The 72,089-nt window shown below is 36.8% G+C and overlaps 1 protein-coding gene across 1 annotated transcript; it reads right to left on the bottom strand.

Annotated features, from left to right (window-relative positions):
* Window positions 1-537: 537 nt before the first annotated feature.
* On the bottom strand, window positions 538-32,429 carry LOC149847348 (protein CELLULOSE SYNTHASE INTERACTIVE 3-like). Its single transcript, XM_089996953.1, has 6 exons — window positions 32,390-32,429; window positions 28,969-32,047; window positions 26,053-28,594; window positions 1,734-2,188; window positions 1,408-1,524; window positions 538-1,294 (listed from the first exon to the last, which is right to left on the bottom strand). Exons 2-6 carry the CDS (start codon window positions 32,020-32,022, stop codon window positions 1,133-1,135), a joined length of 6,330 nt encoding a protein of 2,109 aa, XP_089853079.1. The 5' UTR covers window positions 32,023-32,047; window positions 32,390-32,429; the 3' UTR covers window positions 538-1,132.
* Window positions 32,430-72,089: the final 39,660 nt, after the last annotated feature.

The following is a 72,089-nucleotide window of genomic DNA, read 5'->3' on the forward strand; positions in this document are numbered from 1 at the left end:
GCCAAGATGACTGTTTGCTGATACGACTGAATGTGAATTTGTTCAGACAGACTTTGGTGAAGAAAGCCACATCCAGTTAATAATCAGGTCCAAGTTTGGTATAAGTTATTGATCTGAGTCTGAATCTTACTAGCCTACATCTGATTATACCCGACCCGTTTACATCCCTATTCATGACCTGTGTGACGCTGGATATCTAAAATACTAATACTGAACTTTGGCTTTCTAGGGTTCCTAATTTTACTCTTTTCACAGTCCACAAATCACTTTTCTTTGCTCGCAAGGGCTACTCACACCTGGCTAAGTGGGTTGGCCTAAGGCATTCAAGTTGAAGGAAGTCACGAGTTGGATACCCGAGGTGTGCACCCCTTGCCTTAATTCCAGAGCAGTAGGCTCCCTGATGGGCAAGGGGAGCGGCCAAGGTGTTTTAACGGTTTAACCACTTGGGGATGGGTCATGTGGCAGAGTATCAATCTCTCTTGGGCACCACCACCTGAACCAGGGTTTCTCCTTGATAAAAATTAAAAGTCACATCTCTTTTTGTCAGTGATTTTTATTTATTCATACATTATTATTAGATCTTTTGAGTTTGCCTTCTGTCTGTTCTGCCAACTTAGCAAAAATAGTGCCGCTAAACTGCAGAATGGAAGAGTCTTGATGCACACACTCTGTACAACTCTTATCATCTTGTTAACAAACGTTGAGGTCATGAAAAAAGAGAACGCTCAACCGTCACCCTCTTCTTGTGCTTGTGCTGCATTATTTTGTGCATGCTCAACCATGCTTCCCAATCCACGTTAAAAATTGACAACCGCTCTCCAAGAACTAATTCTTCATGCCTGCCTCTTTATACTGTACCTCACTAATAACAGATCCTGATAAAGAGATACCACACATCTCATCATCTTCCAAGATATCCTTGCCACCACAGTTACAGAAGGAGAAACCCTTTGCTCTACCCAAACACCAACGTCAAACATGTTCATGACTTCCACAAACAGAATTTGCTGCATCTGCAAAATTGGACCTCAACAGAAAATCACATACTACATACATACATACATACATACATACAGCCCTCATTGCCGGCTTCATGAGAGTTAAATCACCAACTGCCATATGCATAAAACATTCACAAACCCTCATTAGACGTCCCGCTAGACCACACAATCTCAATTTCAAGTGTCCTTGATGATCCATCACGATTCCCATCATGGTTTAGGCTGAAAAAGCCACTGTATATTCCTTCTGTAACAACCTTGTCGATCTGGATCGTCACCCTACCAAGAGTCGTCTGGATACGGCCACATTGGTCAGTGAGACAACTTAACTTTATGGCATAAAAAGGAAATTTGATAACCCAAAAAACATATTGATCAGATAAGAAACTAAAAATTACCAGCTTACCTTCCCAAATGTACTCTTGCTCTTGCACAGAATATGGAGCTTTTGGCCTTTTGGAGGCACATCGAATGCCCATGTAAACCCTTCTTTCCATTCAGGACAGGTACTGTGATTTACTACCTGATGAAAGAAAGCGTACTTATTACCTAAAACAGCATAACTGGATTATACCTAAGTACATGATGTATGCCACACATTTAGACAAGCGCAAAAAGGACCTGCAGCTATGGGAGAATATGTACAGAACACAGTTGCTCAAGAGAGGCAGAAAGGTTTTGATAGGACTTGCTTGGTAGAAATGACTAGAAAATTTCATCTGTAGCTTTTACCTTTGTCTGGCGTGGAGGACCATTTCCAATCATCAATCGACAGAAAGCATTTGTGCTCCCCATAGCCTGCTTCAAGTTATTCCCACGTTTAATGGTGACAGACAAACAACCAGGCAAGCAATGCAGCAAGCTGTCAGCTCTATCATGGAAGCTGGGTGGGCATGTTCTCATAAGCAGTTGCACTATAGGAATTGCTTCCGATGCAATCATGGCCTGAGCTTTTGCAATCTCTATGGGCATGGTCGACCATGATTGCTTTAACAAGCACAGGATGTCTAAGACAGACTCCTGGGCAGCTTCAGATCCAGATTTCAGGGCACCTACCAAGTGTGGGATACAAAGAGTGGTGGCTTCAGAAACATGGAGATTGGAGAACTTGGTGAATATCATATTTATGGTTCTCAAGATTTCGACATTGATAGCTGATGTTGACCATAATTCTTTTTCCAAGGCAGCTGAAAGAAACACCAATAACATCAGTGCGAACAAGCATCACAGATACAGCCACATATACAGACAAAATTGTGCAACTTATTTGTGCTAATTTGTAACTTCTCAAAAGACATGCACATAATCAAGCATGGATGAACCTAAGCTACCAAATGATGAAGGAAAGAAAAGGTGCTGACCACAACTTGATAAATGCATGTTCCATATGCTGCGCACATTTCCTGTATCACCTCTGTATATAAATTTGTACACTTTCTTTTGTAGTAAAGCTAGCTAACTGCTTGTGCATGTGGCATGGACCGTGTGAGAGAGAGGACTCAATCCAAGACATTGTGTAATTATAGACCCTTTATCTAGGAAAAGTTTGATTTAGAGAGATCTGACAATCATACACGTTTGATAGTTTACACCTTGTACCTAGCCAAAGTTGGAACGAGAAAGATCTGACTTAATCCAATACATTTTGTAGTGCAGACCCTGTGCCTAGAAAAAGTTGGATCCAGATCAGATGGTATTTTTATGATCTGATGGTTCTGCCTATTGAAGGTTGGATCCTGGTCCAATAGTTTTAAGCCCACAGTGCGCAACTTGTACACATAGTTCGTTTAGAGCTAACAGCTCACATGGATATGGCTGTGGATAAAGAGAGACAACCATTTTTGTAAAATTTCTAATATAACTAACACACAACTGTAATGAAATACACGGAAGCGCAAATACTAGCCACCAGGGGCTTACAAGATCACACTTACACACATGCACATTCACAAGTTCACTATGAAACTAAACAAAAGCCAATAAGGCAATAACAAGAGTGTAAAAATATAGGATATTATTAATCAAATGCTTAACACAAGCATTAAAGAACAAGGGGTTTTTAACCAGAGTTATCGGTCCAGGAAGCAGGAGCAGAAAGCGATTCGGGAAGCGAGGCAGTTTCAAAATTTAGGAAGCGAAAAGTGTGGGACGACTTAAAAGCGAACTAGGAATCATCTCGAAAGTGACCTAGGAAGCGAAATGGAAGCGACATAGGAAGCAAGGGGAAAGTGAAAAAAGAGAAAAAAAATAAAAATAAAAATAAAAATAAAAATACAAAAAAATGAAAAAAAATGAGGAAGCGAGCGGAAAGCGAGCTTCCCATTTAAATGGGAAGTGTGCTTCCCATTTTTTTTGTGCGCTTCCCCACTCCCAAGGGTGCTTTCAGTAACTCTGGTTTTAATCCCTATTTATACACAAAGTGACCCAAGTAGGAGGGGCTGTTGGGAGCTCCCAACAATCATATTTATGATTGTTGGCCACCCCCAACGATTCTTTGGACCAATGCCCAAAGAGCCCCTAGTCTTTTGATAAAAGACAAAAAAGGAAAAAATAAAAATACTAAAAACTATTATCTCCAGTAGATATTTTATTACAAGCAAAAAAAACCAAAATACCCCTACTCGAAACGAAAATTACATACATATAATTTAACATCCCCCTTCAAACTTACGATGTAAACACTGAAATTTTGTTGAGAATAAACAAAAAACGTAGAGTAGCAAGAGCTTTAATAAAGAATTCTGCAAGCTGAAATTCAGAGGTAATGAAAGGCAACACAAAAGTTTCTCTCAAGAATTCATCACGAATATAGTGATGGTCCATTTCGATGTGCTTGGTGTGCTCGTAGAAGGTGTGGTTGATGGCGATATAAATTGTACTTTTGTTGTTACAGTGCATCTTCAAGGGTTTGGAGTTGTCGATACCCATATCTTGCTTCTTGCATCTCCAGGCCATCAGTGAATCGCCTAGAAAAACACAAAAACGAGTAGTGAAAATTCTATCATTTGGATTTCCTCCTCAATCAGCATCATTATAAGTAAATCTAAAGATGAGGATAGAAAGAGTCATTTAGTTATGGTGTTCTTGACATAGTTGACGATCCTTAGAACAACACTCATGTGCACAGTAGCTAGAGCATGTTGAAATTGACTAGCAAAGTTAATTGCATGTGTTATATCCGGTTTGGCGATAGACCGATAAGTGAGAGACCCAATTAACTGTCGGTAAGGTGTGAAATCTTTGAGAAGAGTCCCATCTTCAAGTCTTAATTTAGCATTCACTACTTCAGGAGTTTCAAGTTTCTTATCATCTGAAATTTCATATTTAGCACAAACATCTGCAACAAGTTTTATTTGAAAAAGTATGTACCCTCTTGGGGAATAAGCAACTTCAATTCCTAAAAAATATCTTAAGAATCCTAGGTCAGACATATCAAAATTTTCTTTCAAAATATTTTTAACATCACCAACACCCTATTTGTCATTTTCTGTTATTATCATATCATCTACGTAAAGTAAAAGGATAACAATGTTGATACTTGTACTTTTGACAAAAAAAACAGTATCAGTATAACAGGAATGAAAGCCCAAATTAATCATAACATTATTGAATCCATTATACCATGCCTTAGGAGCCCGTTTAAAACCATATAAGGCTTTTAAAAGTTTAAGTATTTTTTTTTTCAATAACAAATCTCAGTGGAGGATCCATGTAAACTTTTTCATTTAGTTCTACATTAAGAAATGCATTTTTAACATCTAATTGATATATAGGTCATTTTCTAGTTGAGCAACAACTATTAGAGTCCTAAAACTAGTCATTCTAGCTACGGGTGCAAAAGTTTTCACATAGTCAATTTTGTATTTTTGGAAGTATCCTTTAGCTACTAACTTAGCTTTATATATTTCTAGAGTTCTATCACTCTTAGTTTTGACTAGGATTACCGAAAGCACCATAGGACATGGGAAAGTGTGCTTCTCTGAAGCGCAAAACATGATGCTTTCGAAACGTGCTAAGAAACGCCAAAATTTTTTGGGAAGTGTGCTTCCCAATTTAGGGAAAGCACACTTCCCATTTAAGGGAAGCTCGCTTCTCTTTTTTTCATTTTTATTTTATTTTTCTTTTTTCTCTTTTTTCACTTCCACCTCTCTTCCGATTCACTTCCTAGGTCGTTTCTGAGACGATTCCTGGTTCGCTTGTAAGTCATTCTGCGCTTCCCCTTCTTAAAATTTTAGAAGTGCCTCGCTTCTCCAACTGACAAGTTTTGACCTTAAAAACCCATCTACATCCAATGATTTTATTTTTCAAAGATAACATAACTATTTTTCAAGTTTTTGTTTTCCAAAAATCATCTAGTTCTATGTTCATAGCTTCAATCCAATGAGGAACATTTTTAGCTTCATTATAATATGAGGGTTCATGGTATGAGTCTAATGCTATTAGGCAAGTCCTATAATTAGGAGATAGTGACTCATAAGAGACAAACCTATTTGGTGGAATATGCACTCTACTAGACCTTCTAAGTGAAGTTTCTTCTATAGGATGACTATAACTAGAAAATTTTTCTAAGGCACTCGTAGGATTGTTTTGCTCACACCGGGTATAAACATGAATATTTTTATTAGAATTACTAATGATGTTGTCACTTGGTGATGTCCCAATATTGGGATCTTCAAAAACGTTATCATCTATATTTTCACGATGACTCCAAGAATCTGTTAAAACATATGTAATAATACATCTATATATATAAATATAGATGTATATTCACCATAATACCCGATAGGGGTATTATGGTCATTTCACAAGTACCCAATAGGGGTACTTGTTTTATTTCTTTTATTTTGTTGATTTTTATTTTTTTATTTTATTTTTTAAAATGTATTTTGGATACCGAAAAGGGGCCCCACAATGGAGTCGTTGGGGCCCCCAACGGTCACAATTGTGACCGTTGGGGGCTCCCAACGACTCTATTGGGAGCCCCTTTGGTCTCCTTTTCTTATAAATAGGGGGAACCCCCCTTGTATGTGGTATTGCTCTTAAGAGCTCCTCTTCAATAATAGTGATATTATTTTTTATGTGTGTAGCCTTTTTATAAGGCCTTTCGTATATCCCTTAGTGGATTTCCTCTCTTATGCTTGTTGCATTTGTCCGTGTGGGACATAGTGAATGCTTTAGCATTCTTGGATTCTTCCGCATATTTCATTACATGGTATCAGAGCCATACGATCTTCTAAGGTAAAATCGTGTATCTCTCTACTTCTTCTTTTTTTTCTTTTTCTCTCTCACCTCCATTTTGTAGCAATGGAAGTCAAGATCGATCTATCATTCAAGCTCAATGGGAAAAATTACATGATGTGGGCATCCGCAATGGAGAATAATCTCAAAGGGAAGAAGCTTTGGGGTTATGTAATGGGGACCATTCCGGAACCCCAACTTAAGCTCACAAAGATGGAAGAAGATCAAGAGAAAGCACTTGAAGGCGATGCTCGTCTCAAGGCTATTGAAGATTATCATCATCAAATGGAAGATTGAGAGAGTAACCATGCAAAAATCCTAGCATGGTTTATGAATAATGTTGAACTTAAGGTATGTGCAAATATTGCAAAATTCCGCCGAGCAAATGAAGCTTGGTTTTTTATGAAGGGTATGTTTACCCAAAAGGATCTTGCAAGAGCTTATTTTTTGCAAGAAAAAGTGAGAACCACAAAACAAGGTGACATGAGCATACAAGACTATTATAGTGCTCTAAATCCTTTGTGGGATGAATTGGCTCTTTTAGAGCCTAAATGGGTGTCTATGGAGGATGTGGTTCTAAGACAAAAACAAATGGAACAAGATAGATTGTTTCAATTTTTATTTGGGCTTCGTCCCGAATTTGAACAAGTTAGATCATCACTTCTCCATAGATCCACGTTTCCTCCCTTAGAAGAGGCTATTGCCGAGATTACTCAAGAAGAGACTAGGCATAATATGGGTAAAAGCATTGATGAAGTTCTTGTCGTATCTAAACCCGGCAATCATGTCAAAACATACAAACCACCTCATTTTGGTAAGCAAGGGAGTGGTGGAAGAAAAATGATTATATGTCATCATTGTTATGAGCCGGGGCATATTAAACCTGTTTGCCCAAAGCTAAATGGAGCATTCAAGCCAAAGGTGGCTTCCGTTGAAGAATCATCCACCAAAGAAGATGACGGCAAGAACGGGGATCTCAAAGATACTCTTGGACAAATTTCCTTGGCTCTCCAACAAATTCTAAAGGCTACTTCTTCTACCTCCGGTGCCGCTATTGCCTCATCATCACCTCCCGGTACGTACTCTTGGATTTTAGATTCCGGAGCTTCTTTTCACATGACCCCTCATGAAAATGCATTAACCAATGTGCACACCAATTCAAAAATATCTTGTGTCTCTACGGCCGATGGAACTTTTCTCAAAATAAATGGTGTTGGAACTCTTGATTCTAAAAATGTTCAAAATTTCCTTGTTCCAAAAGTTAGAATAGTACCAAAATTAAATCTTAACCTCTTTTCCGTTTCTCAAATAGCCGACCATGGATGTGAAATATCTTTCTCATCCCAAGGGTGCTTTGTGCAGGATCTCCGGTCCGGGAAGCGGATTGGGCAAGGCCATAGGAAGGGAGACCTTTATTTTATGGATAATTTAATGCTTCCAAATACCTCATTTTGTACTTATGTCCAAGACAAAAATATTGAAACTTGGCATAAAAGGCTTGGACATCCAAGTTACTCTAAAATGTATCTTTTTTCCTTTTGGACACAAGTTTTGTAAAGAAAAAGATATCAATTGCAAAGATTGCATTTTTGGCAAAATGAAGTCTACTCCTTTTCCTATTAGATCCTTTGTGACAACAAGACCTTTTGAATTGGTGCATTCCGATGTTTGGGGGCCATCTCCGGTTCTATCTAAAGGTGGTTATTCGTATTATGTTACTTTTATTGATGATTATACTAGATATGTATGGATTTATTTTCTTAACTTTAAATCGGAAGTTTTTAACTTCTTTAAAGAATTCCATGCAAAAGTTCAAAATCAATTTCAAAGTCAAATATCCATTTTTAGATCCGATTCGGGTGGAGAGTACTTATCAAATGATTTTCAATCATATCTAAAACAACATGGCATTTGTCATCAAAAATCTTGCCCAAGAACTCCTCAACAAAACGGTCTAGCGGAAAGAAAACATAGGCATATTTTGGAAACCACTAGATCCTTACTCATTTCTAAAAATATTCCTAAAATTTTTTGGGCCGAAGCCGTGTTAACCTCCACCTATTTAATCAATAGGATGCCATCTTCAAAATTGAACAATATATCTCCTTATGAAAAACTTTTTAATATGACACCCGACTACAATCGTCTTCGAATTTTTGGGTGTAAATGCTTTATTCTTTTACATAAAAGAGATAAATTGTCACCTAAAGCAATAGAATGTGTATTTTTAGGATATGGTGAAAATAAAAAAGGTTATAGATGCTTTGATCATAAAAACAATAAGTTATTTGTCTCTAAAGATGTAACCTTTTTAGAAGATGAAAATGGATTTGACATATTGGAAAAATCAAATGAAATTGATTATATGTTTATTAATGATCTTTTAGAAGATTCAAATGATGACTCTTTGAGTCATCCGGAAGTTTTAGAAAATACTCATGATTCTCATGATAATGATGTATCACCAACTAATGGTGACAATCTCCAAGTATACACTCGGCGTGAGGAAGCCCAACCTATTAGTGCTTTAGAAAAATTTTTGCGGCTTAATGAACCCCTAGAAGAGACCTCCCTTAGGCGTTCTTCTAGAGAATCAATTCCACCTAATAGGTTTGTCTCATATGAAACTCTCTCACCTAAATATAGAGCTTGTCTAATAACCTTGCATTCTTACTATGAACCTTCCCATTATAATCAAGCAAAAAGTATACCTCATTGGGTTGAAGCAATGAAAGTTGAACTAGATGCTTTAAATAAAGCTAAAACTTGGGAAATAGTTCACCTTCCTCCAAATAAGAAAGCTATAGGATGTCGATGGGTCTACAAAGTCAAAACAAAAAGTGATGGTTCCCTAGAGCGTTATAAAGCTAGATTAGTTGCTAAGGGATACTCACAAGAGTATGGCATCGATTATGAGGAGACTTTTGCTCCCGTGGCTCGCATGACAAGCGTTAGAACTTTAATTGCGGTAGCATCATCTAAAAAATGGCCTATATTCCAATTAGATGTTAAAAATGCCTTTCTTAATGGTCAGTTGAATGAAGAAGTATATATGGACCCTCCGCCGGGAATCAGTGTTAACCAAGGTCAAACCCTTCGGTTATTAAAAGCTTTATATGGTCTTAAACAAGCCCCTAAGGCTTGGTATGATAGATTTAGTGCTATCATATTACAATTGGGATTTCGCTCATGTTATACTGACACTGCTCTTTTTGTTAAACGTGCAGGTAATAGTATCATCATCCTTCTGCTTTATGTTGATGATATGATCATCACTGGCAATGATGAAAGTGGTATTCTTAAAGTTAAAAATATGTTAAAACATAATTTTGATATGTCTGATCTGGGTTTTCTCAGGTACTTTCTTGGTATAGAAGTTTCATACTCTCCTCGAGGGTATATATTGTCACAGATGAAGCTTGCTGCAGACATATGTTCCAAATCTGGGATTTCAGATGATAAAAAGGTGGAGACTCCCGAGGTTATCAATGCTAAACTACGACTGGAGGATGGAGTTCTGCTGGATGATCCTACGCCCTACAGGCAACTCATAGGCTCCCTCACCTATCTGACTATCACCAGGCCGGATATTGCTCATGTTGTGCACTCTGCAAGCCAATTTCAGCATGCTCCTACATCTGTGCATATGAGTGTTGTGCTCCGGATCATTCGATATATTAAAAATACTTTAACTAAAGGGCTATTCCTATCCTCAATTTCTTCCTTAGATTTACTAGCTTATACTGATGCTGACTGGGGAGGAAACCCAAATGATCGAATCTCAACTACTGGCTTTTGTGTTTTCCTAGGAGATTCGCTAATTGCTTGGAGGTGCAAGAAACAGCAGAAAGTCTCATTGTCTTCTACTGAAGCAGAATACAGGGCTATGGCAACTACTACAATGGAGCTGGTGTGGCTTCGAAGTCTTCTTCAAGATATGGGAGTCGAAATTACCGGGGCTTCGAAGCTTTGTTGCGACAACAAAAGTGTCATCTACATTGCCAGCAATCACACTTTCCATGAGATGACTAAACATATTGAAATGGACTGTCATTATGTACGTGATGAATATCTTCGTGGGACAGTTACACTGCCATATGTTACTTCAGAATATCAACTTGCAGATTTCTTCACCAAAGCCCTGCCTGCTCCTCGCTTCTTGTTCCTCCTTGGCAAACTTTCGGTCATTCCCCCGTAAAGTTTGAGGGGGGGTGTTAAAACATATGTAATAATACATCTATATATATATATATAAATATAGATGTATATTCACCATAATACCCGATAGGGGTATTATGGTCATTTCACAAGTACCCAATAGGGGTACTTGTTTTATTTCTTTTATTTTGCTGATTTTTATTTTTGTTTTTTTTTATTTTTTAAAATGTATTTTGGATACCGAAAAGGGGCCCCACAATGGAGTCGTTGGGGGCTCCCGACGACTCTATTGGGAGCCCCTTTGGTCTCCTTTTCTTATAAATAGGGGGAACCCCCCTTGTATGTGGTATTGCTCTTAAGAGCCCCTCTTCAATAATAGTGATATTATTTTTCATGTGTGTAGCCTTTTTATAAGGCCTTTCGTATATCCCTTAGTGGATTTCCTCTCTTATGCTTGTTGCATTTGTCCGTGTGGGACATAGTGAATGCTTTAGCATTCTTGGATTCTTCCACATATTTCATTACAGAATCATCATTAGTATGTATATCTTCTTTTGGAGAGAGATCATGTAAAAACATAGTCTATTTACTGTTTCTTATTATTCTCTTCAAAACCACTTTCATCTTCCAAGAATGTCACATCTTTAAAAATGTAAAGTTTGTTATTTTTGGAATCAAAGCATCTATATCCTTTTTCATTTTCACCATACCCATTGAAAACACATTTAATAGCTTTAGGATATAACTTGTCTCTTTTGTATAAAAGCACAAAACATTTGCAACCAAAAATATATAAACGATTGAAATCAGGTGTTATCTTGAGTAATTTCTCATAAGAAGAAACATTTTTTAAAATAGAAGAAGGCATTCTATTTATCAAATAAGTAGAGATTAAATGGCTTAAGCCAAAAAAAATCGAAATATTTTTTTAAATAAGTAGAGTACTAGTGGTTTCTATTATGTGTATGTTTCCTTTCCGCTAGTTCCTTTTGTTGAGGTGTCTTAGGATAAGATCCTTGATGGCAAATCCCATTTTGTTTTAAATAGTTTTGAAATTCATTGAATAGATATTCACCACCCGAATTGGATCTAAGAGTAGATATATTGCTTTGAAATTGATTTTTAACTTTGATGTGAAATTATTTAAAAAAAGAGAAAACTTCATATTTAAAGTTAAAAAAATAAATCCACACATATCTAGTAAAGTCATCAATAAAAGTAAGATAATATGAGTAACCACCTTTAGATATGACCGAAGAAGGACCCTGTACATCTGAGTGCAGAAATTCAAAGGGTTTTGTGGAAACAAAAGATCTATTTGAAAACGGGATGAATTTCATTTTTTCAAGTATACAATCTTTGCAATTCATATCTTTTTCATTATAATTTTTTCTCTAAAAGGAAAAAGATACATTTTAGAGTAGCTAGGATGTCCAAGTCTTTTATACCAAGTTTTAATTATCATATCTTGGACATAATTGCAAAAATATTTTAGAGGAGACAAAGAGTCCATAAAGTAAATATCTCTCTGCCTATGGCCTTGCCCAATCCGCTTCTCAGACCAGAGATCCTATACAACACAACCTATAGATGAGAAAGATATTTCACATTCATAGTCAGCAATTTAAGAGACCGAAAAAAGGTTTAAATTTAATTTGGAGACAACCCTAACTTTTGAAATAAGAAAATTTTGAAATTTTTAAAAGTTCCTATACTTTTGATTTCCAAATAGATTTCATCGGCGGTAGAAACATAAGACAAGTTTGAATTGGTGCATATATCAGATAAAACATTTTTATGAAGGGTCATATGAAAAAATGCTCTTGAATCTAGAATCCAACAATATATATCGGGTGAAGAGGAGGAGGCAATAGCGGCACCCGATGTAGATGATGTAGCTTTAAGAATTTGTTGAAGCACCATGAAAATTTGGCCAAGTGTGTATTTAAGATCACCTTCACTTTTGCTTTCTTCATCCTTGTGAGTAAATTCTTCAACGGAAGCAACCTTACACTTGAAGGTTTCATTCAACTTAAGACAAGAGAGTTCAATGTGACCCGGCTTATTACAATGATGACAAATAATCATTTTTCTTCCACCACTATAGTTATTATTATTTCTATAGTTGTTTTGCCTCCCAAAGTGTGGAGGCTTATAAGTCTTAATATTGTTATCGTGTTTAGATACCACTAACACTTCATCGTAATTTTTACTTATTCCAAGGCGAGTTTCTTCTTGGACAATTTCGGCAATAGCATCCTCAAGAGGGAGAGGAGTAAATCTATGTAGAAGAGAAGATCTAACTTTGCACAAATTCGAGATAAAGCTCATACAAAAATTTAAAGAATCTCTAAGTTCCACATTTTAAATGGCAATCCACTTAGGTTACAAAAGTGCAAGTTCATCCCATAAGGGATTCAATGCACTATAAAAATCTTGAATACTTAAGTCCCCTTGCTTGGTAGTCTTAACTTTTTCTTGCAAAAAATATGCTCTTGCAAGATTCTTTTGGGTATCCATACCCTTCATGAAAAACCAAGTTTCATTCGCTTTTCGAAATTTAGCAATATTAGCACATACATTAAGTTCGACATTGTTCATGAACCATGCAAGAATTTTTGCATAGTTGCTCTCTCAATCTTTCATTTGCTTAAGATGATCCTCAATAGCCTTGACATGAGATTTCCCTCTAAAGCATTCTCTTGTTCTCCTTCTAGTTTGGTGAGCTTGAGTTGAGGTTCGGGGATTGTGCCAATCACATAACCCCAAAGCTTCTTTCCCTTGAGATTATTCTCCATGACGGAGGCCCCACATCATGTAGTTTTTCCCATTGAGTTTGGAGAGGTTGATTTTGGTCTCCGTTGGTGAGAAGGAGAGAGAGAGAGAGGAAATGAGAGAATGAGAGCACAAAGTTTTAGAAAACTTTGTCACGAATACAAATACTTGATAACTGTAATGAAATAAGAACAAAGGCAAAACAAGTGTCTCTTATGGACATAGAATAACAAAATCAACCAATAAAAATACTAATTGATTGATTGAACCACCCACACAAGGGTAAAAAATAAATGCCTTTGTATTCTAGAAAATGCTTTGAAAGCAATAATATTTAAAAGGGCTTAAAGCCCTATTTATAACAAGCAAGAGGGATAGGGAGTTGTTGGGCTGCTCCCAATAGTCACATTTTTGTTTGTGATCGTTGGGAGCAGCTCCAACAACTAGTTGGAGCTATCCCAATCAAAGGTACCAAAAGAAAAAATACCAAAAAACAAAAATAATAATTATACAGTCAGCCCCTAATGGGATGACTTCTATTATAGGGTAAAATGACCAAAATACCCCTGATGGGGTATTTCAGTTTATATACATATGGACATACATACATATATTAATATATATATATACACATAAATATATATTAGAAGCTTAACACCCCCCCCTCAAGCTCACGGCGTAACAACCGAGACTTTGCCAAGTAGAAAGTGAAAGCTAGGTGACGGGAGCGCTTTAGTGAAGAAATCCGTCAGTTGATACTTAGATGAAACATAAGGCAACGTGATGGTCTTCTTCAAAAATTCTTCACAAACGTAATGACAATCAATTTCAATGTGTTTGGTCCTTTCATGGAACGTATGATTGCTTGCAATGTATACTGCGCTCTTGTTGTCACAACATAATCTCGAGGGTTCTGCAAATGTGAACTCCCAAATCTTCTAATAACGGTCTCAACCATACTAACTCAAATGTAATTATCATCATGGCACGGTACTCTGCTTCAGTGGAAGATAGGGATACCTTCTGCTGCTTCTTGCATCTTCATGGAATTAGAGAATCTTCTACAAAACACAAGAACTGATGGTCGAGCGTCTATCATTCACATCCCCTCCCTAGTTATAATTAGAATATGCAATAACTTCTAACGAGGAAGATGATAAAATAAATAACCCATAATTAATAAAATTTCTAATATATCTAATAATTTTCATTATAGCACTCATATGTACTGTAGTGAGAACATACTGAAATTGACTAATAGAATGAATAACATATAAAATATCAGGACGAGTAATAGAGATATAAGACAAAGCTTCAATCATTTATCTATATGGAGTTGGATATTTCAGAGGTTCTCCATCATCTTTCATCTTTGCATTGATGACCTCTGGAGTATCAACTCATTTTTCATCTGAGAGTCCTGATGTTGCATACTTAGTGTGCGATAACAAATAACTATGAGGTGAGTAAGTCAATTATTTCCAAGAAAATACTTTAAGAAACCAAGATCTATCATATCAAAGTTAGCTTTGAGCATATCTTTAATATAACTAACTCCCTGCTTATCACCTCATGTGATAATCATATCATCAACGTAGAGAAGTAATATTATCATTCTTAAATTAGAAGACTTAACAAACAATGCAGTGTCGGTATAACAATATTTAAGTGAAATTATGTCATCACACTACTGAATCGATCATACCAAGCCTTGGGGGCTTGCTTTAGACCATACAATGTTTTTCGTAACCAAAGAATTTTTTTATGTGCTAAACTTAAACTTGGTGGAGGATCCATGTAAACTTTCTCATTGAGATTACCATTCAAAAATGAATTTTTTACATACATTTGAAGGATTGACTATTTTTTAATTGATGCTATAAAAATAAAGGTTCTAACAGTGGTTATTCAAGCGACTGAAGCAAATGCCTCATCATAGTCTATTTTGTATTCTTGACTATATCCTTTAGCTACCAACTTAGTTTTATATTTTTCTAATGTCCCATCACTTTTAGTTTTTATCTTATAAACTCATCTACATCCTATAGTTTTCTTTCCTTTAGGTAATGATTAAATTTTCCAAGTTTTTGCCTTTTTTAAAGCTTTTAATTCATCATTCATTGCCTTAATCCATTCTTGATGTTTTTTAGCATCATGGTAAGATAATGGTTCTACATACGAGTATATAGCCATTGGACAAGCTCTATATTTAAGTTCAAAAGAGTCATAGGATACAAATCTACTAAGAGCCTTTAAAATTCTCATGAATTTTCTAATACTAGAAGAATCTATATCATGATTTTGAGAATATTTTTCTAAAGCACATGGTGGATGGTCTTCGGTATGTCGAGTATAGGTTTGAATTTAATTATGAGATAGGTCTATATTATCAAAACTATCCATGTTCTCATGTGCATCATGAGTGTCCTCGTTGTCACTCTCATGCATATCATGAATGTTATCACATCTTTCATGCTCATTGACAAGGTCGAAAAGAAATGAATAGTCACAATGCTCTTGGATTTTCTATTTACCAAATTCATTTTTGTTTTCAAGAAAAGTAACATTTTTTAAAACATATAATTTGTTCCTTTTAATTTCATAATATTTATACCCCTTTTGATTTTTGGCATAACCTAGAAAAACACAAAGAATCGCTTTTGGAAAAATTTATCATTCTTTTTTGTAAGGACAAAGCGTTTACAACCAAAGACTCTTAACTTTTTATAATCGGGAGATGTTTTAAATAAGGATAAATGTTTTCAATGGTTTTTGAAGGCATCCTATTTATCAAATAAACTGTCGTAAGAGCGGCTTTGGCCCAAAACATTTTTGGAACATTTTTTTTATATAAAAAGTGTTCTTGTAGTCTTAACAATATCTCTATGCTTCCTTTCGGCTAGTCTATTTTGTTGAGGAGTATAAGGACATGATTTTTTATGAATAATCCATTGTAAGTCAAGATAATTTTTTAACTCCTTTAACACAAATTCTTCTCCGGAATCGGTTATAAAGATTTTAATATTGCTTTTATAGTAATGAAGTTTTTTAAAATAATCAAATACTTCGGATTTTTGTTTAAGAAAATATATCCAAGAGTGTTTAATATAATCATCCACAAACACAACATAATAAGATACTCATTTGGATATAACTGGAGTCGGTCTCCATACATCTAAATGTATCGATTCAAATGGATTTTTAGATATAAAATGACTAGGCCCAAAGGGTAAAGATTTTATTTTACCAAGGATGCAATCTTCACAAACAAAATCTCTTTCTTTATAACTTGTAAGAAATGGAAACAAATGTAATTTGGACACACTAGGATGTTTTAGTCTTTTGTGTCAATTTTCTATATCTTTCTTTTTTATAAAATTACAAAAATGATGTTTTGATAATTCAAGATTTTTAATAACATAGAAATCTCTTTTTTTATGGCCTCACCCAATCGCCTTCTCGAACTGGAGATCTTGTATTAAACAATCATTACATGAAAACAAAATTTTATATTCAGGATCCGCAATTTGAGAAACGGATAAGAGGTTTAAATTCAATTTTGGTACTACTTTAATATTTGGTATAAAGAAAGTTTGTTGTTTTTTAAAATCCCCAAAACTTTTAATTTTTAAGGAAGTTTCATCGGCGGTTAAAACATAAGAATCGTTTGGGTTAGTATGACATTCGGATAATATGGACTCATTTGAGGTCATATGGAAAGAAGCATCGGAATCAAGAATCCAAGAAGTCTTATTGGGGTCACCACTTGTAGATACAACTAAATCTGAGAAGAAAGATGCTTGATTTTTTAACATTAGTTATAGTGCCTCCATGAGTTGTGACAAGGATAATGAGTCGATGCATTTGGAGTCGTCTACACCATTTCTTTCAAAAGATGGTCTCACCAAAGTCACCTTCTTATCATCTCTTTGATTTTTTTCCTTCTTTTGGGGCAAAAAAAATTGATGTGTCCTGGCTCATAGCAATGATAACATATTATTTTGTCATTCTTCTTGTATTCATGATCGCCTCTTTTATCATTTTGACTTCTTCCATAGTCATTAGAATTTCTTTCAATCTCATTATTTCTTACAAAATGAAGAGGTTTATAACTCTTAGTGTGATTTTAGGGCTTTGACATAGCAAGCATGAATTCTTCAGCTTTTGAAGAGGTGATTTTTTAACCTATTTTCCTCCATAGTTAACTCTTCAAGAGTTCAACCGTGGTAGGTACACCTCCTCTACGAAGAAGGGCCAATTTGGTCCCTTCAAATTTGGGTCTAAGCCCATTAACAAATTGATAGAAATGTTCCATTCTAATTTATTTTTCACAGAGTTCTACATCTTGGGAAAAATGTTATTTTTGCTCTAGAAAATCCAATTCATCCCAAAGAAGAGAGAGAGCATTATAATATTTCCTAATGCTCATCCCTCCTTGGGTCATAGATCTCACTTTATTTTGCAAATTGCATATGTGAGCAATATCCTTGAGATTATACATATCTTTAAGATACTTCTATGCATCACTAGCAAAATCAAATTTTGCTAAGCTAGAGCATTTTTTTATGTCAACACTATTGATGAGCTTACAAGATCAATTCAAGAAAATGTGCAATGGTGTATGTTGTTTGCTGATGATATTGTTTTGATTGATGAGTCTAGAGCTGGGGTTAATGCTAAGTTAGAATTATGGAGACAGACATTGGAAGCAAGAGGTTTTAAGTTGAGTAAAAGTAAGACAAAATATATGAAATGTCGGTTTAGTAAGCAACGAAGTAGTGATGGGAGTGTAGTAAAGCTTGGTGAGCAAGAAATACCAGTGGATGATTGTTTCAAATATTTGGTATCTATCATTCAAAAGTATGGAGAAATTGATGGAGATGTAAATCATAAGATAAAGGTTGGGTGGATAAAATGGAAAAGTACAATTGGAGTGTTGTGCGATCGTAAAATGCCATTGCGGTTGAAGGAAAAGTTTTATAGGAAGACTATTAGGCCCGCTTTACTATATGGTACGGAATGTTGGGCTGCCAAGAGACTGTTAAAATGTATCTCTCTTTATGTAAATATTTACATATATATATAAAGAGAGATACATATACATATATATATCACGTATATATGTATATGTATCTATCTTTATATATATATGTAAATATGTATGTTTCTTTTTGTTTCTTTTCTTTTCTTGTAAAACCCGCAAGGGTATTTTAGTCATTCACCTTTTGCGCATATTCATAATTATGAATATGCTGTAATTCTTTTTGCTTTTTCACTTTTATTCTTTTTCTTTTTTCTTTTTCATTTTTTGTCTTTTTTTGTGTTGACTCAAAGTCAACTTGGAGGGCTCAACACTAGCTGTTGAGCCTCTCCAACGGTTAGAATTCTAACCATTGGAGGGGCTCCAACAGCTAGTGGAGCCCCTCCAAGGCTTCCTTTCTCATTATAAATAGGGGAGTTCCCCCTTTGTAATACTTACTTCTTGGAGCTTTTGTTCTCCAAGCCTCTCAATAAAATTCTTTATATTTTGTATGCCTTTGTGCATTTGAGTTTCTTTATTGTACCTTTGTGTACATTTGTTCTAAGTGTTCTTGTGCATTTGTGCACATTGGTGGTGTTGTGCTTATCGCACACTTTATCTCTTTTTGAGATATTTTCACATGGTATCAAAGCTAGGCTTAAAGGAAAAGAAGATCGTGCTCTTTTTTCTCTTCGTTGGAATACCTCGTAAAGCGTGCCATTAAGTTGTGGTGGTTGAAGTGAAGACTCGGCTCTTCATTCTATATTTTGGAAGCTTCCTACATCAAGAAGGGACTCATTTCGCATTGTGGTACGCATTTATTTCTCTTTGTATCCTCTCTAATGGGCGAAAAGGATTCTCACTTCTCTCTTGGCTTCAAATTGAATGGAACGAATTATCATGTATGGGCCGGGAATATGGAAGCCCATATAAAAGGAAAGGGTCTTTGGGGATATGTTCAAGGAACTATTCCCGAACCCGTACCAAAAATTACTACCCTTGACAAAGGGGAGATCAAGGTTCTTGAGGGAGAAGAAAGAGAAAAGGCTTTTGAAGATTACAATAAGAAGCATGAAGAATGGGAAATGAAAAACTACAAAATACTCTCATGGTTCTTCTCTTCGGTTGAGACCAAAATTAATGTCAATATTCTAAAGTTCAAAAAGGCATGTCAAGTATGGGAATATCTTGAAAGAATGTATACTTCAAGAGATTTGTCCCATAAATACTATCTCCAAAAGAAGGCCTTAACCCTTCAACAAGGAGAAATGTCCGTTAGAGAGTATTTCGCCGAGTTATCCACTATTTAGGATGAGCTTGCCCTCCAAGAACCTAAATGGAGTGGTGAGGCTATTGAATTGAGAGCCAAACAATTAGAAGAAGATCATTTCTTCAATTTTTTAAATGGGCTTAGACCCGAGTTTGAACAAACTAGATCCTCTCTCTTATCTTCTTTCTCTTCCCCTCCGTTGGAAGATGTGCTTACCAAATTAAGTGGAGAAGAAACTAGATTGGGAATGAATAAAACCAATCTAAGTGTGTTGGCCGTCCCCTCTAAAGATGAGGATGAGGGTGTTTATGCCGTCTCAAGACCGGGGAATAATGTTAAAATCTATAAACCCCCTCATTTTAACAAAAATCAAGGAGGAAGAGAAAATGGTGAGCATTATGGAAGGAGAGATTATAGTAAGATCATATGCCATTTTTGCAAAGAACCGGGTAACATTAAACCGGTATGCCCTAAATGGAAGAAGATGGTGGCTATGTCTACTACTTTCCAATCAACTAAGGAGGAAGGTCCTTCTACTTCCAATCATGCTACTTTGGCTCTCAATCAAATCATGGAAGCTCTTCAACCACTCATCAAGGGATCCGTTTCCGGAGCCGCCATGACCACCTTCTCTCCTCCCGGTAAGACTCTTTGGCTCTTAGACTCGGGTGCATCCTTTCATATGACTCCAAATGTTTTTTCACTTTCTAAATACTCAAAAAATTTGTCACCCTCTTTTGTCTCCACCGTGGATGGGGCTTCTCTTGAAATAAAAGGAATTGGTGATTTTGAAAGACAAGGTTTTTTTATTCCAAAAGTTAGATTTATACCAAAACTAAATTTAAATTTGCTTTCCGTCTCTCAACTATCGGATCATGGGTGTGATATCAAATTCTCATCAAATAAATGTTGGATACAGGATCGCCGGTCCGAGAAGTTGATTGGGGAAGGCTCTAGGAAGGGAGATCTTTATCTCATGGAGTTTCTTCAAATTCCAAAAACCTCTTTTTGTAATGTTGCCCAACATAAGGATATAAATGTTTGGCATAAACGCCTTGAGCATCCAAATATTGTCAAGCTTTCGTATTTACATTTTGCTAAAACCTTATGTAAAGACAATTTCAATTGTAATGATTGCATTCTTGGTAAAATGAGAAGCTTACCTTTTGGACAAAGAACTATGTTTTCAACCAAACCTTTTGAAATTGTGCATTCAGATGTATGGGGACCGGCACCCGTTGTGTCTAAGGGAGGTTTTTCATATTATGTTATTTATGTGGATGATTTTTCAAGGTATAGTTGGATATACTTCCTCAAACATAAACATGAGGTTTTTTCTACTTTCAAGATCTTTCACATGTTAATACAAAATCAATTCAATAGTAAGTTACAAATTTTTAGAACCGATTCCGGGGGAGAATATCTCTCAAATGATTTCAAAAGTTATATTGAAAATAATGGGATTGTTCATCAAAGGTCTTGTCCCAAAACTCCCCAACAAAATGGGTTGGCCGAACGTAAACATAGTCACATAATTGAAACTACAAGAACTTTACTAATTTCTCAAAAAAATCCAAAAAGATTTTGGGCCGAAGCGGCTCTTGCATCGGTTTATCTCATCAACCGACTTCCATCCAAAAACTTGAATCAAATATCTCCATATGAAATCTTGTATAAAAAAGAACCCGACTACAATAGGTTAAGAATTTTTTGTTGTAAATGTTTTGTTCTCACCGATAAGAATGATAAATTATCTCCCAAAGCTATTCCTTGTGCTTTTTTGGGATATTCGGAAACTCAAAAAGGGTTTAGATGTTATGATATTAAAAATGATAAACTATATGTTTCAAGAAATGTAACCTTTTTAGAAAACATAAGTGGTTTTGAAGAACACAAAAATCATGAAGATAATGCTGATTATTCTTTTTTGTTTGAACTATTATCTAGAAATGAAGATTTTTTTTAGCGATGATGAATTAAAAGAGAATGAGGATATAAGTAAAAGCATTCTTCAAACCATTCATGATGAAGAAGAAATGATAAATGAACCCATTACCTATACTCATAGAGATAAAGGCACTTTTAGAAGTGCAATAGAGAAATATAGTGATCTTAGTGAATCTTCCAACAATTCTCGAAGAACTGGAAGATCTAGGAAAAATCCTTCTAGATTTATATCCTATGAGTCTTTTTCTCCAAAACATAGGGCATGCCTTAGTGACATTCACTCATATCAAGAACCTAGAAATTTTAAAGAAGCTAAGGAAATGATTGAATGGAGGGATGCCATGGACAACGAACTTAGAGCCCTCAACAAAGCCAAAACGTGGGTTTTTCAATGTCTTCCAGAAGGAAAGAAAACAATAGGATGTAGATGGGTTTTTAAAGTCAAAACCAAGAGTGATGGCACTCTCGAAAGATATAAAGCCCGTCTTGTCGCAAAAGGATATAGTCAAGAATACGGCATCGATTACGAAGAAACCTTTGCTCCTGTTGCACGAATGGTTACTGTAAGGTGTTTGATCACCATTGCATCTATTAAAAAATAGAATATTTACCAAATGGATGTTAAAAATGCATTTCTAAATGGGGATCTTAATGAAGAAGTCTACATGGATGTTCCTCCTGGTATGAACGTACCAAAGGGGAAAGTCCTTCGTTTGCAAAAAGCGCTTTATGGTTTAAAACAAGCCCCTAAGGCTTGGTATGATCGATTTAATGATGTAATGGTTCAAAATGGTTTTTCCTCATGCTACACTGACATTGCTCTGTTTGTCAAAAAGTCTGATGCAGGAATTGTGATTTTACTGTTGTATGTTGATGATATGTTGATAATAGGTAGTGACATAAAGGGCATCAGAAACATTAAAACCACTTTAAAAGAAAGGTTTGAAATGTCAGACCTGGGGTATCTGACTTACTTTCTTGGTATCGAGGTAGCTTACTCTCATAGAGGCTATTTTTTGTCTCAAACTAAACTTGCCTGTGAGATTCTTGACAGATCAGGTATTACTGATGATAAAATCTGTGAGACCCCTGAAGTTGTGGGATCAAAAATGAAGATCGATGATGGGAAACCTTTGGAGGATCCTACCCCCTACCGGCAACTTGTGGGATCTCTAATGTATCTTAGCATCACAAGGCCGGACATCTCTCATGCCGTGCATACTGCAAGCCAATTTCAGCATGCTCCTACATCCGTTCATATGAGTGCCGTTCTCCGAGTTGTCAGATACTTAAAGGGAACTTTAAACAAGGGAGTTTTCCTTTCCTCTTCTTCTGAGTTGAATTTAATTGCATATACTGACTCTGATTGGGGAGGTGACCCAAATAACCGTCACTCCACTACAGGCTTTTGCATTTTCTTAGGTGAATCCCTGATCTCATGGAGATGTAAGAAACAACGGAAGGTGTCTCTATCATCCACCGAAGCAGAATATCGAGCCATGACGTCTACAACTATGGAGATTGTCTGGATTCATCAGTTGTTGCAAGACATGGGGATTCCAATTCAAGAACCCACAAAGTTGTGTTGTGATAATAAGAGTGCAATCTATATTGCTAAGAATCACACGTTTCATGAGCGGACAAAGCATATTGAGATGGACTGCCATTATGTCCGAGAGGCATATCTACAAAAAGTCATCGACCTTCCTTATGTAACGTCAGAATATCAGTTGGCAGATTTCTTCACCAAGGCGCTTTGCTCTCCAAGATTCAACTTTCTCCTTAGCAAACTTTCGGTCATTGTGCCCTAAGTTTGAGGGAGGGTGTTAAAATGTATCTCTCTTTATGTAAATATTTACATATATATATATATATATATAAAGAGAGATACATATACATATATATATCACGTATATATGTATATGTATCTATCTTTATATATATGTAAATATGTATGTTTCTTTTTGTTTCTTTTCTTTTCTTGTAAAACCCGCAAGGGTATTTTAGTCATTCACCTTTTGCGCATATTCATAATTATGAATATGCTGTAATTCTTTTTGCTTTTTCACTTTTATTCTTTTTCTTTTTTCTTTTTCATTTTTTGTCTTTTTTTGTGTTGACTCAAAGTCAACTTGGAGGGCTCAACACTAGCTGTTGAGCCTCTCCAACGGTTAGAATTCTAACCATTGGAGGGGCTCCAACAGCTAGTGGAGCCCCTCCAAGGCTTCCTTTCTCATTATAAATAGGGGAGTTCCCCCTTTGTAATACTTACTTCTTGGAGCTTTTGTTCTCCAAGCCTCTCAATAAAATTCTTTATATTTTGTATGCCTTTGTGCATTTGAGTTTCTTTATTGTACCTTTGTGTACATTTGTTCTAAGTGTTCTTGTGCATTTGTGCACATTGGTGGTGTTGTGCTTATCGCACACTTTATCTCTTTTTGAGATATTTTCACAGAGACATCATATTCAAAAAATGAGTGTAGCTGAGATGTGTATGCTTAGATGGATGTGTGAAAATACAATAAAAGATAAGATTCGGAACGAGGAGATACGTAAGAAGGTAGGTGTTGCACCCATTGAAAATAAGATGAGAGAGAATCGTTTACGGTGGTTTGGACATATTCGACGAATGCCTAATGATGCTCCAGTTAGAAGGATGGAGAAATGGGAAATATATATTAGTTAAAAGAGGTCGGGGTAGGCCTAGGAAGACTTGGATGGAGATGATAGGAAAGGATATGAATGCTTTGAACCTCACCGAGGACATGACATTGGATAGAAATGATTGGAGGAGAAGGATTCATGTGGAAGACCCAGAATGATTTTCTTTTTTTATTCATATCACCGACCCCAATTGTTTTGGGATGAAGGCGTAGTTGTTGTTGTTGTTGACTATTGATGAGCCATCCAATTATCTTGGAATAATTCACCGTCCACTCTTTCCATTTGTTCTCATATTTAGTGACGGCCTTAAACATCTCTTCTCCTTGAAGAGCCACATCCTTTTCATTTTCAATCTTGGTAAGTATAAGTTTGGGCTCCCTTTCAGTGACATCAACAAAACCCCATAGACCTTTTTTTCATATTTTGTGTTTCACTATGGATGCCCGCATCACATAGTTAGTATCATTAAGTCTTACGAGAACGAAGACGATCACTTTTTTTTTATCCTCCATTTTTTACAATAATGGAAAAAAAAGAGGTAGAAAAAAGAAAGTAGCAATAATTTTGTTGAGAAGATCTTGATGGTGCACTTCTCGATGCAATGATCCTACGAACAATTGCTCTACCAGTCTCACGATCCTCCTCTTGGCCTTTCCAAATGAATAACAACCCAAGAGCACCAAAGCTCTGATACCATGTAATGAAATAAAAACAAAGGCAAAACTAAGTGTCTCTTATAAACTTACAATAACACAATCAACCAATAAAAACATTAATTGATTGATCCAACCACCCACACAAGGGTAAAAAATAAATGCCTTTGTATTCCACAAAATGCTTTGAAAGAAATAATATTTACAAGGGCTTGAAGCCCTATTTATAACAAGCAAGAGGGATAGGGAGCAACCCAACAGCTAGTTGGAGTTGTCCTAATCAAAGGTACCAAAAGGAAAAATACAAAAAACAAAAATAATAATTATAAAGTCAGCCCCTAATAGGATTACTTCAATTATAGTGTAAAATGATTGAAATACCCCTGATGGGGTATTTCAGTTTACATATATATATATATATATATATATATATATATATATATATATATATATATATATACATATAGATATATATTAGAAGCTTATCTTAACAATAGCAACCTTCCACAAGTCCAAGAGCACAATGGCTCCGATACCATGCAATAAAATACACGGAAGCACAAATACTAGCCACCAAGGGATTACAAGATCACACTTACACACGTGCACATGCACAAGTTCACTATGGAACTAAACAAAAGCCAATAAGGCAATAACAAGAGTGTAAAAATATAGGATATTATTCATCAAATGCTTAACACAAACATTAAAGAACAAGGGTTTTTTAACCCTTATTTATACACAAAGTGACCCAAGTAGGAGGGGCTGTTGGGAGCTCCCAACGGTCATATTTATGACCGTTGGGCACCCCCAACGACTCTTTGGACCAATGCCCAAAGAGCCCCTAGTCTTTTGATAAAAGACAAAAAATAAAAGTAAAAATACTAAAAACTATTATCCCTAGTGGATATTTTATTCAAAGGGAAAAGACCAAAATACCCCCAACTCGAAACAAAAACTGCATACATATAATTTAACAAGGGGATATAGATCAGGAGTCAAAATGGAGTGTCCATGTGACATAGGCTAACAGGAAGGATAAAAAAAACCTGTGAGCCCCTGATAACATGAAAACAAAGCGATAGAGATACTATAAGATTTTGTGAAGGAGAAATGCTTTAGGTCTTTATAGGATATTTGATTTCACTTACTTTTGATGAACACATTATTGGATGATTCATTATAGAACCTTATTTTCATACTTTCGATCAAGACGTCCTAACAATGAGAAGAAAAGCAGCAGAAAAGTTACCAGTGCATAGATACCTATAGACAATCTTGCAAGATGAGAGTTACAAACTAACGTCAACTCAAAACAAAGTTTACCTGTCAGAGACCTAATCAGTTCATTGGACACATATTCTTGAAGAGTGTGATTGGAGAATAGGAACTTAATCAGCAAAGCAGCCTGCCCAACTACATCTGAGTTCGGAGAGAGAAGCAGCTCCTGTATCACTAATACACCCCCTCCTTCTGCAACAGCTCGCCTATTTCTCCTGCTGTTCATAACTAGATTCTGCAATGCACATATTGCAACCATTTTCATTTCTTCTGTAGGATGATCCTCTAGGAGACTTATCAGGGCACGACAGGCAGATACAGAATCACTGGTTCTAGCAAGCCCTTCATTCTGGAATAGATCACCAAGTGCAAGTGCTGCCAACAGCTTGGCAGGCTGAGATCTTGTCTGTAGATCTAAGAGGTATTGTGATAAAGGAGCAATTGCATACTTGGACACTTTCATTTCTCTCACCTTTCCATTGTTAAATATAGCTTCAAGCAATCTTCCTGCAGCTTCTTCACACCGATGAGATCTTAGAAGTTCCAGCAATGCATCTATGGCTCCATTCTGTGCCAAGACTACAGCACTAGTTGCATCATTTCTTTCTTGAACTATCAGTGCGTTAAGAGCAACAATAATAGTTTCCTCCAGCGTAGAATGCAACAAATGAACCAAGACCACAAGAGAAACTTTGAAATAGTATTGAGAATTAGACCGCAAGACATTTGATAGGACCAACGCTGCTGATTCCCACAGCGCTTGAGGTGGTTGAGGGTCCTGTTGGATAATAACTTTAGAAAGTTCAAAAATTCCCCCAGCATCTGCAACAGCATTAGGCCAAGTCATAGAAATGCTCTCAAGTGATTTTACTGCTGTTTGTTGTAGACTTAAAATTCCAATTCCTGCAAGCTGCACAAGAGGAACAATTGCATTCTGAGTTGTAATATCTTGTTGGAAATGCTCCTGAGCTAGAAGGTGTGAAAGAAGTTCAGTGCCAAGCTGCTGAATAGCTTGGGATGGGGACTCAAGAAATGATATTAATGGCCCCATAACCTGGCTGGGTGTGAGCTTCAGGGAAGCAAGGCTTTGAGGCTTCTCTAAAATATTTACAAGTGCTTGCAAGGCACTGTGCTGTCCCCACATGCTAAAATCTGGTTGAAGCAACACTAAGAAAAGTGGTTCCACCATCATGACAGTGGCTGAGCTTCTTGCAATTCCACTGTTATCGGTTAAAATGCGGAGTAATTCTGCAATCAAAGAGCAAAGAGAACATGGCGCAACTGGAAGTATCTTGAGGGAACTTTCGACAATCCCTGCCTTAACCATATCTAGCTTACACTTAGGGCGGTCATTTCCCAACTTTATTAGGGCACTAATTGATGCCTCATTAAGTTCATAATTCAATCCAGAAACCAACCCAACAAGCAGATCCACTACTTCAGATGAAGCTGCAAGCTCTGCATGCTGTTCATCTTCCAGTAGCCGCTCAAAAGCACGTACACTTGATTCTACAACTTCGCTCATATCTGAAGCCATAAGAGATATAAGAGGGGCCAAACATTCTGTTGCAATTGGCATTGCTCGAACCTTAACATTACCAAATAGAAGAAAGCAGAAGTCTGCAGCATTTTTCTTCAAGTCCATAGAACAAGGACTTGACAAAATTTTGTGCAAGCTCTCAAGTGGACTGCCTTTTGCTTCCATGACATGAAGAGCTTTTGAAGTATTTCCTGAAGATAACTTGATCAAAGCGATAAGAGCAGCATGTTGTTCTCTCTCAGATCCTGTATCAAGCATGTCAACCAATGGCTGGATAGCCTGCTTAGCTATTTCCATATCTCTGTTGTTCTCAGCATCAAACAGTCTTTGAAGAGCCATAACAGAACTATACCTAGCACTTCTTGAACCCAATTTCAGAACAGCGATGAGTTGGTTTAAAGAACTTCGTGCTGCTTCATGATGAAGCAAGTCAGGATTGCCAAATAAAATTCTGAAGAGGTCAGAGATTGTGGTTTCTGTAGAATCCTGAGGACTTAGAGACAGGTATTTTGTTAAAGCTTCCAGAGCCCCTGTTTCTGCAATCGCCAATTTGTTTGCATCACTTCCCTCTGCTAAGATGGCCAGTAGATGAACAGCAATTGGAGGTGCACCAGGCCTATCTGGCATTGGTTTCAGGAGGTCCACCAATAGAGGTATAGATTTACGGGCAGTAGCTCCAACTCTCACATCTTCCATCTCAAAAAGGCGTTCAAGAATGACCTGATCAGGGTGGCGTGCCAGAGAAAATTCTTCACTCAGAGCAACAAGGTTTGACATATCTGATTCTATGGTACCAATAAGTGTTATTAATCCTCCAACAGCACCTGAATTAGCAATAGCAAGAAGTGTCCCTTTACTTCCATGAGAAACCAGACTTGCAACAGCCTGAGCAGCAAAATATCTGTTGATCACTTCTTCAGACTTGAGTAATGATGCAAGAGAAGGTATTATCCGCATGGTAGCAGGAGAAAGAACAGCATTCTCATCCTGGAACATTACAGCCAGAAACAGAGCATTTACCCACACTCCACTATCCTCCAACTGTGCCTGTGAAGGAAAATAATTTCAAAGATGTTATAGTAGAATTCTCTCAAAGAATGCTACAGACATCTACAACTATGCCATGCCTCTCTATAAGCAAGAACTGCCAAGCCCATGTCTTTTGATAGACATGAAAATTAAGTATTAAAATGAAAACCAAGGAAAGGCAAAAGCAAAATTGCTCAGCAGCATTCATCTTCAGAGAAATTTCCCAAAATCAACCTGAAACATCTAAAAGAGAAAGAAAAAGAAAAGATATGCTTGTGTGGACTTTATTAGCAACTCTCACCAAATACAGAAAGGTAGAAGCAAAACAGAAGCAGCACACTCTTTAACCTCAGAATAAAATTAGAGGAGTTTCAAAGAATGATATGACATGCCTGTGGATTCTGTGTAAAATTTGCAAGCCTCTCAGAAATAACATCAAGTCCACCTGCTTCCATAATGCTATTTTTGCTCTTCATATGAAATAAAGAAATTATAGATAGCAACCACAAAGAAACTGTCCCACCCAAAATAATTGCTGGATCAGAAACCACAAATTCATCTCCTTCTCGAAAGTTTACACCTTTATCCATTATAGCCCTGGTAGTCTGACCAACTTCAGTCTCCTTGTTTCTAAAGTCTAATGTGCCTGAGTCATATTTCACCATTTCAACCAGAGAATAAATTATCTGCTTTAAGTATGAAGACCCATCAAGTGCATCCAGAGTGCCCTTTGAATGATCCTTTGTGGCACAAATGAGTAGAGCTGCTCCACCAACCCTAACTTCCAAGCTGGATGACTTCACAATTCTTTCAGCAAGGCCAGTGACACACTGTATGCTTCTGGCTAATAAATCTCCAAGTAAAGCAGGTTGATCACGACATAACCTAGAAAGGATTTTGATTGCCTTGTCTTGCACTGAAGGAAGCCCAACTGCCAAGCATTGAACTAATGGATCTAAGCTGGATGAAACCTCTGCAAGAACTGACCAAGGAGGGTAAGATGAATTGACACATTGTTTTGTTCTAGTTAGCAATGCAAGCACATCGAGAGCATCAGATGAATCAGTTCCCCCCATATCAGTTGCAGGTAACAAAGCGACAAGTGCAAGAACTGTGAAGCGACATTGGACACTACTTGTAAGAACATCACCAACGGGAAAATGACACAATAATTGGTAAAGTGCACGTGTGGCATTCTTTCTTCCTTCCATTGTACCTTCTCCCAGAACTTTTGTGAGAGGAGAGACAATGTCCTCAAGAATAGCTTCAGAAGCTATCTGTGGATCAGAGAGAAGATTGGCCAAAGTGGCAATTGCAGTCTCAGCAGCATCAATAGATGAAGTTTTGGCAAGGTTAATTAGTGGATACACATCACCTTCAGCCATATAGGACATCTTATTTGTGGCCTTTGTTGGACGGGAAAGTGCACCCAAAACCCGAGCTGACTGTGTAGCAATAACCTGGGTCTTGCTCGTTAGAAGTTTGATGCATGGGTTAATAATTTCATCAGTTGCAAGACTACCACAAATATCTTGCCTGATGCTGAAGAGATCAGCTAGAACAGAAGCAGCGTGCTCTTGGGTTTCTTCATTAGAAGAGTTCAAAGCCTGAACAAGAGTTTGGAGACCATTATTAGCAGGAGCGCCCTTCTGTACCAGGTCTCCATGTGATGCCACAGTGAGTGCATGACCTAAAACAGTAATGACATGGGCCTTTGAACTTGGCAAATCTCCAAGAAGTAACGCTAGCAACTGGTTAACAATGGCTGAATCGGCATATCTTATAAGCTTTTTAAGCGCCATAGAAGAAGCCTTTTGTCCTTTAGGACCCCCAGTTTTTAGCAACCATAAGAGTGCAGGGACAGCTCCAGCACTTTCAACACATGCACGTATATCGTCACTGTGGCAGCACAAGTTCCACAGTACATGTGCAGCATTCTCCTTTGCCTTTTGAGAGCCAGTTTCCAACAAATGCACAAGTGGTGGTATACCACCTGCAGCTGTTATAGCCCATTTACTGTCATCAACTTGAAGGGTCAAGATAGAGAGCAATGTCACTGCATATTCTTGATGTTGTTCACTAGATAAGCCAAATAATGATATCAATAATTGTACCCCTTCTCTCTCACCAAGAGCCTCCCAGATACTCATGTCACCAGAGCACAAGTTTGTCAAAGAGTGTATCAGATCTTCCTGCACCTCAGTAGCAGCCATAGTTACCAATCCAACAAGCATTTTCTTTGCTTCTGCATGACTAATACCCCTTGATAGGTAACTGTTTCCGTAAAGACTTACTAAAGCCTCAAAGACACGTTCTTGAACCAACCTTGAGTCTCGTAGATTCAATAGCTTCACTAAAAGGCTTTCAATCTGCATTGCATCAAAAGGTTCTAATATGCCTGAACTATGATTGAAAACCATAAGAGCATATGCAAGGGCCCCAATAACATCTGTAACAGGAGATGATGGTCGAGAGGATCTGGACATCTCAACAAACTGCAGTAAAAGGGTTGGCATCCCACCACAAATGTTTGCCAAGGCATGTACAGAATGATTCTGGAGAGATTGACCACATCCTCCTCGCATAGCCTCTTTAGAAGGAGCCACTATTGCACCAATTAAAATAGGTATGCCATCAGCATCTACTACAGCTTTCTTAGCACTGTCTGACTTACAAGAAAGAGCCTCTAAAGCATCAGCTGCACTAGCACGAACAGATATGTCATTGTCACAGTCAAGAAGATTAAGCAATTGCCCAACAGCTCCTGCCTCAATCACCTTGGGAATACTGTCACTAAAAGCCAACATCAGACGAGCCAAGAGCGAAGCTGCATTGGACTGTGTAATTGGGTTGCTAGAAGATAGGAGCTCCACAATGATTTCCACTCCTCCAGCCTCAAGTGTAGCCCGCCAGTAGCCATCCTTGTCACCACACAAATTTCTCAGAGCCCCAGTTACAAATCCCTCAACCACCTTATCCTGCTTCATCTTTGGATCGAGCTGATCCCATAGAGTAGGCACCACACCTTCTGTTACAAAGATCTTCATCCCAACATGATCATCAGACAGTCCACCAGAGGAAACCTCAAAAATCGCCTCTGCAGCTGCTTTCCTTGCCTCAGCTGCATCAGACTTCAGCAATGCAAGCAATGGTGGTATACATCCTCCAAGAAGGACTTTCACTCTCAAGTCCTCTTCCTTGCACAATGCACTAAGAATCAGCGCGACATTTAATTTTGCAATCGGGGTACCCATCCTCAGCACCGCAATGAACAAGGGCATTGCCTGGGAATGGGAACCGATCGCAATCCTCGCATCCTTCCTTGATTTGGCAAGACCTAACAGTTTCGAGGTGATCAACTCTTTCTCATGTGGGGAGGACATGTTGGCATGTAACTGCTCAATGGATTCGGCAACTGTGGGCATGGTCCCATCGGCATCCTCCATGCCTTCTGCTGACCCATTCAGTTCCCTAAGTAGTAAAGCAGATCCAATTGTCATAATCCTAGCACAAGCTATGTGCCATACGCATAAATCTCAGAATTATAGGTAGGAGAAAGATACTATTACTTCATTGGATTGAAAATCACTCATGTGAAAATGTTGCTTCAAAAAATATTTTTGGGTCGTCTTGATTGCTACAAAAACCAACTTTAAACACAAATTAGATCAACTGTGTGATTCTGACTAACTGAAAAAACTAACTAAAAGCAACACATATTCATCTCAACCGATCGACACCCAATATTTGAGAACCCATTACCAGTCAAGCTGAAGCACCAACAACATCAGATGTGAAAAGAAATTATGTTACCTTGGTTGAGAAGTTGACACAGATCTATGCTCTTGAGAAGCAAGGTTATGAAAGACTGCCATTTGAACTACAATTGTGAGCTCGAATCTTCTCAGTGATGCACATCAAAATTCTGGCAAAACAATCACAATAAAACACCAAAATAGCACTATATAAGTAGGAAGTCAAGCTTAATTCTAAAAGCACAAAGCAGAAAGGGGGAAAATTGCTCAGTTCCTCAGTAGCCTTTGATCAAAACGACTAGCATTCAACTACCAACAACAACATCTCTCTACCAATTTTGAGATCCACTAAACCCCAGTGGTTTTCAGACAAAAGGGTCAAGCTAGAGCACAATGTACAACAAAGTAGTGCAAGATAGAGACACACAAAAACTCCATACTGTTTGGGGTTTAATTTTTTTTTCACGGAAACAACCAAAGCACAAAAACCCACAAAAAGAAAGAGGGAAATGAGCAGGCCACCTGATGCATCGGCTGCAGATCTTCTCCTGCATTTCACATTATCCCAGAGTCTCTCCAGAGTGATAGTTACAGCCTTAGGTGGTATTTCACTAGAATATGCACTCGTAAGAATTGAAATTGCCACAGAGAGAGAGAGAGAGAGTAAAATAATGATAAGGGAGGTTTAACGCATACAGAAGTCTTTCTCCCTGGTTTATTTATTCTGCTTCCCTTTCTCTTTATTGAGAGAGAGAGAGAGAGAGAGAGACTTCGCACGTTGGACGTCCTGTAGGAGTCAAGCGAAAGGTAGAACGTAACGGAAAACTGCAAAGGGTAGAGAGAGAGAGAACGGTAACTGTGAAGGAGGTGCCTGGGCAGATTTTAGTTATATTTTTTCCTTAACAGGTTTTGGTTCCAACGGGCCGGATCACGTCAGAACCAAATCCGAATCCAAAATTCAAAAAGTAAACCCAAATCCGAGTTTATGTCCGAACTATATCCGACCAATTAGGATACATCATAAAACCGAATCCAGTAAAAGAGATTATAAATAAGTTCTTTATATGTAAGGAAATTATATGGGATCAGATTTCTGTCTGAATCCGAATTAGACGGGCTTAAAATATTGATCCTATCTGAATTTTAGAAAAAAAATCGAACCAAGCAGATAAGAATCCGATCCAAAGTACATTTCAAATTTTAGATTAAGGATCCGAATACAAAAATTATCATTAGCATGCCATATTTGGATCAGATATCTGCATACATTTTGATTCGTTTTGCCCCTGCTGGCTATGGAAAAAAATTATTACCTTTGTACTTTTTTAACAAAATAAGATACTTCAATGAACGTGTGAAGTAATTGTAGAAAAAAATGTTTTGGAGAACCTGTGCATCCAAACAAGAGTTACATGTTCTCATATAGGTGGAAAGCCTGTTTTTTGGAAACTTGCTTCATAATACTTTTTACTTCCAAAGCTTGATGGGAATTCTGATTCTCTCACCCTTCTCTTGTGCTTTTCACACACTCCATCTATTTTTTCTCAATACTTTTCATGTTTTTATGTGTTTTCTCACACCCTTCTCACTCACTTTCATGTGCTTTCTCTAAATTGGGAATCATCATTTTTAAATTTTGTTAAAAAATTAATTCTTACACTAAAAAGAATTATAAAATTTAAGAATAATCATTTGTATTTTAGCTTTTATTTGTGTTCCATTTTTATTCTAATTCAATTCTTATGTTGTTTTTTTCGCTTCTCACTTCCTATACATTTAAAATATCAACGTTTCTGCATCCCATATCGTTTCCCGCTCCACTTCTTAGTCTGAAAACCTTGATCCAAACAATGATCACAAATCTCATTTTGAGAAAATATCGAGAGGAAAATTCTTATGATATTTTGAAAAAAAATCAAATATTTGAAAAAAAATATAGAATATATTTATAATATACAAAAAATAAAATAAAATTTAATAGAAAAAATATGCATAAGTGTTCTTATTGTGTTAGCGGTTCAAAATGTGCTATTTTCAAACCAGTGGTATTTTGAAAATATCACATTTTTTAGTAGAATATCATCTTTTTAAAATATCATGATAAAATTGTGATCGTTTGTGACTATGAATCAAATGGCTTCTATGTTATCGGTATTATTTATTAAATAAATTGTTTTAATTATAAAATAAGCACGATCATCTTTCTTTTTCTATGTTTTTTTAGCCAAGCAACCTTATGAAACTGTGTTTAAATTAATTAACACATAGAGACCTAAGGTTAACCTCCAACATCTTGGCAAATGTGATATTTTTGAATTTTCTGTATTTCCCTTTGCAGTCGAAAAATACTTGTTTTTGCCCTCATAAAAAAGAGGGCAGGCATTCAGTCATTTTAGGGTATTATTGTCACTTGACTCAACTTGACTGAGAAGTAACCTCAGTTAATGGTATGAGTCGGTCTTTGTTTGACAGTTTTCAAGAAAACAAAGTCCTCTATCTAGAAATTCAGAAATGTGAAGTCCTTTTTTGAAATTATGGGAAACAAACATCCCCTAAATAGATTTTTTCAATAAATAAAAGGTTATTTCTTTTTCAGTATTTTTTCTTTTAGTAGATTTAATTTAAGAGCCAACCTTTTACCTCTAATTTGAAAAATGATTTTCATTTATATGCTATCCTTGAAAGTAGGGATGGCAGGGGACAAGGTCTCCACCCTTTGCCCCATCTCAAAATCCTGACCTTCATCCTTGCATGGATTTTGATGTTAACCTTCATCCAGCCTTCATCCACATTTCATGTCCTCCATCCCTGGTCCAAACGGGGTCCTGTTTCCCCCATGGTCCACTGCCATCTCTAAAAAAGGTTTGGGGACAGGGCGGAATGGGGCAAGGCAAGGATCGAGACGGGAGGGAGCGGGGCAGGAAAAAGTGTAAGTCCATCCCCGAATGGGTTTTGATTTTAACCTCCATCCCCACCTCCATCTTAGATTCATGTCCTCCATCCCATGTCCAAACGGGGCGAGGCAGGGCCCCGTTTTCCCCCAATCCACTGCCATCTCTACTTGAAAGTGGCCATAAGTTTTCCCTTAACTAGGGGTGTCAATGGTTTGGTGATAAATAAGAAGGTTCAAATGAATCCGGGTCAGACCTTAAAGGTCCGATTAATACATGGAGCGAGGTATGGTTTGTGAACTTTCATACCAGACCAAAGCCCAACCTGAGTTCTCACTAAGATCAACAAATTTTCAATGTAAAAAGGATAAAAAATATAAATTAAACGGGTATAGTTCGAGTTTGGTTTATGTAATCTTTATAGGATCTGGGTATGGTTTCTCTTAGAGTGAGTTTGATTGGATTCAGATTTGAACCCAGTACCAGCATCTTAAATCAGGTCTGGGTCCAAACCAAACCCAACCTGTTGGCACCCCCTACCCATAACCATCAAATAGGAACCCCATGTCAACATCCATCATCTTGAAAAACATAGATTTTTTTTTGGGTTTCTTATATTATCATTTGAAACTGAAAAATACTCATGCATTCGAGTAAGAAGAAAAAGGTAAACATGTGATTAAGAATTACTGCTGTGAATTAATACACAACAATAAAGTAAGCATCTATTTAGCTGTTTCCAGGAAAACAGAGGCATACATCAAGAAATTTTAAAATGTGAAGTCCATTTTTGAAATTAAGATCTAAAGGTTGGCCTTTCAATGAATTTTTTTTCTTTTTCTTTATACGAACTGTTAAAACGGGACTTAAAGTTTAGTTCCGTTTTTACAACAATGGTAATTTTAAAAACTGCCTTAGTCATCAATATTAAAAAAAAATGCCCAATATTTACATTATTACATTCAACTCCCTACTTTTTGTAGAATGCATTTCAAATACCCGCCAGAGGTGTAAACTGGCATTTTTTTTTACATATTCTCTTTTCCCATTATTTGTCAGTTTCCAAGAAAATTTATCCTCCTTTTATGTTGGGATAGTAAGGCTGCAAATGGGCCGGATACAATGGGATATCTGTTCCAAATCTGACACATTGTTACCAGAACTTAGATCCTTATAGTAAGATTTGACTGTGAATTCAGATCAGATCAGATTTGCTAAATTGGATTTCATGGTATTTAGATGGACTTTGTACCTAATTCGGATCTGGACAAGATCTTATCTGAGTTTCTATTTTTTCGCATGTGAAGCCCTTAGTTTTTATTTTTTTTACCATATCCAATATTACAACATATGGGATTTGTATTCAAGAGAAATGAGAACCTACTAAATCAAACATGTTATTGGATTTTCATTGTTTTTAGAAATTCTGACCATACAGATGTGATCTATATATGTGTTTTGATAGGAATCACTTTTTAGTGCATTTGATTTCTATGCATGAATATGTTTTTATAATATATAAAAAATGAACACCCTCTAACTATTATTTTTTCATCCAAAATACATGATCTAAGCGTCGATTTCTAGTAAATCAATCATGCTGAACACATCTATGGGGTTGAAATTTTGAAAAAAACACCCAAAATCTAATAACATGTTTCATTTAGTACAATGGCCGTTTAGCATATTCTCATTTCTCTTATAGATCCAACTCTACCACATATATTGTACATTTCATATTCATATTCAATAATAAGATCCAATCCATACCTGATTCATTAAAAACCTCAGTATTTTCTTTTTATATATTTACACAGAAAAAAAACCGCCCCCAAGATCAGAGACTTAACCGTGCTGGTTTTACCTGCCGTACGGTCACTGTCCCGACAGCATAAAACTCTGTGGACTTACCATTTGCCCCCCGGAAATCGCCACAGTTTACAAGGGAAACTTATTCGGTTGTCTTTTATGCTCCCACCTCTTTTGTAGCTTGGAAAAAGGACGAAGAAAGGTCCAAAAATCATGAGAATATGTCATAGGAAAGTCCGAAAATTTTCACAAGAGGGGGGCAAAAAATAGTACACTAGAACTACTTGGATTTTGGAGGGATCCAGATAAAGTTGTGCCACAAAGACACGTGGACACGGAATGCTAAGTTGAACTCCAGTTCAAAATTTTTTGAAAAATGGGACACGTTAAAAACAATTTTTTTATTTTAATGTTTAAGAATGATAAAAATATTTCAATGTCATTAAAAAGCAATAACAATTATTAAGAATATTAAAATAATTTTCATCTGAATCCATCCCCACTCGTGTCTCCAAGGACACGGCCAAAATGACGTGTGTCTGTGACATAGATATAAAGTTGACGGAGGGGTAGTTTGGTGCAAAGCAAGATTTTCATAAGAAATTTTAGAATGATGCAAAAATCTTCCTTGAATTTTTTTACTAGATTATAGGTATTTATATTCATAGTAATGGGTATGTGCTAAATCCATTTGATTTTAAACCGCGTGCTAAATGGGGTTTTCAGCTTCTTCAGTGGTTTTTATGCCGCTCCGGCCCTATAAATGTGTTGGACATGGTTGATTTACTAAGAATCCACACCTGGATCATGTGTTTTTGATAAAAAAAATGATGTTTAGAGCTTTGAAAATTTACAAAGATTTTGGACAGTTGATTTTTCAAACTTTATAAAAAAAACCCACCCATATATTGGAATCAAACGCCCTATAAAATCAAATACATAGATCACATATGTACTATTAGAATTTAAAAATAAAATAAAATAAAATAAATCACGAAAAAACCTATTTAACACGTGGTTTAGCACCAAATGGATTTAAACACACAAAAGAGAGAGAGAGATGCATTTCTTAGAGAGGGTGGTGCATGTTCTCCCTCGATGATGCATTGAATCCCACATCTCGTGTTTGGGGGTTCGAATGAGCGTCACGTATGTAAGCACATGGCGCTCGTATTCCCATGTATGTCGACATCACTTAGCATCAGAGTCTGTTGTGGTTGCAAAGACTTAAGTACCCTTTCTTGCTATTCTTGTCATGAAATGACGGTTTGAGAAAATAACAAAAAACTCCTTCATTCAAAAGTTGGGAAATGACGATTCGAGAAAAGGACAAAAAAGTCCTTCATCCAGAAAGTTTGATGTTAACTATTTATTAAACTCTTGCGCCATCTGCTGTAACAGTAGCTCACATTGACAACGCAAACTTTGCCTTGTTTTTTATCCTGTTTTACAACACATTGTTGCCTTCTCGTTCATGTCTTATGTTACAAAACATTCATGTGTCATCTCTTCTTTTTCGTTGTCATTATGTATTATGGAAGAAAGCAATGGCGCACAAACATTCCAACCAGTGTCATTAAGGCGTCGTGAGTAGCTTTCCATCTCATCATGCTATCGATGAAGGACGCATGTCGTCTTGTGTGTCATTAAGGCGTTGTTTTGTTATTGCAGGTAGATCTTGTCCTTACGATGGTTGGAAACTTATCGATATTTGTAAGACGCTGGGACCTGTTAACAAAAATGCTTGTTTACAAATGCTAGGAAGGGCCTCTACCCCATCAAGTATCCTCCATTCACTCAGTATATGCATTGTATCTCAAACTGTTGTATTAATAACATACTACCGATTTGTGAGGTATTGTTTTGTTAGTTAATATCGATATGTTTGCTATTATGTTCAATTTCTGTATTGATTTGTAATATATTTTGCGATATATTTATCGACTTTTAAGATATTATGGTTTTGTATAGTCGATTTGTAAGTTATTATGTTGAATTGTCGTATCGATTTGCAATATATTATTCAACATGTATATCGATTTGTAAGATATTGTATGTTTTGTAATATGTATTTGTAAGATATTTATAGACAGACTTTGAAAACGTGTGCGTACAGAAACACATTTTTACACGCTTGCAGTGGCGATTTTTGTATTCAAATCGCTGCTCAGTTAGCGATTTCTATTAAACTTGCTTTACAGCCTCGTGGATATAATGAAAGTGTGTCGTCAACACACATGTACGACATGTCACTTCTTTTATTGGCATGGTAAGTAACAACTCGATGCTCAGTATAAGCAAATATCAAACCGCAGTTGCTTTTATACTGTGATTCATTAAATCGTTTCTTTGAATTGCTTAACCTTATCAGTATCTGTTGTTATATGCATCCTGATTAAATCGTAGTAAACGTATGCGCTTGCTAACGCAAATTGATATCTTGCTTACAAAACATTCTTGTGTCTTCTCTTCTTTTTCGTTGTCGTTAGGCATTATGGAAGAAAGTAATGACGCACAAACATTCCAACCAGTGCCATTAAGGCGTCGTGAGTAGCTTTTCATCTCATCATGCTATCGATGAAGAACGCATGTCGTCTTTTGTGCCATTAAGGCGTTTTGTTATTGCAGGTAGATCTTGTCTTTACGATGGTTAAAAACTTATCGATATTTGTAAGACGTTGGAACCTGTTGACAAGAATGCTTGTCTACAAATGCTAGGAAGGGCCTCTACCCCATCAAGTATCCTTCATTCACTCAGTATATGCATTATATCTCAAACCGTTGTATTAGTAACATACTACCGATTTGTGAGGTATTGTTTTGTTAGTTAATATCGATTTGTTTGCTATTATATTCAATTTCTGTATCGATTTGTAATATATTTTGTGATATATTTATCGACTTTTAAGATATTATGGTTTTGTATAGTCGATTTGTAAGTTATTATGCTGAATTGTCGTATCGATTTGCAATATATTATTCGACATGTATATCGATTTATAAGACATTATATGTTTTGTAATATGTACTTATAAGATATTTGTAGACAGACTTTGAAAATGTGTGTGTGCAGAAACACATTTTTACACGCTTGCGATGGCAATTTTTGTATTCAAATCACTGCTCAGTTAGCGATTTCTATTGAACTTGCTTCACAACCTCATGGATATAATGAAAGTGTTATCGTCAACACACATGTACGACATGTCGTTTCTTTTATTGGCATAGTAAGTAACAACTCGATGCTCGGTATAAGCAAATATCAAACCGCAGTTGCTTTTATACTGTGATTCATTAAATCATTTCTTTGACTTGCTTAACCTTATCGATATCCGTTGTTATATGCATCCTAATTAAATCATAGTAAATGTATGTGCTTGCTAATGCAAATTGGTATCTTGCTTATAACAGTGGTGAGCTTATCAACTGGTTGTAATGAAGATGATCTATCTCAATCATTTGAAAGATATGGAGAATTGAACATCTATACTAATGACGCACCTGAAGAAGTGAACATGTGCACTAATGATGCACATGATAAGAAGGGTGCATGCATTAGATTCACTCTTGACTTGAATGTTCCAGTAGAGGAAATGCAATTCGATAATGAGGTAGACAATCATGACAGTACACTTAATAAAAGTGTAGGCACTGGGAATGTACATGAAAGTACATTTGACTATGTTCCAGTAGAAGGAATGCAGTTTAATAATGAGGAAGTTGCATATAAATTTTACAATGGTTATGCCTTAAAAGTTAGCTTTAGTGTTAGAAGGTTTTCTTAGACAAAAAATGCATAGGGTGTCGTGGTGAGAAAGATATATGTTTGTTCCAAGCAAGGTTGAAAGAAATCAATTGGAAATCTAACAAGGAGCATGTCAGAATCAAGATGTGGATGTTAAGCGAGAATGGTGTTGAGAAGACTTCCAAATGAGAAATTTCTAGTTCGTACTTTAATCAGTGATCATAATCATGATTTATCTGCATCATTTATGACTCCTATGCTAAGGTCATATCGTAAAATAACGGTAGCGCATGCTGCAATGGCTGAAATAGCCGATAGCGCTGGCATTGCACCAAGAAAGACATACAATTTGTTTGCCCACATAGATGGTGGTCGCGATAATGTGTCATTCACACCTTTGGATCTAAGAAACCACTTGAGAAGGAAGATGACAGATAACATGAAGAACAGAGAAATATGTTCTTTGGTTGATTACTTATAGAAGAAATCAAACATTGACACTGGTTTCTTTAGTGCAATGCAACTGGACGAAGATGGATATGTTGTGAATATGTTTTGGGCAGATTCAAAGTCAAGAGTAGATTATGAATGCTTCAATGATGTACTTGTATTTGATACTACAGTGAAGATTAATACTGAACAATGGTCATTTGCACAATTTGTCGGAGTGAACCATCACTCACAGAGTTATATATTAGGCGGCGTTTTTTTGTACGACCAGACCAAGGAAAGCTTTGAGTGGTTGTTCATAGTATTTACATAGGCAATGAATGAGAAGCAACCTAAAGTTGTACTTACAGATGGTGATCACGCAATTGCGACTGCAGTGCTTCATGTGTGGCTAGATGCACATCATTGCCTATGTTTGTGGCATATCTTTCAAAATATAGCAAAGAACATAGGACACATATTTAATCAGAAGACAGGGTTTGACAAAAAGTTTATAAGATGTGTACTTGAGAGCGTAGATGAGGTCACCTTTATGTCAGATTGGGAGGAAATGATTAAGATATACGACCTTAAAGACTATCCTTGGTTACAAAATTTATATGCAGTAAAAGAGAAGTGGGCATTGGCATATGGAAGACAATACTTTTGTGCAGGTATGATAAGCACATAAAGAGCTAAATCTATGCATGTCACACTGAAGAAAACCTTGTATTCATGTTTAACAATGTTTCGCTTCATGGAACAATATGAATTAGCTTGAACAAGACGTGAAATGCTTTAATACACAACCTGTAACTTTGAGCATGAAAATATTGATGTGACCTGCAGATCTGTATACACTAACAGTATTTGAATGGATCAAGGAAGAGGTTATACATGTCATGAATTGCAATATAGAAGGACTCATGCAAACCGAGAATATGCACAAATACCATATTTTATGGGAGGGCCAAGAGCATCAGAAAAGACAAGAAGCACATGTCGCGTACAATGTTGACAACGGAAAAGTTGAATGTTCGTGCAAAATGTATGAATTCAAAGGTATTTTATGCTGTCATGCATTAAAGGCACTTAATTAAGAGAAGATACAAGAAATACCTGAGTCTTATGTAATGTGGAGATGGATGAGACAAGCAAAGATTGAAATGTTGGATATGGATAATGTGAGTAAATCTGGTGTTGACGAGAAGTGCCACATAACCTCCCGTTACCAACATCTATGTAAGTCATTTATGCATGTTGTTGATTTGGCATCGAGAAGTGAAGAAGGCTATATATGCATGAGAAAAGCGTCAAGGGAGTTACTTGAAAACGTGCAGTTAATTTACCTTCAGTCCGTTGCAGCTAATGAATACCAGTCGAAGATAATGGGATCGAACAACATAGGTGAAAATCATGCTTCCCTTGACACTCCTGAGAAGTTGCGCTGAAGCGTAAACATCATCTTCAACAAGTCAGTAGTGAACGTTGTTGATTATGATGGACATATTCACCAAGCGAAGGGTATCAAAAGAAAACCCGCCTCTGATCGAAGTCGTCGGAGGGCAAAGGGTGCACTAGAATTGGTTTGCAAGAAAAGGTCTAAGAAATAACCAACCTGTAATCAAAAGCAACAAAGGCCTTCGCATGAACAGGTATGTAAGACATTATATTGTTTCTTATGTTATTTGCATTACGTGAAGCTTATCAATATCTAACTCGTGTAATGTCCAACATGCAACAATACTCTATAGACGTAATATCCAATGTTGTAACCTTCATTCCTCCCGACCATATTTCCGAGAACGATAGCTTCAGTTTTACAAGTCTTTTGGTATGTAATTAATGTTGGGAGGATGTTTGAATTTCTTATGAAACTTAATGCAGTGTCTTATATTTTCTGTTTCATGACAGGCTCAGATGAATTCGAAAGTGATCTATGAAACAAAGGAATCTCGTGTGGATTATTAATTTAGTTGTCATGCCTCTTTGCATGACCCAATTTCCATATTGTTGGATTTGTTAAGAGTTTAACAAAACAACAGAGCTCGTTTACTGAGAAATAGGGTACAGTGGGATGCCATTACTACTGAGCTCCTTTACATTGGAGATGATGTATCCTCAACTGCTCATAGACATTGTAACCAACTATTAATAATTTTTATATACGAAAGTAGTTGTAACTCATGTAAATCATGTGGATTTATAGTTAAGAATTTATGGTGACAAAGATTTGTCTATTTGAGAATCTAACTCATTTTTTATCGTTGAAGCAAAAAATCGAAATCCTTAAACCATCTTTCCCAATTGCCGTACTAACAAATCGCTAAAACATGTAGCCTTCATAGGTCGTGGTGTAAATCATGAATGTGGTTATCGTTCATTTAGACAAAACTCTTTGTCCAGCTGATAGACATCATTTTGTAAAACACAATATATTGTATAACGATTCACGGATTCATTTCTACGTCGGTCACAAGTGGATGGCAATCACACTTTTCATGAGCACAAATCGTGGTAAAGGTTCATTGTGAGTGCTTGTGTAAATTGATTCCACCGTTTATTAATAATCCTGCAAATAATGTTTGTACACTTATATAAAGGCATGTTAAAAAAAATTCATCATTTCCAGTTTACACAACCAGAATCGCATGAACGATTATTAGTTGCGAGGGGCAAACATATCAGCGATTTGATTTTAAATATATTTAACATCACCTTCTCTTTCTTTATTGCGGCATCGCAACTTCTTATTCTTTTTTTTTTTCTCGTATGTCTTCTTTTTCTTCTTTAGTATCGTTCTTCATCTTTTTCTTCTTAATTAGTAAAATAAAATAGACCACAGTGATAAGAGATGTTTGTCGTTCATAACTCACTTATTGCTCACCATCCGTGAATGAAAATCGCAAAAGAGACTCACGATGCATGCGGTCAACAAGGGCTTGTAATGTTCGCCTTTCGTAAATGGAAATAGTCCACAATGATAAGAGATGTTTGTTGTTCAGAAATAGTGATCTTTCTCACCCTCTGTGAATGAAAATCGCAATAATAGATTTGAGATTTATGCACTCAACAAGCCTTATAATGTTCGCCCTTTAAAAAAAAAATCCACAACGATAAGAGATGTTTGATGTTCAGGAATCCTGGTATTGCTCATCCTCCGTGAATGAACATCGCAATAAGTGATATGTGATTTTTTCGATCGATAAGGTCTTTCAATGTTCGCTCTTAGTAAATTATAATAGTCCACAACGATAAGAGATGTTTTTATTTGCTATTTACACAATGACTAATTCGTAAATGACTGAAAAGAAAATAATAGACCACAGCAATAAGAGATGTGTGTCGTTCATAACTCACTGTATTGCTCACCATTCGTGAATGAAAATTGCAAAAGTGACTCGCGATGCATGCGGTTAACAAGGGCTTGTAATGTTCACCTTTCGTAAATGGAAATAGTCCACAACGATAAGAGATGATTGCGGTTCAGAAATCATGATTTTTCTCACCCTCTGTGAATGAAAATTGCAATAATAGATTTGTGATTTATGCGCTCAACAAGCCTTATAATGTTCGCCCTTTAAACAAAATCAATCCACAGTGATAAGAGATGTTTGATGTTCAGGAATCGTGGTATTGCTCACCCTCCGTGAATGAACATCGCAATAAGTGATTTGCAATTTTTTTGGTCGATAAGGGCTTTCAATGTTCGCCCTTAGTAAATTATAATAGTCCACAACGATAAGAGATGTTTTTATTTGGGATTAACACAATGACTAATTCATAAATGACAAAAAAGAAAATAATAGACCACAACGATAAGAGATGTTTGTCGTTCATAACTCGCTATATTGCTCACCATCCGTGAATGAAAATCGCAAAAGAGACACGCGATGGATGCGGTCAACAAGGGCTTGTAATGTTCGCCTTTCGTAAATGGAAATAGTCCACAATGATAAGAGATGTTTGTTGTTTAGAAATCGTGATCTTTCTCACCCTCTATGAATGAAAATCTTAATAATACATTTGTGATTTATGCGCTCAACAAGCCTTATAATGTTCGCCCTTTAAAAAAAAATAATCCACAGCGATGAGAGATGTTTGATGTTCAGGAAAACTGGTATTGCTCACCCTCCGTGAATGAACATCGCAATAAGTGATATGCGATTTTTTCGGTCGATAAGGTGTTTCAATGTTCGCCCTTAGTAAATTATAATAGTCCACAACGATAAGAGATGTTTTTATTTGCAATTTACACAATGACTAATTCGTAAATGACGAAAAAGAAAATAATAGACCACAACAATAAGAGATGTGTGTCATTCATAACTCACTGTATTGCTCACCATTCGTGAATGAAAAAACTCGCGATGCATGCGGTCAACAAGGGCTTGTAATGTTCACCTTTCATAAATGGAAATAGTCCACAACGATAAGAGATGTTTGTGGTTCAGAAATCGTGATCTTTCTCACCCTCTATGAATGAAAATTGCAATAATACATTTACAATTTATGCGCTCAACAAGCCTTATAATGTTCGCCCTTTAAACAAAATCAATCCACAGTGATAAGAGATGTTTGATGTTCAAGAATCGTGGTATTGCTCACCCTCCGTGAATGAACATCGCAATAAGTGATTTGTGATTTTTTCGGTCGATAAGGGCTTTCAATGTTCGCCCTTAGTAAATTATAATGGTCCACAACGATAAGAGATGTTTTTATTTGCGATTTATACAATGACTAATTTGTAAATGATGGAAAAGAAAACAATAGAACACAACAGTAAGAGATTTTTGTCGTTCATAACTCGTTGTATTGCTCACCATTCGTGAATAAAAATCACAAAAGAGACTCGCGATGCATGCGGTCAACAAGGGCTTGTAATGTTCCCCTTTCGTAAATGGAAATAGTCCACAACGATAAGAGATGTTTGCGGTTCAGAAATCATGATCTTTCTCACCCTCTGTGAATGAAAATCATAATAATAGATTTGCAATTTATACGCTCAACAAGCCTTATAATGTTCGCCCTTTAAAAAAAATCCACAGCGATAAGAGATGTTTGATGTTCAAGAATCGTGGTATTGCTCACCCTCCGTGAATGATCATCGCAATAAATGATTTGCGATTTTTTCGATCGATAAAGGCTTTCAATGTTCGCCCTTAGTAAATTATAATAGTCCACAACAATAAGAGATGTTTTTATTTGTGATTTACACAATGACTAATTCGTAAATGACGAAAAAGAAAATAATAATGTATTTTACAAGATGTTTATACTTTAAGGCAATTTATCATGTAGACCCAGCAATTTTTCTGGACGATAAGGGCTTGAACGATTATTAGTTGCGAGGGGCAAACATATCAACGATTTGCTTTTACTATATAACAGTCAAATTCTTTCTCGTCTCTATAGAAATTGAAATTTGTTGTATTTGAACCTAATTATATGTACATAATTTCTATGCATAGTCTACAATAATTGATTATACAAAAGTTGGTGGTACCGTCTATAAAATTTACTTGAAATAAATGAACATCAAATTACTCTTGTGTGGGGGGTCCTGCCGTTCGTTGCCTTTTAGGTCCTCTTGCCGGCTGAGTTATTTTCTCTTCCGCAATTAGAAACGTCGTCAATTTTTCGCATAGTTCTTTGCGGTATCCAGACAAATCAACCTGCAAAAAAATGTAATGTGGCATCAATATACATACATTGAATCCCCAATAACAGAGGTTAAGAAATGTCATACAACATCGAAATGAGGTTATCCACCATTGTATATCGCTTCAATATACTTCATTACAAATAAGCCACAATCGACGTTATTATTTTGTAAAAGAGCATGGTCTGCCATGCGATAGATCCACTCGCTAACATCGACTCCCAAAATGCCTTTGACGAAACCGATCTGAGATTAATGCAGACAAAAATAAATTCATGACCCCCGTACATGATATGATACTCTTATAGATGGAATCTTACGAGATGGGAAATGTCAAGCCGTAAACCATTGTCTATGTCCAACAAATTGTAACATCATAGTGTTTTTTCATGTAAATCCATCACGTATAAGACCCAATCCTTTTCAGATTGCCAGAGTGTAGGAATCAATATCTGCAAATCGATGTTACAAATGGTGTTAGGACTGTTATGTTGTAGCCTTGCACTCGAGGTTTGTTAACTTACCTTTTCACTAGACAAAAGGTCTCCGCAATGATTACCGTTAACCCAGTATGGTAGGCCGTCTTGAAATCCAGTGGAGTATGGCAATCGATGTACGATAGTCTGTAAACCAAAACATTGTTAACAGCAAAGTTAAAACATGAATTAACTGGAGTAAATCAATAACCAAAATAAACATAAAATATAACCAATATACCATAAAATAAGGGCTGACGATGCTTATAGTTTTGCTTGTTGCGTTGTTTTTAATATAACTAACGAAATCGGATATAGTCTGTTTGCAGCAAATATGAAGTTGTTAACGTACATACACATGGCTTACGTAAATAGATAACTGCTACTGGTTTCATACGAACAGAATTATTGATCATGTTGCCTTGTGTGAATTCATCGTGCATCCGTTTGATGTTGTTCCGAAGTGATTGACTGAGTTTTTGCCCAACTTCTTCGGTGAATGTTCCACTCACATTAACAGAATTTTCAATGAACGATATTAAAATTACATTATACATTACACAACACAAATCACATAAATGACATAAAAGAGACGAATTTTGATAAAAATGGACACGATGTTTAGACAATATATGATTGATTCGCCATCGCTGGTCATGTAGCCATCTTCGTCTCACTCAACGATGCCCCAATTGTGATGAAGTTGGTTATATGTTCGACTGACGAACTCGAGGTTTATAAAGGAACAATCGGTTTGTCTGTTGCTCGTTCATGAAGCAGATGATAATCACACCATCCAGTACTTGTGTGACATGTCATTTTTATATGAGGACAATGTTGTTTCACAGGCTGCCAGTATTCAAACAAATAATGTCAGTTTTCATATACGAGCGCCAATAAATTGCATTTCGCAGTAATGATGTTTAAAAAATGTCATTTCATCTTTCTTATAAAAAAATCATCAAAGAGTTCAGAAGAATCAGTCAAATCACTATTACAAGCCTCGTTTGGATATGTTTTTCATGATCTTTTGGGTCTTTAGACGGTGATTGTGTAAATCTCGATAGAAAAATCTTTAAATAAATGAAGCTCGTCAAAAGATATCGCGATCAGACAAATCGTAGCATCGCGATCGATTTCAAACTATGATTTAAATCGACATGAAATTGTAAATTGTGATAGGCTATGTTGTTCACATAGACAAAGATCATGACTCTAATCACTAAATCATGAACATAAACACGGGAATAATAGCCCCATGTTTAATCAATTTGTAAGTTATTATGTGTTTTGTAGTGTCAATTTGTAAGTTATTATGCTGAATTGTCGTATCGATTGACAATATATTATTTGATTTGTATATCGATTTATAAGATAATATATGTATCGTATATTATAACGGCAGTTTTCTACACCAAAAATCCCTAAACCTAAAACACAAAGCTCGTAAATCATGGTAGTAAATCTTGCAATCGTTAACAAGGAAAAACTAAAAATTATCGGTCTTGATAGCTTCCTAAACCCTAAACCCTAAACACAAACCTTAAATCCAAAACCCTAAACAGTAAACAAAGGCATGTTTGTGATTGTTTATGTGAACAATAAGACATGTTTGTTGTTCAGAAATCAAGGTCTTTCATACAAACCGTGAATGAAAATCGCAATAATGGATTTGCGATTTATGTGTTGAACAAGCCTTATAATGTTTGCGTTTTTAAAAAAAATTCCACAGATATAAGAGATGTTTGATGTCTAGGATTGTGGTATTGCTCACCCTCCGTGAATGAACATCGCAATAAGTGATTTGCAATTTTTCCGGTCGATAAGGGCTTTTAATGTTCGCCATTCATAAATTATAATAGTCCACAGCAATAAGAGATGTTTTTATTTGCGAACGAAATCGATTTGTTTTGACGCGATTCATATGACAAATATCGTAATTATTGACACTAGCAAACACATAATATATATTTACAATGATTCATACTTCAAATATTGTGCATCAGTTTTATTAGAAATCGCTAACACAACAACGATTTAAATACACAAATCGATATACATATCACATAATATACTACAAATCGATACGACAATTGAGCATAATCGCTTATTCATATTACAAATCTATACCATAAACGTAAGTACTGTTATGCCTCACAAACCTTGGACAACAGCAAACATCGTAACTTCATAAATCATAAATACAAATCATGGAGCCTGATCCATCAGATATTTAGGATATTACTAAACCCTAAACCCCAAACCTTAAATTCATAAACCCTAAACTCCAATCCCTAAACCTTAAACATTAAACCATAAACACTAAACCCTAAACCCTAAATCTGAAACCCTAAACCCTAGGCACTAAACCCTAAACCCAAAACCCAAACCCTAAATATATTACCCTAAACCTAAACCCTAAACCCTTAATATATTACTAAACCATTAACCGTAAACCTTAAACCCTAAATCGTAAAGATATCGTAGTGAGAAAAGATTTATATGATTTGTATGTTGTGAGGCTAATAGCGTAGTCGTTTCATGCCGTGAGGAAAGATTTGCATGATCTTTGGTGATGTTTATAGTGGTTATCTGCATGATAGATAGGGCATGTGATGCAGATGTCCATCTATTTGATTTATTCCTATTGTTGGTAGTGATTTGTTGGCAACAATTTATGGTTAGTGCTTGGAGCTGCGTAAGTAGAATTTCGTAATCCCTGGATAGCGATTTATAGTATTGTTGAATAGTGATTTATAGTATCGCTAAATAGCAATTTGTGGCATCACTAAATAGTGATTTGAGGGTATCGCTGAATAGCGATTTGTGCTATCATCTAGACAACGATTTGGGACTTCAGTTGAATAATATTTTCCGATATTGCTGGATAGCGATTTGTGGGTTCAGTTGAGTGTCGATTTGTAATATCCCTGGAATAGCGATTTTTTATATGGCGCTATAGGCGCTTCCTAAGTTGTGCAAGACGTTTAGTCTTTTTGCATTTATTAAGGGTCTCGTCCTCTATTTTAGAGTTGGATGAGTGGGAATAAAAAAACATGCAGAACTTTAGAAAGACACTGTGAGAAACACTTTAAGGGCGTCGAAAGGGTGCAGAGAGACCAAGAGCAAGAAGTGTTGTTACATTTCTTTCAGGACAGCTTCGTCAAGCTAGTTATTCAGATCATTCATTCCATGTTCTTGAGTGAGGTATATCATCTTGTTCATTTGTTACACCTTGTGTGTTTATAAGACTTATGCCTTTTTGGCCACTTTGTAATCTTTGTATAAAGATAGTGGAAGGTGTTGACCTATTGGTCGCCGTGGACGTACCTCAGTTGAGAGGAAACCACATAAATCATCGTGTGTTGTGTTGAGTTGGTTTGTTTTACTTTCATTGTCATCATTGTGTCGTTTCCATCTAATCACAGTAGTGGGGAAGACTTGATTTGTCTGTTTGCTTCCGCAAGCCTGCGTTTTGTTTCCCCAACACTGCGGATCTTTGCATGAGAAGCAAAGAATGTGTAGCGCTCATGCATTTTGTAAATGAATGTGGTTGTCTGCTGCTGCGGGAGCACCCTTTGCAATCGTTTGTTGTCGGACCACTTTTTACTGTTGTATGTTACAGGACCACCTTTTATCGTCGTCTATTATCGGACCATCCTTTGTCATGCAGCGGAGGGTCTTTCAGATATTAAATCAACAAGAGCAGATGCAAAAGTATTATCTGAAGGCGGTAGCTCCATGTTCTTCTGCAGAAGTTCTGACAACAACTCTGTATCACGGGTCAGATCCCACATAGCCTTTGCAACCTAACGAGCACATTCGTAATGGCACCCCACTGCACCATTCAAAATGATACAGTTTCTCAGATGTTTGTTATGTTCAATATTGTATGAATTGGTCGTTGTACATACTCATCGAAGAATGGGTTATGGATTTAGGGTTAGGATTTAGGGTAGTATGTAATTGAAACCTGTGCATGAGGAATAACAATTGTAGCAACATGAGGTGGCCATTTGCGTGTTCAAAACATTGCTAATTTAGCAATTTTTATGTAAATAGCTTACACAAGCATGCATACGTGTAATTTAATAGTTGTCATGTGAATCACTATAATCAATATTTATAAATCGCTATTACATCAAACGTATAAATTGTTCCTTAATTAAACGTATAAATTGCTTCAACAATAAAGCTATCAGTAACTTTATATATAATATATTGTTACTGCGCTAAATGTATAAATCATTGTTGTTTTAAGTCTATAAATCATAACTCTTAAATCATAAATGTTGTCGTCTTTGATTTGTTACCAAAAATGTGTCGTTCATTTAAATAAGAAACATCATTTCAGATTCCGCTCATTGTCAACAATTGATATGCCATGTGAGACCTGTATTTCGGTTGACGATTTATGAGATCTATATATAAAACCCCACCCTACCAGACCCAACCCGTTATCCAGATCTAAAACCCTAATCTATTTAACCTCTCTTCCTCTTTCTTTTCTGCGGCATTGCAGCTTCTTCTTCGTCTTCTTTTTTCTCGTCCGCCTTCTCCTTCTTCTACTTTTTTTTCTTCTTCTTGTTCCTTGTATTTTTCTTTCTTATTTTTTCTTTGGTGTTCCTTCTATCTGTGCTTGATAGACAGGGTCGGTGGGGTGATGTCGGTGACCATCTATTTTATTTATTCCTACTGCCGCAACCTACATTGTTCGAATACCACACTGCTCAGTTGGAAAAATATTTGCCTTACCTGCGATATACTTCATGGCAAATACGTAGGACATGTGCTAACAATTTTTTTGAGCTCGTTTGCTTGCAAAGGACGTATCCTCAGCATAGAAGGACGCAATGAAGAACGATATGACGAACGCGGTGAGTGCCTGAGCATTGGTTTATGAAGCATATTCTCTACAGTGCTCTCTAGAGATCTTGCTAGCTGGAATATGAACTCTGTGCCAGGAGAGATAACATTGGAGGATCTCCGAAAACAAAGAATGCGCAACACTCTGAAAGCAAAGCATGTTCAGCTGAGGATGAACTTTATGATGGGCATTGTCTATGTGAATGATATATCATATAATATTTCCAAATCGATAACGATGCAACGATTTGTCCTATCAAGATATGTTTTGACGAGCTTGGTCAATGTTTTGTATTTGCCTATCACAATTTACACAATGATATATAAAAGACTAAAAAGAGTTTTCATATGAAATCTAGACGAGAGGTGCTATCGTGATTTGACTGCTACTGACATGAGCATTGATTTTTTTGAAATCTGGCATAATTATTTGAAAAATGGCAGAGGGTGAAACAATGTTTCCTTTATTTATGAATGACACATCACTCATCTTCTAGATGGTGTTATTCGCTTTGCTTCGTGAACAAGGAATCGACAAACCGACTTATTCATCATAAACGACGTGTTCATGAATCAAACATATAACCTGCTTGGATAGTAGCAGGGTGTAGGTTCTAGGAAATAGGGTTTGGATAGTAGGGTTTAGGTTTTGAGTTAAGGTTTTAGATAGTATGCATTTATGGCCTTCATAGTATGGTTTAGTAATATAGTTTGTATCGGTCGCCCTTCTTAATTGATAGAAGTCAACATCGGTAAGAGATGTTTGTTGTTCATAAATCGTTGTATTGCTCAACCTCCATGAATTAAAATTGCAAAATAGATTTGCGATGTATGTGGTCAACAGATGCTTGCAATGTTTGCCATTCATAAATGATAATAGTCCACATCTATAAGATTTGTTTGTTGTTCAGAAATCGTTGTGTTGCTCAACCTCCGTGAATGAAAATCGCAAAATAGTTTTGTGATGTTTGCGGTCAACAGAGGCTTGTAATGTTCGCCCTTCATAAACGATAATAGTCCACATCGATAAGAGATGTTTGCTGCTGACAAATCATTGTTTTGTAATTACATAATTTGTATACATAGACTTACAAAAATTTTTTATACATAATTGTGTTGGAGATTAGATTAAATCTGAAATAAGTTAACACGGATACTACAATTGCGATGAAGTCGGTTATATGATCGATTCACGAGCACGTCGTCTATGAAGGAATCATCGATTTGTCGATTTCTTATTTACTAGGCAAAGTAAAACACACCATCTATAACATGTGTGATGTGTCATTCATATATAAAGGAAACGTCCTATCACCCTATGCCAGTTTTCAAATAATTACGCCAGTTTTTAAAAAGAGCAAGCAAATGAAATGCACTCCGCATTAATGAAATTAATAAATGTCATTTCATATAGTTGTATACAAAACTAATCAAAGCGATAGGACATAGGTGTTGAAATCACGATAGCACATCTCGTGTGGATTTGATTATAGAACTCTTTTTGGTCTTTTATATGTCATTTTTTAAATCGGGATAGGAAAATTCATAACTTCGTCCAAGCTTGTCCCAACAAATCGCGTTAGGTCTAGATTAGGGATTTAGACCTCAACAACGGGTCGGGTCGGGTCGGGTCACTCACCCAACTAAACCCATCACACAAAATGAGACATTGTTCAGACTACATAACTTGCTTTGATATTTGCGATTTTAATTCATGGAGGTTAAGCAATACAACGATTTCTAAGCATCAAACATCTCTTTTCGCTCTGCACTATTTTCATTCACGATGGGCAAACATTACATTGCCATGTTGACTGCATAAATCAGAAATTTAATTTTGTGATTTTTATTCACGGAGGTTCAGCAATACAGTGATTTCTAAGGAACAAACATTTCTTATCGATAATTATTTGTCATTTCGTAAAGGCGAACATTACAAGCTTTTGTTGACCGCATACATCGCAAATCTATTTTCGTGATTTTCATTCACGGAGTGTGAGCTATACAACAATTTCAGAACAGTAAACAACTCTTATCGTTGTGCAGTATTTTTATTTACAAAAGAGGAACATTATTAGCCTTTGTTCACCGCATACATTGCAAATCTATTTTTGCAATTTTCAATCACAGAGGTTGAGCAATACCACAATTTCTGAACTGCAAACATATTTTACCGCTTACAATATTTTTATTTATGAAGGGCGAACATTACAGGCATTTGTTCACCGCACACATCGATAATCTAGACCGCAATTTTAATTTACGTAGATGAAGCATTACAACAATTTACAAGCGTGTTTAGTAAAGTTCAAATTTTATTTCAACCGAGAGCATTTTACATAATTTGTACACGGTCTTATAAAATTTGCCTACACAAATTGGTGTAGACAAACTCCAAAATCTGTTAGAAATCTATTTACATCATATTAATCCTGGCTGGATCGTGTCGTTCGTTTCTTTGTAAGTAGTCTTGTTGGATGATTATTTTTGTCTTCTGAATTTAAACTCAATCAAATTTTGGCAAAGTTCATTGCGGAATCCTGGTATATCTTCCTGTAACAAAAAATGTAATGTGAAACCAATATATAAATGGAGTCCCCAATAACATAGGATACAAACATCATACAACGTCGAAACAAGGTTCTCGTCCATTGTATATTGCTTCAATATACTTCATTACGAATACACCATAATCGACCTCATTACTTTGTAAAGAAGCATGGTAAGCACAGAGTATCTTCCACTCGCCAATGTCGACACCCAAAACGTCGTTTAGGAATCCCGCCTGTGTTTAATGAAGAATATAGTAAAATTCGGGCCACCGCAAAAAGATACAATACACCTATGGACAGAAGCTTACCAAATGCATAGCGTCACGTTGTACACAACTGTGAAAGTACAATGAGTTGTGGTACCATAGTTGTTTTTCTCGTAATTTCATCACGTATAAGACCCAATGCTCAGGAGTTTGCCAGAGTGTAGGAAGCAAAATCTATGAATGAATACAATATTTTATAAATCGATAGACAAATCGTGATAGGAATGTTAGGCCTAAACCTTGGACAAGAGGTTTGTTCACTTACTTTTTCACTCGTCCAAAAGTCTCTGCAGTGATCATCGTTATTCCAACATGGTAGTGCATCTTCAAATTTAATGGTGTATGGCTTTCGGCGGACATACGTTTGTTGAACGAAATAGTGATAATAGTAAGGTTTAACCACCAAAAACCATGAGTAAATCATAAAAGCAAATAAAATAATAATAGAACAGATATACCATGAAATAAGGGGTGACGATATGTATAGTATTGCTTGTTGTGTTGCTTTGAATATAATTGACGAAATCGGATATTGTCTGCTTGGAAAAATTTATGAACTTGTTAACATACAAACCGATGACATAGAAACTGATAGTGGTTACATACGTACAAAATTACTGATAGTGTTCCCTTCTGCAAATTCATCTTGCATCTGATTGATGTTCTCTTCCAACTCTTTAGAGCGTTGTCGCCCACCTTTTTTTGTGGATGTACCACTGACATGAGCAAAGTATTCAGTATTCGACATTGTAATTGTTTTCTACAGTACACAACACAAATCGAATATACGACATAAAAAGGCAAATATTGCCTAAATTGGTCAAGAGGTTCAGAAAATATACGCATGAATTGCTATTGATGGTCACGTAGCTCTGGTGGTCTTCTTCTTCATCAATGCTGACTGTCTATCTATCATCATCTTCTTCGGCGCCATCCCTGAACGTATTGTGCTCATCGTTTACTATGTAGATATCGATGTCCCCTTTACGATGAAGCAATGTTATTTTCACGGACATGTCGTTCTAAAGGAAAGCTAATGGAGAGCCTGCCAAACTGCTTCAACGTGTCAGTCATATATAAAGAAAATGTCATTTCACATACCGCCCGTTTTCAAAAACTACGCGCAAATTAATTGATTACGCTCAAAATAAATAAAAAATGTCGGTTTGGCTGCCTATTATAACACTAGTTAGGTGGAAGATTGACCCGACCCGAACCGTTGTCCAGGTCTAAATCCCTAATCTATTTAACACCTCTTCCTCTTTCTTTTCTGCGGCAGAGCAACTTGTTCTTCTTTTTACTCTTACGACCTCGTCTTCTTCTTTTCCCTACTTATTCTTCCATGTTTTTTTTTCTTTTTTGTTCTTCTGTGTTCCTTTTATATTTGCTTGATGGATGGTGTTTGATCATAATTTTGTATTTGTTTCATGTTGTGCTGAAAGATCTGTATAATCTTTGATGATGATTATAGTGGTTATCTTCTCTGGATACATCAATATATTCATGACACATACAACTATGGCATATTTGTCGTGAAGTATATCAAAGCTTACGCAGTATATAACGACTATAATCATCATTAATCTTTGTCGCCATACCGAAAAAAGCAGAGATATTCTGCATGATAGACAGATGGGTGCTGACAACCTTCTGTTTGATCTATTCTTACTGTCGGACTCTCAATCGTTCGCATACCATGCTTTTCAGAAACATAAATATCTGCCTAATCTTTGTTGTACTTCATGACAAATAATGTTGGTCTTGTGGTCTACATCTTCTCTGTCGTTTGGGATCCATACCTTTATCTGCGAGCAATATTCATCGTGTAAAAAAAAATTCAAACAGATAAGGACCTCCATTGGTAGACGAATTTGCCTTCTATCGTTCCCAGTGACTAGAAAAGGCCACTGAGTAAACTGAAAGTGTTGCTGCTGATGATGTCTGTTTCGAAGCACATCACTATATGGATGTGGGTTGATGTTGTTGATGATGTTTGTTTTCTTCGTTGATGATGATGGTAATGTATTGTATCTAAGCCAAACCATTGGTCATTATGTATTGTAACTAAATACTTCTGTAAATGAATGTCGTTGTAATGTATCGCAATAGAGCAGTCTCTATGAAAAACAAAATGTTGTCTCTTACATAAAACTGATTACAATAAAATTGTGATCTCTTATAAAAAAGCCTTTGTTGACCACATACATTGAAACTCTCTTTTGCAATTTTCATTCACGAAGGTTGAGCAATACAACGATTTATGAACATCAAATTTTTGTTAACGATGTTGACTTTTATCGTTTACGAAGGCCGAATATTGCAAGTCATTGTTGACCGCATGAATCACAAATCTATTTCGCGATTTGCATTTATGGTGGATCAGCAAAAGAGCAATTTCTTAGCAGCAAACATATCTTGTCGCTGTTAACTTTTATCATTTAAGACGGGCGAACATTACCAGCCTTTGTTGACCACATACATTGCAAATCTCTTTTGCGATTTTCATTCAAGGAGGGAGAGCAATACAGCAATTTCTGAACAACAAACATTTCTTATCGATGTTGACTTTTATCATTTTTGAGCGTCGATTACATGCCTTTGTTGATCGCATAAATCGCATGTGTTTTGCGATGTGCATTCAATGACGATGAGGAAAATTGTGATTTCTGAACAAGTGTTTCTTATCGTTGTTGACTATTATCATTTAAGACGGGTGAACTTGTTCAGCCATTGTTGACACCGCATACATCGAAACTCTCTTTTGTGATTTTCATTCACGGAGGTTGAGCAATACAACGATTTACGAACATCAAATTTTTCTTATCGATGTTGACTTTTATCATTTACGAAGGCCGAATATTACAAGCCATTGTTGACCGCATGAATTGCAAACTTATTTCGTGATTTGCATTTACGATGGATCAGCAAAAGAGCGATTTTTGAGTAGCAAGCATATCTTATCGTTGTTGACTTTTATCATTTAAGACGGGCGAACATTACCAGCCTTTGTTGACCGCATACATTGTAAAAAAAAATTGCGATTTTCATTCAAGGAGGGAGAGAAATACAACAATTTTTTAACATCAAACATTTATTATCGATGTTGACTTTTATCATTTATGAGTGTCGATTACATGCCTTTGTTGACTGCATAAATCGCATATGTGTTTTGCGATGTGCATTCAATGACGACGAGGAAAATTATGATTTCTGAACAACAAGCGTTCCTTATCGTTGTTGACTATTATCATTTAAGACAGGCGAACTTGTTCAGCCATTGTTGAATGCATACATCGAAACTCTCTTTTACGAATTTCATTCACGGAGGTTGAGCAATACAACGATTTACAAACATCATTTTTTTCTTATCGTTGTTGACTTTTATTGTTTACGAAGGCCGAATATTATAAGCCATTGTTGACCGCATGAATCGCAAACCTATTTTGTGATTTGCATTTACGATGGATCAGCAAAAGCGCGATTTCTGAGCAGCAAGCATATCTTATCGTTGTTGACTTTTATCATTTAAAACAGGAGAACATTATCAGCCTTTGTTGACTGCATGCATCGCAAATCTCTTTTGTGATTTTCATTCAAGGAGAGAGAGAAATACAGCAATTTCTGAATATCAAACATTTCTTATCGATGTTGACTTTTAACATTTTCGAGCGTCAATTACATGCCTTTGTTGACCGCATAAATCGCATATGTGTTTTGCGATGTGCATTCAATGAAGATGAGGAAAATTGTGATTTCTGAACAACAAGTGTTCCTTATCGATGTTCACTATTATCATTTAAGACGGGCAAACTTGTTCAGTCATTGTTGACCGCATACATTAAAACTCGCTTTTACGTTTTTCATTCACGGAGGTTGAGCAATACAATGATTTACGAACATCAATTTTTTCTTATCGATGTTGACTTTTATCGTTTACAAAGGCCGAATATTACAAGTCAATGTTGACCGCATGAATCGCAAACCTATTTCGTGATTTGCATTTACGGTGGATCAACAAAAGAGCGATTTCTGAGCAGCAAACATATCTTATCATTGTTGACTTTTATCATTTAAGACGGGCGAACATTACCAGTCTTTATTGACTGCATACATCACAAATCTCGTTTGTGATTTTTATTCAAGGAGGGAGAGCAATACAACGATTTCTGAACATCAAACATTTTATATCGATGTTGACTTTTATCATTTTCGAGCGTCGATTACATGTCTTTGTTGACCGCATAAATCGCATATGTGTTTTACGACGTGTATTCAATGACGATGAGAAAAATTGCGATTTCTGAATAACAAGTGTTCCTTATCGTTGTTAACTATTATCATTTAAGATGGGCAAACTTGTTCAGCCATTGTTGACCGCATACATCAAAACTCTCTTTTGCGATTTTAATTCATGGAGGATAAGCAATACAGCGATTTACGAACATCAAATTTTTCTTATCGATGTTGACTTTTATCATTTACGAAGGCCGAATATTACAAGTCATTGTTGACCGCATGAATCGCAAACCTATTTCGCGATTTGCATTTACGGTGGATCAGAAAAAGAGCGATTTCTGAGCAGCAAGCATATCTTATCGATGTTGACTTTTTTCATTTAAGACAGGTGAACATTACCAGCCTTTGTTGACCCCATACATCGCAAATCTCTTTTGCGATTTTCATTCAAGGAGGGAGAGTAATACAACGATTTCTGAACATCAAACAATTCTTATCGATATTGACTTTAATCATTTGCGGGCATCGATTACATGCCTTTGTTGATCGCATACTTCGCAAATCTAATTTTGCGATTTTCAATCACGGGGGTTGAGAAATACCACGATTTCTTAACAACAAACATCTTTTATCGCTTAAAATATTTTTATTTACGAAGGGCAAACATTACACACATTTATTCACCGCAAACATCGTTAATCCATGCTGCGATTTAAATTTACATAGGTTACGCTTTACTACAGTTTTCAACATTTATAAGATTTAAATATTTTGTATAGTTTTACAAAATTTGCATACAAAAATTGGTGTACACACTCTACAAAATCTTTTAGAACTCTATGTACATCATATTAATCTTAGATGGATCGCGTCGTCCGTTTCATTGTAATCTATGGATCTCGTGTTACAACGATCTGTTCAACGGAACATGTCTGTTAGAAGTAATAAAAAAAATTAAACAATTAAAGAATGTCACATTACAACAAATACTTACAGAATTACAACAAATAATTATCGGGATAAAAATAATAGCTATGATTTATTCAGTGGCACTTGATGACTTAGATGAACTATGATAGACAACTCGTCTCTTTCTTTTTCTTGGTAGACTGTCTATCCTCGGTGACCTCTTGGTTCCTTCGATCATATTATAAACACTGGTCATCATCTCTACCAGTGAGTGCAATTGTCTCCCCATATTGCTTACCTCCTTCCGTAAGTTCTTATTCTCCCTCTCCAACAACTCAAACATTGCGCGGGAGACAACATTTTCTTTTGTGAACTGTGTTCGCTCTTCATCTTATACTATTACTAAGGAAATTGTTGTTGTAGCCGGAGGGAGATGACGGACGGGTTGTAGATGCTGGGATGTGACATGAATGGGGGCAGTTGAGAGGCATGGGTTCTCAATTTTCTTAATCTCCATATTTTTCCGCATAGGTTCTCAATATCTTTGGAAATAGAAGGGATCAAATTGTTGCCTTTATAATCATATGATATGGCACAGACATCTTTTGTGTTCCAAATAAATAATTCATCCATGTAGCGTTCGTGCCAATTCACGTTCCTGCCCCCACCACTATTCATCTTCCTTCTCACTTCCAAAGGCTTCTTTGGGATAGACTGTCCCAAGCCAGATTGTAGGAGAACTCGACTACCATGCTGCAACACGGCTTCATAATTGCTAAACAGCCAGATATCGTGGTCAGACAATCTCGCAGACCCGACAACAACCTCTTGGTCCTCGTCCTCCCCATCTCCATACGATCTCCACACAACCTGTACATTGGTAATTCTTTTTAATAACGAGTGCTAAATATATTACAACAACGGTTACTAAGAATGCTGACGATTATTAATATTTACAGTACTAAAAGATAAATGTTATGGCGATAATGATTTATACTAACGATTTATACTAGCGATGATTACTTAAGAATGTTAAACATTTCAACGATTTATAATACTGAATGATAAATGTTGAACCGATTGTAAATAATTTTAGACCATTTACCTCATTTAGTTACAACCCATCTAAAATGAACTTAGCATTATGCACTGTAACATTTATTCCAGCCCACCGACCGATCTTTGGAAAACCACAAATCGTAGGGGCACACTGAGGACGCAATGCAATAATATGTTTTCACGCCCAAGACTACAAAATAATATATTAGTAAAACTACAACTTTTAATGAGCTTAGTCTACAAGTACTTAATATATAATAAAAAAAATACCTGAATAAATGGCCAAAACCCCCGACGGTTTTCGTACCCTTACTCGCACGGTAAAGTTGACTGTACAAGTGTGCAGGCATAGTGGCACCCCGTGCATAGTTGTTGACTACGTGTAAGTCTTTCAGGTACTGCAGCCACATGTAACTTATTCTCAAACAGGAACAATCGGAAAATAAAGTAAGACCAAAAAAATAAAGAAGGAAGTTGCGCAAGTCTTGGTCAACTCTTTCAGATGCACATGTAGCGGACCGGCCTTCCCATTTATTACGAAAAGAAGAGACTTTCATTGATGTGGAATTGCTTTCACTAGAAATACATTGACTCCAGTCGTCCATCGACATTCTTAGAAGGGTCGTGCACTTTTTCCTTGCGTTATAGTTTGAATCTCGTAATAGAACAGTATTGTCATCGCACTTAAGGTCAGTGATCCGCGCCACATCTTCTAAGGCCATGGTGATCTCAAAAGAATCAAACTGGAATGTGTTCGTCTTATGATTCCACTTATTTACTAGGTGGGTCATGGTGTTCCAGTACGTTTCAAAATAATGTTGGTTCAGAAGGCCACTGAAGTGCATATTTCGTAATCGATTCTTCTGATATGCACTCAGTTGAACATACCATGACAGAACTACAGGCCACTGACACCACCCTCCAAGCTTTTCACCTGGTGCTCTACTTCTCTTTTGACCTCCCTGTAACACAAAATAGCATATTATTCATATCAATTGTAAATTAGTCTGATTTGTACATATAAATAATATTCTATTAATCGCTATAAATAATATTGGTTGCACACACACTATCGCAGTAATCATTATACATAGTAATACATATCACAGTAATCACTATACAAAAATTGTTACACATAGTAATCGCTAACACATTAAATCTTGACAGACAGGACGGATTTATATACCTTGGTCACATTTTTCTCCTCAACTCATCCCTCCAACCTAGGCCTTTCTTGTTAGTCCATTGTCTCCCACTGCTTTTCTACTACTACCGTCCCTAGCTCCATCACCTTTGTCATCTGCTTTTTAATTTGTTTCTTCATTTTCCTTTCCTTCTCTTCCTCATACTTTTTTCTTTCCCTTTCCTCCTCTTCCTCCTCCTGCTTCTTCCTTTCTGTTCCCCGTACTCCTTCTCCTTCCTTTGCTTTTTCTTCTCTTCCTCAGCCTCATCCTCCTTCAATCTCCTTTCCTTCTCTTCCTCGTACTTTTTTCTTCTCATTTCCTCCTTTTTGTCCTCCTGTTTCTTCCTTTCTATTTTCTTTTCTTCCTCATCCTCCTTCTCCTTCTTTTCTCTTTCTTTCTTTTCATCATCCTCCTTCTCCTTCCTTTGCTTTTTCTTATCTTCTTCAAACTCCTTCTCCCTCCTTCGCCTTTCCTTTTTTTTCTCATCCTGAAGCTTCTTCATTTCCTTCTCTTCCTCATACTTTTTCAATTGCCTTTGTCTCTCCTCCTCTGCCTCCTTCATTTGCTTTACCCTCTTTTGCATAGCTATATGCTCCATCAGGATCTTTTGCATTTCCCTCTTATCTTCCTCCTCTTCATTCTTCAATTGCATTTCCCTCTCCTCCTCCTTATTCTTTTTTTGCTTTTCCCTTTCCTCCACCTCTTTCATTTGTTTTACCCTCTTTCGCATAGCTATATGCTTCATCAACATCTTTTGTCTTTCCCTCTCAAACTCCTCTTTATTCTTCAATTGCCTTTCACTCACCTCCTCCTTATTCTTTTTTTGCCTTTCCTTCTCCTTTGCCTTCTTCTTTTGCCTTTGTTTTTCATTCACCTCCTTATTTCTTTGTTTTTCTTTCTCTTTGTCATCCTTCTTCTTCTTCATCTTTAGTTGTTCCTCATTCTTCCTTTGGTCTTCAGCCTTAATATTTGATGGATAATCCTCTGCATAATACAATTCCAACGCTTTCTCTCTGTCTTTATCATTCTCAATCTTCAGTATATTTTGGTACCTTTCAAAATGCTCAAATAGATGGGATTGGCGGACAACTTCTCTAATACACAACTCATAGAACGCCGGGGTATTTCTTCTCCGATGAGCTGAAGACATTGCTAACCTACACAACACATAAATTTAACTGCATCATTATACGTTACAACCGCCTCCCCAAGTATATAATAATACAAATGATCCCATTTGTTAAACGATCACCATCATTACAAATCGTCGCAATATTTGGCTTCATAAGTAAACATCGTTGTAAAATTTAGCAAACTTAAGTACAAATCGAGGTATCTTCATAAATACACATCGCTATTGCTTTGAATGTATAAATCGTTGCAGATTCAAACTTACAAATCGTTGTATAAATCGCAACCTTCATAAGTACATATCGTTGAAAGGTTTGGCCTTCGTAAGAACCAATCGTGCAAACAGTTTTTCGATGCCCACAAGGTGGATATGTACAAATCGATTTCTTTTCGTATGATACAAGGTGTTATTTAGCATGGAGACGACAACCCAGTAGTAAGATTTAGCATTCAAATTTACAAATCATTTTGATTGCATAATGAAACCTTACATGAAACTCACTGAAACGATAGGAGTTTGGGTAATCCAACTGTAGAGTGAGAAACACCCAAACGGTAGACGCAATAGATGGTGGCAACGATGCTGCCACTACGCATAAGACAGAAAAGGATGCCCTGACGGTAGCAGAAGAAAGCAAAGGATGCTTTGGCGGCAACAGAAGAAGGCAAAGGATGCTCCGACGGCAACAAAAGAAGGCAAAGGATGCTCCGACGACAACAGATGAAGGCAAAGGATGCTACGGTAGACTTTTCTGCTTATGGCAAAAACGGATTGTTTGGACTTTTTAAATCCTAGAGATAAACCTTCCTACCTACGCAAATTTCGCTGAAAGTTTTGGCGCGTTCACGATGCGTCGTTTCACTTTTCTAGATGGAGGACAGTTTTGTCCTTTTTCATAAACCGACGATTCAGTTTTCTACATGGAAGGCATTTTTGTCTGTTCCAAGAAGAGAATGACGGTAAAGGGTACTTAAGTCTTTACAATAGCACCAGATTCTGATGCTAAGTGATGCAGACACACATGGGCATACTTGCCGCACATGATCTTATACGTGGCGCTCATTGGGACCCCCAAACATGAGATGTAGCTACCTGCCCTGTTCGGGGGGGGGGGGGGGGGGGCATATAACCTGCTTAGCATTTCTTATGTTCAACAAGTTTATTGGGGTAAGACCTTAGCAAAAAGGATTCAGTCCTTTGACATAGGATGGGTTTGATCTTATGTCGATCCTAGCGGTCTGGCTGAAACATCTGGATGGCTAAGATTATTCCACATTCAGGTGAAAACGTGGAACAATCCTAGCTGTTAATTGGACGGCTAGGATTGAATGTATGATGCAACCCGTCCTGTGTCAAAGGACTGAATACATAAGCCTTAGGAACCCCTGGCTCACGAGGGTATACCCAGGCTCTCAGCTCTAAGTTCTAACCTCACAACAAAGGATGCATGTACATGAGTTTCGAACTCGTGACGTCTTGTCAACTTGGTGATATTCATGAGTCGCCTTTACCATATCATGGGCCCTCGGGAGCTAAAAAACACTTTCTTTTTTAAACTTGGAAACAAGCAACAAAACAAGAGATTTTGTCAAATATTATTCATTTTTGGGTTGGCTATTGAGGGACTGGATCGGATCCAACCAGACCCAGTGTGGATACGCCAGCATGAAGATGTAGAACCAGCCACGCATGACCCTGGCCCAACCTCGCCAAAAAGTCCAGCTTTTTCTTTTTCAGGTAGTTGTATGTGGATAGGGGTATCAATGGGCCGGGTTTGACCCGGACCCATACCAAACTTTATAGGGTCAGGTTTTGGTGATAAATAATAAGGTCCGAGTATCATCTGAGTCAGACCCAAAGGGTCCAAATAATACATAGAGTCAGGTATGGCTTGTGAAATTTCATACCCGACCCGAGTTCTGAATAAGATCCGCAATTTTTCAATGTAAAAAGGATAAAAACTATTATTTTTGCCGAGTATGGTCTGGGTCTGGTTCATGTAATCATTATAGGATTCAAGTATGGTTTCTCTTATGATGGGTCTGATTGGACCCAAATTTGGACCAGGTACCAACATCTCAATCAGGCATGGGTCTGAACCAAACCCGACCCGTTGACACCCTTACATGTGGAACAGGCTAGACTCCGGTCTGACCAGATGTAATTAGAAATGCCAAGACAAGCTTGGCCTTTGATTTAGATATGGATCCTACATCTAGAAACCATCTAATAGGGATTTAAACAGATCATATTTGGTTCAGATATAGGTCATACTTAGGGACGTAAATGGCTCATATTCAGATTGGATGTGGCCAATACTACATTAGATTAATCAGCCGTATGCTGAACGGATTCAAATTCAGATTCGCATGGTGACAAGCTGCTGGTTTAAATATAAATGGATTTGGATATCCTCAAATTTGAATATTTCTCAGATTTGGTAGCAATGAAAACCATATTAGCATTTGTTTGTAATTGGACATTCTTTTGGAATCAAATTTGGTTGGATATCGGATAAAATCCAGTTCATTGACATCCCTAGCCTTACTTCATCTGACTTTATTGATATTGCTTAAGGTGGCAAGATTCAGGTATCGGTCAGTTTGAGTTTAGATTTGGATGGACAAAGATGTAAGACTTTGTGCCCGATACCAATTAACCGGATCGATACTATTGCATCAACAGAACCTGACCCAAACCTGATTAATTGACAACCCTTAGGTGTGCAGTTACCTGTGCAATCAGGCTGGCTGTCTATCACAAGCTTGATGGACGGCCATAAAAAAATGTGAAGGGCCAAAATGCATTTTTTCATGTTTTTACCCTTTAGCGGCAGTTTTTGCCGAGCTAAAAGTCTCAACGAAAAATGAGACATTTAGAGGCAGTCAAAAACCTGTCACTAAAGGTCCCAACAAAAACTGGGACCTTTAGTGACAAGTTTTTTGACCGCCTAAATGTTCCATTTTTTGCTCCATTTAGAGACGATAAAAAATTGTCTGCAAAAAGTGTGTTTTTAGAATTTTTTTACTTTTTTTTACTACAAGAAAAACGTTAATTAGCGACGGAAATTTATGACGAAAATAATCCATCACAAATTTATGACGGATTAGCTAGAGAAAACTAGGCGTGCTTAAAATTGAAATTAGCGACGAAAAAAAATTGTCTCAAAATTTATCGCTAATTCGCGACGAATTAACGACAGAAACGTTTCATCTCAAAATCTGTTGCAACTTCGCGATGGATGAGCAACGAAATTTTTACTCTGAATGAAAGCATTGGCTGCGTTTTACATCGTAGACACGAGCACTGATACAGGGCAAGGTCAAACATGATACCTTTTGCTTATAGCAAGAGGCTTCAACCTTCACATTGGTTTCTCTACTTTATTAAAATAAATAAATTTTAAAAAACACACCTACCCTTTTTGTAATAATAAAAAGCACACCTAAGTTTTAAAAATTGTTAAAAATGCACCTAAATATTTGTATGGCTACTTAAAAAAGACCAGTTTTTTTCCTTGTCAATGTATTTTAAATAATATTTTACTGTCATCGAAAAGGATATATATATATATGGGCCCTAACGGGGCAGAATGAGAAAAGAGGGCCTAATGAGTATTGTGCTGGTTCTCCCCACTTTCTCTTTCTGCCCTTTCAAAATAGTAATTTTTTGGTATTTTTTATCACATCTAACACCATAGATGTGATCTATAGGTTTTGTTGGGGGGAACCAGCTTTTGGATCACAAGAATCTGACCTGTATACACGTTTTTTCTGTGATCCAAAATCAATGGTCACGAAGGCATCAATTTTTTTTGGCTCATAAAAAAAATCATCAAAAAATATGATCCAAGAGTCGATTCTCACTAAATAGAGCATGTTAAACGCATCTAACAGTTCAGATCTTTCATAAAAACACTTCAAACTAAGGCGCAAAAAGGGGCAAAAACAGAAAATGCAGCCTAATATGTTCAGTTCTCATATATATATATATATATATATATATATATATATATATATATATATATATATATATATATATATATATATATATATAATGTTTTTACACAAAGTCAGCTCGTGTCTAGCTCGTCTCGTTCAGCCTGGTTCAAATGAAATAAAAAACCTGCGATCAGTATAATTTACGAAGTTTACTTTTACAAAAAATACATATAAAAACACTGGAGTCGGGTACCCAGCAAATTTCACAACCCAAATCCGACCTGCATATCCGAGAATCTGGTTTGGCACTTTTTATGCCCATACCCAAGAATCTGGGTTCAGGTCGTGTCAGGTACCCGGTAAAACTTGACCCATTGACAGCCCTAAGAATTAGCCATGAGGCTAGATTATATATCTGACCATGAGGGTGGCTGGAAAGTGGATGACTAGGTCCAAACGTTGCAGGTTAAAAGGGAAAACTCTCAAGGGGGGGGGGGGGGGGGGGGGGTCATGCCCAAGGTTGTTAAATGCGATGAGGCGAAGCGAGGCGTTGAGCCTGCGCTTCGCCTCTGAGGCGTACGCCTCAGGTACTGAGGCGTACGCCTCTCACAACTGGAATGGAAGTGAAGCGGTGGGAGGGGAGGCAGTAAGAGAAGGACCACCGCCCAGCTGGTACGGAAGCGAGGGATATGCCGGTCGTCCGGTGGTCGGAGAAGACTGAGCAGCAGCTGCAGCACAGCAACTCCGGTGGTCGGTGGTCACAACTGGTCGGAGGTTGATGAGGGGCGCATCACAGCAACGCCTCAGTACCTTGAGCGTGCGCCTCGCCTCTGAGGCGTACGCTTCAGGTACTGAGGCGTACGCCTCTCACAACACTGGTCATGCCTCCCGAAACAGTTAATTTTTTTTTTTATAAAAGCCCAGTCCTAGCCCAGAGCTCTGATTCCATATGAAATAGATTTTTATCCATTGTTTTAGTCTAGTCATAGCCCAGCCCAGTCCTAGCCCAGCCCTTAGTTTGATTTGTCCATATGAAATAGATTTTTATTAATAATTGTAGCCATTTTTTATTTTATCTCAAAAAAAAATTCGGGGACACTGCCCACAAACCCCCAACTATCAAACCAGTTTTTTTTCATACACCCCTGTTTGCCCCCCCCCCCCCCCCCTCACATGAACTACGGCACAGGCCGCACATTATGTCTATCAATCGAGAACTGGGTCCACCTCGTTACGAGGTAAAACTTTGGGTGTGTGTCTATCAATTAGGTTCATGGGCCTAATCAGCGACATCCTCCAACAACAGGCTGGGTCAAAATTGGCCTAGTCCCAGCCCATCCACTAAAGGGTTGGAACCCTGGACAGTCTAGTTCATTTGAGGGCTAGGCCAGCCTGTGTCAAACCAGATGACCTCTGGATCATGTTTTATTTTAGGTATATGTCAGATTTTATGAGGGGGTTGAAAAATCAGCAGCCTATAATGTACCAAATTTTCAAACCTTAAAAAAACATATTTTAGGTCAAAAACTATGATTCAATAGCCGATGCTACTATTTTGATCAAGCTGAACACATCTATGAGGTCAGATTTGGCCAAAAGACTCAAAACAACCTCTCCTTGTGAATTCCACTTGGCGGGTTCTGTTGGATCATTTTTCGGATGACACAGTTTCACAATCAACAACATGACATACAGCATGATATGATTTAACAAAGTAATCATAATAAACAGTTGATCGAAACATAAACAGGGAGCAAACATGTCGAGTTCCACCATATACCAAAATTCAAACACAAACAAATGAACAAACATATGCAAGGAACGTAATATAAACAACAAAGACATGTTTAGATTATGTAAAATGATAAGGCATACGAAAGTACTCCCCTTAGAGAAGATTAGCTTCCACATACAGTGCAAACAGGGTCCGGCATCCTTCCCTCAGGATACAACAGTCTCGACGATCAGACCGGTGCACTCTGACGGATCGTCCATCGAAGACAACCTCTACGAACCGATGTTGCAGAAAAATCCTAATAAAAATCAGAACCTCTACGAACCGAGAGAGTTTACATGTAGGTTATAAAGCCTACAACAAACTCAACCACTTTCAATATGGGACTATTCCACCTCATCAGAACCAAACTTTTTCCAAAAAGGAAAAACAGCCTACGTTTCTTCTTATGAATTCTCTCTCCCCTCCCTTCTTACACCTAACATTCCAACACAAATTCAAAAAATGAAACAGGAGGAAACCAAGATGCAAGATAAGACAATCTGCAACAGGACATATCATGCTTTCAGCAATGGTACCTTCTGGTTTGAACCACTACCTTAGTTGACTAACTTTACCCACACAGAAATGAAGTGAACTGAAGTCTTGAACTTGAACCTTTGGTGTAGAAGTGTCCATTAGCAACAACACGATAAAGGTTCTGGTTGTAATCTTTAGGGACGGCGCGATAAAGGCCATGCATCCGGATCCTGTTTCATGAGTGACTTTAGGAATAACTCAATTCCTTAAACTGCGGCCACATAGTCACACTCACATAGGTGGCTTCTCTAGAGATGCACTGCTAACATCTCGCCTAGAAGGCTTTGAACCCATTCAGAGTTTTAATTCTTCCTTAACTTACAGCTACAACACCTTTCCAGAGTAATCAGGAGAACATACACAGATACATAGTATCTCATAAGTAAGGTGCTATCTAGTTCACCCTACAACTTGTTATTACCACATTGAACCTACTTTGTGGGATCTCCACTCAGATAGGTTGGGCTGCTACTGTAGATGAACTACTGATGGGTTTCAGTCTCATCCCCTCCCTGGATTTCAGGACTAATGACTTATCTAGTCCTCTCGTTAATGTATCAGTTGTGTTCTCTTTGGATCCAATATAGTCCACAGCAACCACTAACTGAAACACCAGTTTCCTTACAGATTTTATTCTGACTTGGATGTGTCTTCTCTCATTTTGCTTATATTTTGTGCTTTTGATTTTTGTAATTGTAGCCATATTGTTACAATGCACAGATATTGCAGGAATTGGTTTGCTTATTAAAGGAAGTTCCTCAAGAAGTCTCTTTAATCATTCAGCTTTCAATCCTGTGATATCTAAAGCAAAGAGTTCAACTTCAAAAGTAAACCGAGACAAGATGGTCTGCTTTACTGATCTCCAGGCGACAGCGCCGCCATCCAAGGTAAAGACATACCCTTTTACGCCATAACTCTCAGAGTTCATGGCTATCCAGCTCACATCACTATATCCCTCAAGAACGGAAAGGAATCTCTTGTAATGCAAACTCAAGAAAATGGTTCCTTTCAGGTATTTAAGTACCATGTTCAATGCCTTCCAATGAGTGTGATTTGGACAACTTGTGTATCTACTTAATTTTGTCACGAAAAACGAAATATCCGATCTCGTGCAATTTGCAAGATACATCAAACTTCCAATAATCTGCGAATACCTTAATTAAGACACAGGAACACCAGTCGTATTCTTATGAAGAGGAATAGAAGGGTCATATGGAGTTGCTACAGATCTTCCTTGGTTATAGCCAAATTTCTCAAGTACTTTCTCAACAAAGTGAGATTGAAAAATGGCTATCCCCTCAGCTGAACGAGTCAGCTTTAAGCCTAAGATTATATTTGCAACACCCATATCCTTCATATCAAACTTACTACTAAGAAACGACTTTGTCCCATTCACAATTCTCATATTGGAACCAAACAATAGAATATCATCTACATACAGGCATAAAATAATACAACCATCATTTTTAACTTTGTAATAAACACACTTATCAGATTCATTGACAATAAAGTCAAATGATAAAATAACATTATCAAACTTCTCATGCCATTGTTTAGGGGCTTGTTTTAGTTCATATAATGACTTAACAATTCTACAAACTTTATTTTCATTATCAGAAGCCACATAACCCTCAAGTTGATCCATATAGATCTCTTCTTTAAGATCGTCATGCAAGAAAGCGGTATTCACATCCATTTGATGGACCGAGAGATCATAAATGGAAGCCAATGCAACAAGCACCCTAATGGTGGTCATCCGAGTAACCGGAGAATAGGTGTCAAAGTAATTTATTCTCTCCTTTTGTTTGAACCCCTTGGAAACCAGTCTTGCCTTGTACTTGTCAATAGATTCATTTGGTTTCAACTTCTTTTTAAAGATCTATTTGCACCCAATAGTGGAACTACCACGAGGGAGGTCAATCAGTTCTCAAGTGTCATTAGAGACAATGAAGTTCATTTCACTCTTTATGGCTTCTTTCTAATGCCTTGCTTCAGGTGAAGCCATAGCATCTCGGAAAGTTGGAGGATCATCCTCGATAAGGTAAGTGATAAAATCACTTCCCAAGTCCATGGTAATTCGTGATCTCTTACTTCTTCTAGGTTCAACCACTTCCTCAGACTCAATGGGTCTAGAATAGAAACAAGATGGTTCTACCCCCACATCTGTCATCATTTCCACATGTTCGGGAATGGAACCAAAAGTTGAAGGTATATCTAAAGACGAAAGATTCTGAGGTACACCAACTTTCATGGGAAATACATCTTCAAAGAATGTAGCTTCTCGAAG

This window comes from Nuphar pumila, chromosome 2 (assembly GCF_984573655.1).
Source record: "Nuphar pumila chromosome 2, dmNupPumi1.hap1.1, whole genome shotgun sequence".
Taxonomy (NCBI): Eukaryota; Viridiplantae; Streptophyta; class Magnoliopsida; order Nymphaeales; family Nymphaeaceae; genus Nuphar; species Nuphar pumila.

Excerpts from the sequence above, each read along its gene's own strand:
- LOC149847348 (XM_089996953.1), bottom strand. The coding sequence starts at position 32,022 with ATGGAGGATGCCGATGGGACCATGCCCACAGTTGCCGAATCCATTGAG. Across the intron at positions 28,595-28,968 it reads ATTTTACACAGAATCCACAG|GCACAGTTGGAGGATAGTGG; the intron begins GCATGTCATATC and ends TTTCCTTCACAG. Across the intron at positions 2,189-26,052 it reads ACTGATTAGGTCTCTGACAG|CTGCCTTGGAAAAAGAATTA; the intron begins GTAAACTTTGTT and ends TGTTTCTTTCAG.